General features: G+C 43.7%; 1 long non-coding RNA gene across 1 annotated transcript; it reads right to left on the bottom strand.

Moving 5' to 3' along the window:
- Positions 1 to 40,285: 40,285 nt before the first annotated feature.
- Positions 40,286 to 44,767, bottom strand: LOC142931234 (uncharacterized). The gene is made up of 2 exons (XR_012947242.1): positions 44,593 to 44,767; positions 40,286 to 41,695 (listed from the first exon to the last, which is right to left on the bottom strand). It is a non-coding gene; the product is annotated as an uncharacterized LOC142931234 (long non-coding RNA).
- Positions 44,768 to 72,089: the final 27,322 nt, after the last annotated feature.

Below are 72,089 nucleotides of genomic sequence, written 5' to 3'. Positions count from 1 at the left end.
TGTTGAAACGGACCTGGATCTTGTGTTTATTCAAGATTTTGGAGATCTTTTTTGTGATCCCCGCAATGTAGGGTAAAGTGATGGTTTTGAAAGGCTCCTCAAGAGGGTTCTTCTTCATGGTTTGAGTGATAGCTTTGCGGATTGTATAGTCGGAGTAACCATTAGCCCTAAGAGCTTGGTGTACGTGCTTGAGTTCACTGCTTATGTGTTCCTGGTCGGATATGCATTGGGCTCTATGATACAGAGTCTTGATGAGAGAATTCTTCTGTGATGGATGGTGGTGGGAATCCGGTTTCAGATAAGCATCCGTATGGGTAGCTTTCCTGTAGACAGAGTGGCTCATTGAACCATCAGGTCTCTTTTTAATTAGGACATCCAAAAAAGGTATCTTGCCATCTATTTCGACTTCCATGGTAAATCTGATGGCTGGGTGTATGGAATTGATGTGGTCGAAGAATTGGTCTAGAGCAGGCCGGCCATGTGGCCAGATGACAAAAGTGTCATCCACGTACCTCTTCCATAAGGTTGGGCGCAGAGTGGCAGTCTGGATGGCGTCAGTCTCAAATTTCTCCACGAAAATGTTAGCTATAACTGGAGAAAGGGGGGAGCCCATTGGGGTGCCCTCAGTTTGTTTGTAGAAAGTTCCATTCCAAGTGAAGTATGTATTGGTTAAACAGTGTCTCACCAGGGGGGGTACCTCAGTGTTTAGTCCTTGATGAACCAAGTCTTCAATGGTTGCAATGGTGTCAGGTACAGGAACCTTGGTGAATAAGGAAACTACATCAAAACTGACAAGCAGGTCGTCTGGGGACAGGGAAATACCCTTGATTGTCGATACCAGGTGAGTAGAATTTTGTACCGCAAAGGTGGTCTTTCCAGTGAAAGGACGCAGGATTTCAGACAAAAAACGAGCTAGTTTGTAGGTGGGGGAGCCGATAGTAGAGATTATGGGACGAAGGGGTGTATCTACTTTATGTATTTTTGGTAAGCCGTATAATCTTGGTGGCCTGGCAGCAGAAGGTTTCAACGAAAACTGTTTAAATTGGTCAATTAATGCGGTTGAATCAGAAATTATTTTGTTGGTTTGTGTGACGAGGCTGTTGGTGGGATCTCTTTTTATTTTTGTATAACTACCATCGTCGAGTAATTCTTTAATTTTGTTGTTGTATTCTATTTTATCCATGATGACAGTAGCATTGCCTTTGTCAGCTGAGAGGACTACAATATCATTCCTCTTTTTTTAATTTATATAATTCAAAGCGCTCATCTTTGCTGCGGTTGCTAGCTGGCATCTTAGCGTTTTTGAGGGTTGCAGCGATTTCAGATCTTGCTACGTCTGCAGCGATGTGACCCAGGCCCCTGAGAGCAACGTCTACTTGGGCAATTATATCATTAACTGGCATGTGTTTAGGTGTGACTGCAAAGTTTAGACCTTTAGCTAAAACGGATTTCAGACCATCGGAAATAGAACTGTTACTGCGATTAATTACGACTTTGTTAACGTCTAACTTTTTGGTGTGTGGGTCCGGTCTTTTGTTGAAGAGGAGGTTAAATTTGGAAATCAGGTTTTCCTTACATTTGGTCGACATAGTAGCAGCTGAAGAGGCAGTCATATTGTCTACATGTTCCCAATCCGATGTGGACATTGTTGCCGTCAATGATAAGTGTGATTTGTAGAGTGTCTTGTCTAACTGATCTAGTTCGGTGCGTATAAGTCTGATTTTTTCTGAGATAAGAGCTAAGCTAGTTTTTAAAAGAATTCGTTTCGCATTAGAAGAAGTTACAGCAGCAGAGGTCAGTGTAAATGCGATTGGTATTACCCCAGAGTCGCGGCATCTCTTCAGGAAGGTGAAAGACTCGATCAGCTGAGCTTTCTTATCCCGGAGTTTGTTGAAGGATCTTAAAGTTATGTAAAAACCCTCCCCGTAGAGGCGAGTAAATTTTGATTTAAAGCTTTCGTGACAGCAGTAATTCATATTCTTAGTTTTTTCGGTAAAGTCACGTTGAAGGGAAACAACAAAATAATAAAATATATATAAAACAATAAATTTCGTCTCCCCCCTCCTCTTTTCAGAATATAGATGGACTAGTCCTAAATAAACTGCCAAATCGTTGCGCTAACGTTTTTATAAATAAATAAATGCGCCGTTTACAAATACATTTATGCAAACCAACACACCTGAAGACGACCGTTTGAGTTATGGTCGAAACGTCGTGAGAATTTTTTATTGTTTTATATATATTTTATTATTTTGATGTTTCCCTTCAACGTGACTTTACCGAAAAAAATAAGAATATTAACTCGTCGTGTTTGGGGGAGGAGGAATGCTGCCTATGACCCCAAGAACACCATCCCCACCGTCAAACATGGAGGTGGAAACATTATGCTTTGGGGGTGTTTTTCTGCTAAGGGGACAGGACAACTTCACCGCATCAAAGGGACGATAGACGGGGCCATGTACCGTCAAATCTTGGGTGAGAACCTCCTTCCCTCAGCCAGGGCATTGAAAATGGGTCGTGGATGAGTATTCCAGCATAACAATGACCCAAAACACACGGTCAAGGCAACAAAGGAGTGACTCAAGAAGAAGCACATTAAGGTCCTGGAGTGGCCTAGCTAGTCTCCAGACCTTAATCCCATAGAAAATCTGTGGAGGGAGCTAAAGGTTCGAGTTGCCAACCTTCAGCCTCGAAACCTTAATGACTTGGAGAAGATCTGCAAGGAGGAGTGGGACAAAATCCCTCCTGGTGGCCAACTACAAGAAACGTCTGACCTCTGTGATTGCCAACAAGGGTTTTGCCAACAAGTACTATGTCATGTTTTGCAGAGGGGTCAAATACTAATTTCCCTAATTAAAATGCAAATCAATTTATAACATTTTTGACATGCGTTTTTCTGGATTTTGTTGTTGTTATTCTGTCTCTCACTGTTCAAATAAACCTACCATTAAAAATATAGACAGATCATGTCTTTGTCAGTGGGCAAACATACAAAATCAGCAGGGGATCAAATACTTGTTTCCCTCACTGTAGGTTCGTATTAACGCTCGGTAATACAATTATTCTCGCTTTAACATTTACTGAGTATGTATTAGTGTGTTTACGTCAGGTCTCCAAATTCAGATCGCAGCACAGAATACAGTTCTTATAAATAAGATTGTTACGCATGAAATCAGGAAAGAAACACGCAACCACTTCTGCGTTGATCAATTTTATTCTAAACGAAACCTTAACTTTACATGCGAACTCTCAAGCTTGGAATTTTCAACACAGCATCAACACAGTAAACATCAACGATTGCGTTGTATCACTTTGGCAACTGCACATATGATTAATTCCACCGCGTAACGTGAGCTTAATTGGTGATAGAGAGAGTCGTTAAAACATGCATGTGCTCTATTCTCAACAAAAACCTTAACACTCTAATATGCAAATTCTTGTACTTTAAATTGTCAGCACAGTACTACAGGCGATGTTCATTCATTGATCCATCTTTTCAACCCTCAATAATCACGTTGTAATTGGGTAACAGAACAATTGATTATTTCCTCTGAGTACCACGAGCATACGGAAAATACGAATAAAAAGTCCTTAAAAGTTCATCCGACGATATTCATGCGAAAAGGCAGTCAAAACAATTATTATTCTCTAAGGCACAAATATACGTAAAAAGATTCATTGGCAAGATTATATAATTAAAGAAATGGCTTAGAGTAAGGGCGTGCGATGGTGTGCGTGTTCTCCCACGAGATCCTTAACTTGGGCCAAACTTTAATTAATTTGTGGACAAGATTGTCTGATAAGGAAACCGGTTTACACACTCATTTCCCCGTGAGCGTAGAGTTTCGTGGCGAAGGTTTCAAAGGCTTAATTTATATTGATGAATCTATTGGTAATTTATGCGATTGGAAGTACAAATTACAAAAAAAAATAATGTACTTAAAACGACGTATTCTCATCACTCGGTGAGCCGCGATGCCTTCGTTGCCACTGATGGTTCACGTACTTGACGATTAGGCTTCTTAATGGTTCGTGTGTGTGTTGAGTGATATGAATTGGGTTGAGTGGACCAGTGTTCGGAATCAATTCTTTGCGTCAAGAAGACGTCAGGTGGTGTGGTGGCAGTGTGGGGCAGAGTGCATATCATACGAACAGCGGGGTTTTTTTCTTTCACGCGGTCGGCCAGAGTTCGGCCCCGCAGCAGGTGGACGAGTTGACACGGTGCGCTGTAGGCGCGATGACCTGTCGGCAGACGGCGCCCGCAGCTCGTCTGTTGCTGTTGGCGAAGGTGCTCGCCGTTGGCGTCGCTTGGTGGCGCTCTCTCTGGCGATGAGCACCCTGTGGTGGCTGATGCTGGGATTCTCGTCAGCTTAGCTATCACTGCAGTGACCTTTGAGTGTCAAGGTTCAGAGCGGAATGCTTTTCGAGCGATACTTCTTCTGATGGTGCTGCATTCGCACGGCGTAGCATGTCGCTAAACAGCGAGTCTCGCCATTCTGGGCGAGTTGTAGAGTCTTCTTCTGCGTCGTTGGTTGGCTGGTCTTCAGGTTGGTCGCCGTCTTCTTCCGCTGGCCGATGCTGAGCTGATCCGCTGGTCGCTGACTCTTTTGCTCACGGGCGGCTGGTCGGGCTCTTTCCGCCGCTGGATGATGAGCTGCGCCGCACGCGCTCTCTCCGTGGCGATGCGCACGATCACGCTCGCCGCTGGTTCGCTGGCACTCTTGCTCACGGGCGGCTGGTTGCGCTGCAGCTGGGAGCTGGCATTCGATGTAGAAATAAAAGTCTTTGAGCGATACTTCGTCTTTCAGCTCTGAACTCACGCTCGTTGATACATCGCTACTCGGCGAGCCTCGCCATCCTCAGTTGATCGCGGGGCCCCTTGGAGCCGGCCGCTCGCCGCCCTCTTCTGGCGCTCGCCGAGCTGTGCCTTGTTGAACTGTCGAGAGCTATTGTCGCTCACTCTCAAAACTTGAAAATTGTATTTGCACACCTCTTACACAACTCTGATAGCTTAGTACGATACAGCTTATCGCAATCCTCGATTCTGCAGGTGACTTAAAACATCAGGATGAATGTGGAATAACTTTCAGCGATACTCTATCGGTCCATGCCGAACTCAGCACCTAACATCACCTCGCCCCTCTTCTCTGCGGGACACAGCACCCACTGCTAATGTCTCGAGGCCATGCCTCGGAGCTGGCTTGATGTCCTCTTCCGATCTGCCGTCTCGCTGTCCCTTGCCGAGCTTAAATGTGAAATTCTCTCTCCTCTCTCCGCAGCTCTTGCGAGAGAGAAAAAAAACAGATGCCCACTCTGCGTTGTGGGGGGGGGGGTGTGTAGTCCGTGTGTGTATCATTAAGTCAAGCGCAGTGTGTACAGATGGCTCCCGCGATAATAAATTTCCCTCGCTCTGGTGTTAAATTCCTGCTCTCCCACGCTGTGGGAAGACAAAGGCGGCCAGGAGGCTCCTTCCTATGGAACACAGTCTGTCTTGGCTGTGTAAGCCCGTCCCATTCTGCCTGATTCCATCTCGATAACCCTTGATGTAACATTGCATCATTATTATCTGTTTCTGTCCCCAAGATTTGTGATTTAACATTGTATTAACTTTTGCTCCTCGCCTGTATCCGAGGGTCCGGGCTATTATGTATGAGTTATTTATTTTATTTTATTCCTGATGTCCTGAGGTTAGAGAATTCGTTTTGACTTAAAAATAACTCTGACTGCCAGAACTATTCTTGAGGCTTCGGTCATTTAGTATCGAATTAATAAATGGGTAATGATTCACTGATGTAGATTGTGGCCTGGTTTTTAATTGGAGTGAGTGTGAGGATTGATGTTAGCTTATCCTTGTAGTTGAGTTCAGAACTTTAACCGTTGTTTTAATAGCAAAGAAGAGGACAATTGTTTAAACTTGCTTGTGCGCGTGGCATCATAACTTAGCGGGCTGACGGAGGGGGGGGGTCCCTGAAGCCTGGAATTCCCCCTTCCCTTTTGGTGACCCCGGGCGGCTGTGTTACATCAAATACGTTTGTTTGTGAATTGTCCTTTGGCAATCTGGAGATTTTTCAGATAGTTGCTAACCTCCCTTTGGCATGTTCTGTTTGCGTGACAACCCTTACTAGTTGGCTGTGTTGGGTGGTGGCGGGTTTTAACGACACATACATTTACGCGATCTAACCCAGAAAACCTCTTATGAATATTGGTCGCAAAATCCTACGTGTTAAATTTGGTTATAACTGTTTTTGTACTGTTTATGCGATATTGTTGCTGCTTGCTAAGACATCTGACTCGGTTATAACTGTGTTAGGTTTTGTACTGTACACGATATTAACGCAAAATGTTTTCTCATTTCCTGTTTCAGAATATGGCTTCAGTTTAGAGTTCTACAAATTTGACCCACTACCAGCCAGCAGAGGTATTTATTAATTAATAAATAATTAAAGCTTTCGTGACTGCATAAATTACTCATTGTTTTTTTCGGTAAAGTCACGTATGTAGAAATACCATAAAATTATATTAAAATAAATCAATCACGACGTTTCGACCGCAACACAAGCGATCTTCATCAGGTGTAAAAAACAAATCACAGAGGTAAATACAACAAGAAGATGAGAGACGAGTCACGAAAGCTTTAATTCTTTATTAACACACTTCTACGGGGAAGTTACCTTTACAATTCTGTCCTAAACGTAGTGCACCCCTTGCTTTCTCCTCCCCCTCCCCCCACCTCTACTTCTTATTTAAGGCCTCTGTCTGGTCATCCCTCCGGCCCTTTTTCTTTTTCCTTCTCTGTCCGTCTTTCCTCTCCTTGCCTCTTGGTGTCCCTGTATATGTATTTCTGCTGACTTATACCTCGTATTTGTTCACTCTGTCTATGCTGGTATGTTCAATCGAGAGGATGAACACGAAATTTAGCACTCTTCTGAAATTCGTGGTCCGCCAGGTAAGTGTCTAACTGTGTTGTTGGCCTGACTGCTTTTGCATCACGTAATTTTTTCTTAGGTTTGTTGAATTCTCGTCTCTCGTCTTCTTGTTGTATTTACCTCCGTGATTTGTTTTTTACACCTGATGAAGATCGCTTGTGTTGCGGTCAAAACGTCGTGATTGATTTAAATATAATTCTATGGTATTTCTACATACATGACTTTATTAATTCTTAATTTACCGGTTTATGAACTGACCATCCTTTGGTTCATGCGCTTCTTGTACAAATTCCGTGAGTAATACAAAAATGGGTAAATTATTATTTTATGACAGTAATTGTAAGTTCAAAACGTGATTTCATGAACTACTATTGTTTTGCCAAATATAGTGCCTCGCGTAAATCCTTGTGTATTAGAGACATCTTCATCTAGCAATTAATAGACCATGGTTGATAAATATTACAATGATAGATGAATCTATGAAGATGGAAAACAATTATGATGACGTTCTCTGGTCTGACACTGGTGAAACTAGGCCCTAAAGAAGGCTGTCTCTGGTACAGCTATTTTAGTACAAGCAATGGCATCAACTTAACTCGTCGTGTTTGAGGTGGAAACATTATGCTTTGGGGGTGTTTTTATGCTAAGGAGACAGGACAACTTCACCGCATCAAAGGACGATGGACGGTGCCATGTACCGTCAAATCTTGGGTGAGAACCTCCTTCCCTCAGCCAGGGCATTGAAAATGGGTCGTGGATGGGTATTCCAGCATGACAATGATCCAAAACACACGGCCAAGGCAACAAAGGAGTGGCTCAAGAAGAAGCACATTTAGGTCCTGGAGTGGCCTAGCCAGTCTCCAGACCTTAATCCCATAGAAAATCTGTGGAGGGAGCTGAAGGTTCGAGTTGCCAAACGTCAGCCTCGAAACCTTAATGATTGGAGAAGATCTACAAGGAGGAATGGGACAAAATCCCTGCTGGTGGCCAACTACAAGAAACGTCTGACCTCTGTGATTGCCAACAAGGGTTTTGCCACCAAGTACTAAGTCGTACTTATTTCCTCATTAAAATACATAATTCCCTCATTAAAATGCAAATCAATGTATAACATTTTTGACATGCGTTTTTCTGGATTTTGTTGTTGTTATTCTGTCTCTCGCTGTTCAAATAAACCTACCATTAAAATGATAGACTGATCATTTCTTTGTCAGTGGGCAAACGTACAAAATCAGCAGGGGATCAAATACTTTTTTCCCTCACTGTAGGTTCGTATTAACGCTCGGTAATACAATTATTCTTGCAGTAACATTTACGGAGCATGTATCAGCGTGTTTATGTCAGGTCTCCAAATTCAGATCGCAACACAGAATACAGTTCTTATAAATAAGATTATTAAGCATGAAATCAGGAAAGAAACACGCAACCACTTCTGCATTAATCAATTTTATTCTAAACGAAACCTTAACTTTACATGCGAACTCTCGAGCTTGGAATTTTCAACACAGCATCAACACAGTAAACATCAACGATTGCGTTGTATCACTTTGGCAACTGCACATATGATTGATTCCACCGCGTAACGCGAGCTTAATTGGTGATAGAGAGAGTCGTTAAAACATACATGTGCTCTATTCTAAACAAAAACCTTAACACTCTAATATGCAAATTCTTGTACTTGAAATTGTCAGCACAGTACTACAGGCGATGTTCATTCATTGATCCATCTTTTCAACCCTCAATAATCACGTTGTTAATTGGGTAACGGAACAATTCATTATTTCCTCTGAGTACCACGAGTATATGGAAAATACGAATAAAAAGTCCTTAAAAGTTCATCCGACGATATTCATGCGAAAAGGCGGTCAAAACAATTATTATTCTCTAAGGCACAAATATACGTAAATAGATTCATCGGCAAGATTATATAATTAAAGAAATGGCTTAGAGTAAGGGCGTGCGATGGTGTGCGTGTTTTCCCACGAGATCCTTAACTTGGGCCGAACTTTAATTAATTTGTGGACAAGATTGTCTGATAAGGAAACCGGTTTACACGCTCATTTCCCCGTGAGCGTAGAGTTTCGTGGCGAAGGTTTCAAAGGCTTAATTTATATTGATGAATCTATTGGTAATTTATGCAATTGGAAGTACAAATTACAAAAAAATGTATGTACTTAAAACGACGTATTCTCATCACTCGGTGAGCCGCGACGCCTCCGCGGCCACTGATGGTTCACGTACTTGACGATTAGGCTTCTTAATGGTTCGTGTGTGTGTCGAGTGATATGAATTGGGTTGAGTGGACCAGTGTTCGGAATCAATTCTTTGCGTCAAGAAGACGCCAGGTGGTGTGGTGGCAGTGTGGGGCAGAGTGCATATCATACGAACAGCGGGGTTTTCTTCTTTCACGCGGTCGGCCAGAGTTCGGCCCCGCAGCAGGTGGACGAGTTGACACGGTGCGCTGTAGGCGCGATGATCCGTCGGCAGACGGCGCCCGCAGCTCGTCTGTTGCTATTGGCGAAGGTGCTCGCCGTTGGCGTCGCTTGGTGGCGCTCTCTCTGGCGATGACCGCCCTCTGGTGGCTGATGCTGGGATTCTCGTCAGCTTAGCTATCACTGCAGTGACCCTTGGGAGTCGAGGTTCAGAGCGGAATGCTTTTCGAGCGATACATCTTCTGATGGTGCTGCATTCGCACGGCGTAGCATGTCGCTAACAGCGAGTCTCGCCATTCTGGGCGAGTTGTAGAGTCTTCTTCTGCGTCGTTGGTTGGCTGGTCTTCAGGTTGGTCGCCATCTCTTCCGCTGGCCGATGCTGAGCTGATCCGCTGGTCGCTGACTCTTTTGCTCACGGGCGGCTGGTCGGGCTCTTTCCGCCGCTGGATGATGAGCTGCACCGCACGCGCTCTCTCCGTGGAGATGCGCACGATCACGCTCGCCGCTGGTTCGCTGGCACTCTTGCTCACGGGCGGCTGGTTGCGCTGCAGCTGGGAGCTGGCATTCGATGTAGAAATAAAAGTCTTTGAGCGATACTTCGTCTTTCAGCTCTGAACACAGGCTCGTTGATACATCGCTACTCGGCGAGCCTCGCCATCCTCAGTTGATCGCGGGGCCCCTTGGAGCCGGCCGCTCGCCGCCCTCTTCTGGCGCTCGCCGAGCTGTGCCTTGTTGAACTGTCGAGAGCTATTGTCGCTCACTCTCAAAACTTGAAAATTGTATTTGCACACCTCTTACACAACTCTGATAGCTTAGTACGATACAGCTCATCGCAATCCTCGATTCTGCAGGCGACTCAAAACATCAGGATGAATGTGGAATAACTTTCAGCGATACTCTATCGGTCCATGCCGAACTCAGCACCTAACATCACCTCGCCCCTCTTCTCTGCGGGACGCAGCACCCACTGCTAATGTCTCGAGGCCATGCCTCGGAGCTGGCTTGATGTCCTCTTCCGATCTGCCGTCTCGCTGTCCCTTGCCGAGCTTAAATGTGAAATTCTCTCTCCTCTCTCCGTGTCTCTTGCGAGAGAGAAAAAAAAACAGATGCCCACTCTGCGTTGTGGGGGTGGGGGGCGTAGTCCGTGTGTGTATCATTAAGTCCAACGCTGTGTGTACAGATGGCCCCCGCGATAATAAATTTCCCTTGCTCTGGTGTTAAATTCCTGCTCTCCCGCGCTGCGGGAAGACAAAGGCGGCCGGGAGGCTCCTTCCTAATGGAACACAGTCTATCTTGGCTGTGTAAGCCCGTCCCATTCCGCCTGATTCCATCTCGATAACCCTTGATGTAACATTGTGTTGTATATGTGGGTTTGTGAAAATTGATGAAAAATTATTAAAATTAAATGAAATTCGAAATTTGCATAATTAATCCGAAATTATGCTAATTCGTGTAATTATGCATGTAACTATGCTAATTAGAGAGGTAATCGTATTAATCTATACGAGTGGGTGTGGTTGTGTTAATGATAGCCTTCATGATAATCAAGCCCCGCCTCGTTGACGAGGTGGGGTTATCAATCAGGATAACGCAATCAATCGTGTGCAGTTACGCTAGTGTCAATTCGGCCTCGTTGTCTAACTTCGTATTTTTGATCAGCATAATACAATGATTCTCGCTTTAACACTCCCCGAGTGTTCATATTTTAGGTCCCAAGTTCATATCATTCGCTTTAAAGTTTAATGAGTGTGGATTGGTGTGTTTATAGTTTAGGTTCCCGGAGTTCATATCTCGTCGCAAGATACAGATCTTATGCAAAAATTTCAGGAAAGAATCACACGATCACTTCTGTATTAATCAATTTATTTTCTAATTAAACCTTAACTATAATATGTATGTGAACTCTCAATCTCGGAACTTCAACACGGTATCCACACGGTATCAAGACAGTATCATCAACGACTGTACGATTTCACTTTGATAACACATGGACCCCGCATAAAGCGATTGCTGTTAGTGAGAGAGAGAGGACATGCAAATGCTATGCTACACAAAAGCTTATACGTTATAATATGAACGATCATTATGCTTGAAATGGTCAGCACATTATCACAGGCGATTGATATTCATATAAAAAGATAATCAAACAGTTATTATTTCCAAAGGCATAAATGTAACAACAGATCCACCGGACAGACTATAAGATTACCGAAATGGCTTAGTGTGAGGGTATGTGGCGGAACGTGTTATCTCACGGGAGATTAATTAATTAATTAGTGAATAAGATTGTATGATCAGAAAATCGGTTTAGCACGATTCCTCCCCGGGAGCGTAGCTCCGTGGCGAAGGTGCCAAGGGTTAATTCGTATTGATGGATCGGTTGGTAACTTATGCGATTAGAAGTACAGTCCAAAACAAAATATTAAAGAGGGAAATTATGAATATACTTATAAATGACGGACTGTTATCACACGAACGATGCTTCCACAGCCAGATGGTTCACGGACTTGAGTGTTCGCTTCTGGTTAAGGACCTGTGTATGTTTGAGTGATATGAATTGTTTTGAATAGTCAGTGTTTGGAATTAATTCTTTGCGTTGCCATACGCTGAAGTTGGCATCGCTTGTAGGAGAAGTAGCCTCGCTCCCTTTAGAGCGGTGAGGTGTGTGGGAGTGCATCATACGAATCGCCGCCCTCCTCCACGCAGCAGCCAGCCTCTGTCCACGGGGGAGAGTTGCTTGATCGCTCTCAGTGCTGCTCAGTGGACACCTCTCTCCACTGCTGGATGAGCTGCGCGATCACGCTCGTGCTGGTTCGCTGACAGCAGTTTCTCTCCGCTGTTGGATGAGCTGCATCGGCACGCTCCCTCTCTCTGGGTGGAGAACTCGAACGTGCTCGTTGCTGGTTTGCTGAAAGCAGGTTTTTCTCCACTGCTGGATGACTCAAGTCGCACGTGCTCTTGCTCTGGTTTGCAGAAGCTCTTGCTTGGTGCGTCGGTCGCTCTGCAGCTGGACTCAATGTAGAATCAGCAATACTCTGTCTTTCAGCTCTTGGAAATCACACTAGGTGACGCCTCACTACCCTGCGAGTCTTGCCAACGTCAGTGGGTAGCGACGGGGCCACTTTGGCTTCTGCTCGCCGCCCCCTGCTCTGCAGCTCGCCGGCTGGCGACCTGTTGCTCTCGTTCCCGATTGGAACTGCTCCTGAGCCGACCCACTGGTCGAACTCCCCGCGTTCCGACCTCCTCCGAGTCGAATTCCCCGAGTTCCGACCCCCCCGGTCGAACTTTTCCGAGTTGCTCCTCCGAGTCGAACTGTCTCCCGAGAGTCGACCCCCCGGTCGAACTCTGGTGAGCCGACCCCCCCCCCCCCCCCCCGGTCGAACTCTGGTGAGCCGACCCACTCCTGTCGAACTGAGGTTTCAATGCTCAGGATCCTCTTTTTATGCCCAAAAATCCCTTCACTCGGATCCTGCCCACAAGGCGGGGTTTCTTTCAATTTTTGCTGTGTCAGGATTTGCCCGTATGTATCTGTGTCCGTGTGTGTGTCCGTACGTGTGTCAGTGTGTGTCCTTGTGCATCACCCACGGTATATTCCGTTGTCATACTCCTACCATGAAACCCACAAGTAAAACAATCAAATGTTATAAATTGTCTCGAAGGCGCCTCTCTGTCTGGGTGCACAACCTGGAGGGAGGGGCGATATTCCCTCCGACTTTCACCGACGCACAAAGAAATGGTTAAACAGTTTTAAGTTAACATTTCATTTCATCAGAGTTCCACAGTTATGATTCTGTATTAATCCAAGGTCTGGGTCAGCTTCCCGTTGTGGTGTTTGACTCGTGTTTCCCCGAGCGTATACACACTCCTACCCCGCGCTGCAGGAATACAAAGACGGCCGGGATTTCCCTTTCTCTCCGACCCTGGGTTTAACATCGCCCTTTGCTTACGTTGCAGTTTTGCTGTGCTCTTGCATTTCTTTTCCTCTCTACTCTTACTTTAACCCTGCTTATTATTTGCGTATGGGTGGAGGCTAGAGCATTTATGTTGACTTAGGAAAACCTGATTGTTATAGGCTTCGGGTCAAGTCGTATAGAAATTATTAAAATATGTAAATAATTTCATATTAAATTAATAGACGGGTGATGGTTACATTGACGTAGCTTGTGGCAGGGTTCAATTGAAGTGGGTGTGAAGATCAATAACTTTAGCCTACCCTGTCGTTAAATTCCGACTTTAAGTTACTTTAATAGTAATGCAGAACCAATTAGCTTTTTTGACTTAACTAGATCTAGGCTAACGCAACCTCCCAGTGACCCTGGCTTTGTGTTTACGTCAGCCCCTTTGCAATCCGCTGCGCTCTGCTCTCTATCTGCTCCCTCTGACCCTGGGAGGGCTCTGAACGTCAAAATCGTGTTAGTGGGTCAAGGTAAATATGACCTCCACATGCCATGCTGAGGCCTGGTTTGGTGTTTTTATTCATTATTAAAATTAAAAGAAACAATAGAAATATGTATCTATATGTATTCAAAAATTACTTGTTAATATTAAGATGGAAAGGGGGGCATATACAACAATTGCATCGTTATTATCTGTTTCTGTCCCCAAGATATGTGATTTAACATTGTATTAACTTTTGCTCCTCGCCTGTATTCGAGGGTCCGGGCTGTTATGTATGAGTTATTTATTTTATTTTATTCCTGATGTCCTGAGGTTAGAGAATTCGTTTTGACTTAGAAATAACTCTGATTGCCAGAACTATTCTTGAGGCTTCGGTCATTTAGTATCGAATTAATAAATGGGTAATGATTCACTGATGTAGATTGTGGCCTGGTTTTTTTTGTTCTATTCGGTAAAGTCACGTAGGTAAAAAATAAAATAACAAAACTCACGACGTTTCGGCCACAACACAAGTGGCCTTCATCAGGTGAAGGGACCGTGCTGTCATGAGGGCAGCATTGGAGTGAAAACAGCCAAGCCCAGGTCGCGTCCTTTAAGCTGTGTGGGAGGAAGCAAAAACGCTTTGACAAAGGAATTAGCATAAAAATGAGCATGATGTACGTAGGAGGTACATGGACCATGACGGACCAGGAGCAGGGAGGGTGGGGGGGAGTAGAGTGAGTGAGTGAGTGGAGTGAGTGAGTGGAGTGAGTGAGTGGAGTGAGTGAGTGGAGTGAGTGAGTGGAGTGAGTGAGTGGAGTCAGTGGAGTGAGTGAGTGCAGTGAGTGGAGTGAGTGAGTGAGTGGAGAGAAATAAGCAGTTGTGAAAGTTTGGGATACCACTACTTGAAAAAATGTCCTGTACCGTTGAAAATTAGTTTAATGTTTGGTTTGATTTAGAACATGTTTCAATGATTGCTTCATTTGAAACCATCCTCTCGGTTGAAATTGTGTCTGTGTTTGTAAATCAGATTTGAAACCATCCTCTCGGTTGAAATTGTGTCTGTGTTTGTAAATCAGATTTGAAACCATCCTCTCGGTTGAAATTGTGTCTGTTTTTGTAAATCAGATTTATAAACACAGACAATCATTGAAACATGTTCTAAATCAAACCAAACATTAAACTAATTTTCAATGGTACAAGATATTTTTTCAAGTAGTGGTATCCCAAACAATCACAACTGCTTATTTCTCTCCACTCACTCACTCCACTCACTCACTGCACTCCACTCACTCCACTCACTCCACTCACTCCACTCACTTACTCCACTCACTCACTCCACTCACTCACTCCACTCACTCATTCCACTCACTCACTCTACTCCCCCCCACCCTCCCCGCTCCTGGTCCGTCATGGTCCATGTACCTCCTACGTACATCATGCTCATTTTTATGCTAATTCCTTTGTCAAAGCATTTTTGCTTCCTCCCACACAGCTTAAAGGACGCGACCTGGGCTTGGCTGTTTTCACTCCAATGCTGCCCTCATGACAGCACGGTCCCTTCACCTGATGAATGCCACTTGTGTTGTGGCCGAAACGTCGCGATTTGTTATTTTATTTTTTACCTACGTGACTTTACCGAATAGAACAAAAAAAAAACAGGCCACAATCTACATCAGTTAATCATTACCCATTTATTAATTCGATACTAAATGACCGAAGCCTCAAGAATAGTTCTGGCAGTCAGAGTTATTTCTAAGTCAAAACGAATTCTCTAACCTCAGGACATCAGGAATAAAATAAAATAAATAACTCATACATAATAGCCCGGACCCTCGGATACAGGCGAGGAGCAAAAGTTAATACAATGTTAAATCATAAATCTTGGGGACAGAAACAGATAATAACGATGCAATGTTACATCAAGGGTTATCGAGATGGAATCAGGCGGAATGGGACGGGCTTACACAGCCAAGATAGACTGTGTTCCATAGGAAATAGCCTCCCGGCCGCCTTTGTCTTCCTGCAGCGCGGGAGAGCAGGAATTTAACACCAGAGCGAGGGAAATTTATTATCGCGGGGGCCATCTGTACACACTGTGCTGGACTTAATGATACACACCACGGACTACACCCCCCCCCCCCCCCACAACGCAGAGTGGGCATCTGTTTTTTTTTACTCTCGCAAGAGACGCGGAGAGAGGAGAGAGAATTTCACATTTAAGCTCGGCAAGGGACAGCGAGACGGCAGATCGGAAGAGGACATCAAGCCAGCTCCGAGGCATGGCCTCGAGACATTAGCAGTGGGTGCTGTGTCCCGCAGAGAAGAGGGGCGAGGTGATGTTAGGTGCTGAGTTCGGCATGGACCGATAGAGTATCGCTGAAAGTTATTCCACATTCATCCTGATGTTTTAAGTCGCCTGCAGAATCGAGGATTGCGATAAGCTGTATCGTACTAAGCTATCAGAGTTGTGTAAGAGGTGTGCAAATACAATTTTCAAGTTTTGAGAGTGAGCGACAATAGCTCTCGACAGTTCAACAAGGCACAGCTCGGCGAGCGCCAGAAGAGGGCGGCGAGCGGCCGGCTCCAAGGGGCCCCGCGATCAACTGAGGATGGCGAGGCTCGCCGAGTAGCGATGTATCAACGAGCGTGAGTTCAGAGCTGAAAGACGAAGTATCGCTCAAAGACTTTTATTTCTACATCGAATGCCAGCTCCCAGCTGCAGCGCAACCAGCCGCCCGTGAGCAAGAGTGCCAGCGAACCAGCGGCGAGCGTGATCGTGCGCATCTCCACGGAGAGAGCGCGTGCGGTGCAGCTCATCATCCAGCAGCGGAAAGAGCCCGACCAGCCGCCCGTGAGCAAAAGAGTCAGCGACCAGCGGATCAGCTCAGCATCGGCCAGCGGAAGAAGACGGCGACCAACCTGAAGACCAGCCAACCAACGACGCAGAAGAAGACTCTACAACTCGCCCAGAATGGCGAGACTCGTTGTTTAGCGACATGCTACGCCGTGCGAATGCAGCACCATCAGAAGAAGTATCGCTCGAAAAGCATTCCGCTCTGAACCTCGACTCTCAAGGGTCACTGCAGTGATAGCTAAGCTGACGAGAATCCCAGCATCAGCCACCAGAGGGCGGTCATCGCCAGAGAGAGCGCCACCAAGCGACGCCAACGGCGAGCACCTTCGCCAACAGCAACAGACGAGCTGCGGGCGCCATCTGCCGACGGATCATCGCGCCTACAGCGCACCGTGTCAACTCGTCCACCTGCTGCGGGGCCGAACTCTGGCCGACCGCGTGAAAGAAGAAAACCCCGCTGTTCGTATGATATGCACTCTGCCCCACACTGCCACCACACCACCTGGCGTCTTATTGACGCAAAGAATTGATTCCGAACACTGGTCCACTCAACCCAATTCATATCACTCAACACACACACGAACCATTAAGAAGCCTAATCGTCAAGTACGTGAACCATCAGTGGCCGCGAAAGCATCGCGGCTCACCGAGTGATGAGAATACGTCGTTTTAAGTACATTAATTTTTGTTGTAATTTGTACTTCCAATCGCATAAATTACCAATAGATTCATCAATATAAATTAAGCATTTGAAACCTTCGCCACGAAACTCTACGCTCACGGGGAAATGAGCGTGTAAACCGGTTTCCTTATCAGACAATCTTGTCCACAAATTAATTAAAGTTCGGCCCAAGTTAAGGATCTCGTGGGAGAGCACGCACACCATCGCACGCCCTTACTCTAAGCCATTTCTTTAATTATATAATCTTGCCGATGAATCTATTTACGTATATTTGTGCCTTAGAGAATAATAATTGTTTTGACTGCCTTTTCGCATGAATATCGTCGGATGAACTTTTAAGGACTTTTTATTCGTATTTTCCGTATGCTCGTGGTACTCAGAGGAAATAATCAATTGTTCTGTTACCCAATTAACAACGTGATTATTGAGGGTTGAAAAGATGGATCAATGAATGAACATCGCCTGTAGTACTGTGCTGACAATTCCAAGTACAATAATTTGCATATTAGAGTGTTAAGGTATTTGTTTAGAATAGAGCACATGCATGTTTTAACGACTCTCTCTATCACCAATTAAGCTCGCGTTACGCGGTGGAATTAATCATATGTGCAGTTGCCAAAGTGAAACAACGCAATCGTTGATGTTTACTGTGTTGATGCTGTGTTGAAAATTCCAAGCTTGAGAGTTCCATGTAAAGTTAAGGTTTCGTTTAGAATAAAATTGATTAACGCAGAAGTGGTTGCGTGTTTCTTTCCTGATTTCATGCGTAATAATCTTATTTATAAGAACTGTATTCTGTGTTGCGATCTGAATTTGGAGACGTGATATAAACACGCTAATACATGCTCCGTAAATGTTACTGCGAGAATAATTGTATTACCGAGCGTTAATACGAACCTACAGTGAGGTAAAAAAGTATTTGATCCCCTGCTGATTTTGTACGTTTGCCCACTGGCAAAGAAATGATCAGTCTATAATATTAATGGTAGGTTTATTTGAACAGTGAGAGAGAATAACAACAACAAAATCCAGAAAAACACATGTCAAAAATGTTATAAATTGATTTGCATTTTAATGAGGGAAATTAGTATTTGACCCCTCTGCAAAACATGACATAGTACTTGGTGGCAAAACCCTTGTTGGCAATCACAGAGGTCAGACGTTTCTTGTAGTTGGCCACCAGGAGGGATTTTGTCCCACTCCTCCTTGCAGATCTTCTCCAAGTCATTAAGGTTTCGAGGCTGAAGTTTGGCAACTCGAACCTTCAGCTCCCTCCACAGATTTTCTATGGTATTAAGGTCTGGAGACTGGCTAGGCCACTCCAGGACCTTAATGTGCTTCTTCTTGAGTCACTCCTTTGTTGCCTTGGCCGTGTGTTTTGGGTCATTGTCATGCTTGAATACCCATCCACGACCCATTTTCAATGCCCTGGCTGAGGGAAGGAGGTTCTCACCCAAGATTTGACGGTACATGGCCCCGTCTATCGTCCCTTTGATGCGGTGAAGTTGTCCTGTCCCCTTAGCAGAAAAACACCCCCAAAGCATAATGTTTCCACCTCCATGTTTGAACGTGGGGATGGTGTTCTTGGGGTCATAGGCAGCATTCCTCCTCCCCCAAACACGACGAGTTAAGTTGATGCCAAAGAGCTCCATTTTGGTCTCATCTGACCTCAACACTTTCACCCAGTTGTCCCTTGAGCAGGGGGACCTTGCCGGCGCTGCAGGATTTCAGTCCTTCACAGCGTAGTCTGTTACCAATTGTTTTCTTGGTGAATATGGTCCCAGCTGCCTTGAGATCATTGACAAGATCCTCACGTGTAGTTCTGGGCTGATTCCTCACCGTTCTCATGATCATTGCAACTCCACGAGGTAAGATCTTGCATGGAGCCCCAGGCCGAAGGAGATTGACAGATCTTTTGTGTTTCTTCCATTTGCGAATAATCGCACCAACTGTTGTCACCTTCTAACTAAGCTGCTTGGCAATGGTCTTGTAGCCCATTCCAGCCTTGTGTACAATCTTGTCCCTGACATCCTTGGAGAGCTCTTTTATGTCTTGGCCATGGAGGAGAGTTTGGAATCTTATTGATTGATTGCTTCTGTTGACAGGTGTCTTTTATACAGGTAACGAGCTGAGACTAGGAGCACACTCTTAAAGGGAGTGCTCCTAATCTCAGCTTGTTACCTGTATAAAAGACACCTGGCAGCCAGAAATCTTTCTGATTGAGAGGGGGTCAAATACTTATTTCCGTCATTAAAATGCAAATCAATTTATAACATTTTTGACATGCATTTTTCTGGATTTTCTTGTTGTTATTCTGTCTCTCACTGTTCAAATAAACCTACCATTAAAATTATAGACAGATCATTTCTTTGTCAGTGGGCAAACACAAAATGAGCAGGGGATCAAATACTTTTTTCCCTCACTATAGACAACGAGCGAGTTACTCTGGCATGCTTGCATCACATTGGCATAACCTCATACGACTAATTGTATGATCCTGATTGATAATCCGACCCTCGTCAGCGAGGCGGGGCCTGATTATCATAACGGCTCGCATTAGCATAATCGCACCACTCGCATAAATTAATACAATTATATCTCGAATTAGCATAATTTATGCACGTAATTACATCAATCAACATGAATTCAGATAATTAAGCAAACTTCAAATTTCATTTAATTTTTATTATTTTCATCAAAATTTTCATACCCGACATATACAACACAGTGCAAAATGAGATCAGGCAGCTTCTTTGGTTCTTTCGGTAACGTCACATAGAATGAGAATAAAATAATAAATTGATAAAATAAAATAACACAATAATATTCTCACGACGTTTTGGCCACAACACAAGCGGCCTTCATCAGGTGAAGGGACGAGACTGTCTGGAGGACAGTGCTGGAGTGAAAAAGCCACCCTCAGATCGCGACCTTTAAGCTGTGTGAGAAGAAAACAAAGCGCCTTGACAAAGGAATTAGCATTGAATTTAGCATTGAAATGGCTGAGTGATTAGCTTGTGACTGGTCACAGAAATGGCTACGTTAAAGTTAAAGTCTACACATCCGCAGAGGCACCCCTTGACAAAGAAATTAGCATAGAATTTAGCATTGAAATAGCTAAGTTAAAGCATACACATCTGCAGAGGCACCCCTTGACAAAGGAATTAGCATAGAATTTAGAATTGAAATAGCTGAGTGATTAGCTTGTAACTGGTCACAGAAATAGCTATGTTAAAGTCAGAGCATACACATTCACCAAGGCACCTAGTACAAATCAAACAGGAGAACTTAGCATTGAAATAACTAGGCGAATTTAGCATTGAAAAAACTGAGTGATTAGCTTGTGACTGGTCACAGAAATGGCTATGTTGAAGTCAAGGCCTACACATCTGAGCTATTCACAGTAACTGGCTATACACTACAATATATAATGAATACTATATAGTGAACCAATAAAAAACTAAAATATAAATTACCTCAATGTTATCAATCGGCCGTCCCCCGCATCTGCGATTAGCGTTATTTTTGTTCTTAAAAAGTTACCAAAACTGTCAGCTCACCCATCACCTAACGCTGCACTATTACTGCGTGTGCCCGCCAGACGTGACCCATCAGTGGCTTTCACAAATGTTTTTCAGAGGGGGGCACTTTCGCCGATAAGACATCATCAGTGTGAGTGCCGCCACACATTTGAAGCCATTGGGGGTTTGACAGCAGCACGATGATGGTGGGGGGTGTTGTCACCATTTGTGTTTGTTGCACAGGTCGCTGGCTACCAGCTTTGCGTAAATCGCTCACTACACGGGCCCCAAGGTTGTGTGCGTGACGGCCAGGCCATGTTCGTGACAGCTGCGCTTCGGTTCATCGTGGATGTTGTTTTGTGCGCTTACGCAGCGGCATTGCCCAGGACCCGGGAGCTATGATGATGACACGTGCCGGGATTTCTGTCGGAGCAGATCTAGTGGTGGGACGGCGTCTTTCTCCTCTCCCACACACCAAGGTGAGGAGAGAAAAGAAAATAAATATTCGCGATCAAACAACGACTTTGTAAAAACACCTGCAACGGGGTAACACTTGCGCAGTTAAAACTACAACCACGCCGGGTGAAGTAAGGCGGTGGAAAACGTTCAGTTTGTGTTGAGTTGTGTTGTTGAGCTGTGCTTTGTGTTGCTTTCGGTAGTTGTAGTCGCGCAGTGCGTGGTGGTTGTTGTTGTTGTTTGTTGTGGTTGTGGCTGTAATGGTTGTGCAGGAATGCCTCGATATGCGAACATTCGAAATGCGAAGTTTCAGTGTAACGAACTTTGCATTCATTACCGTTATTTTAATGGAAAAAGGTAAATAATAAATACAAACTTTCATCAATAAATATTGAATTCATCGGTCTCTGGTGCAATATAAATATGAATAAAATTACGTTTCTTAACTAAGTTTATTTTTTTATCAATGTCGGTTTTAAATTTTTATACCGTACAATATTAAATGTTTTTTTCAATATACATTGTCCTTTGTTTTCAATACGAATGGTTCGTTCTAAAATGTTTATTCGCGTAGTTTTAAATAGTAAGGTACGAAGGCTGGGAGCGCATCCTCATCCTACTGTGATACGTTATTCAATATATGAAGTTTCAATATACGAACGAATCTCCAGGAACGCATTTACTTCGTATATCGAGTTATTACTGTCGTTGTTGTGGTTGTGGATTTTGTTGTAATTGATTTATGTATGTACAGTATGTTGAACTTCTTTTGCACCGTACGTAGCCGACCGTACTTATCGGAGGTGCGGGGGAAGACAACAAGCTGTGCACAAAAAGCAGTTCTACGCAAATGCGTTTTCATTGTAGATGATGTCAAAGTGCACAGCTCCAGTGGTTTCCTAATATCGGAAAGGAAGAGCGTTCCAGACGGCCGTAGATGCTCATCTGAAAGCGCGCGATGCAGTGACCGTCTTTGTTCGATGGTTTGCCAAAAGCCACCGCTGCGTGGATGTCGGAAGTTCGCGCGATGGTTGTTGAGGTAGTTGTGGTTAATGCCGTGAGGGTTGATGTCATGTTAGTTGCAATAGAGGTTGTGGTTGTTGCTGTCGTTGTTAATAAATGGTCCTTGTCATGTTTGTAGCTGTGGTAGTAGTCATGGTTGTGCTTGATGTTGTTGCGATAGTAGTCATGTCAGTTGTTTTAGTTGTAGGACTCGTAGAAGTCGTAGTAGTTGCTACAAGTCGTGATTGCGTCTTCTGGTCCAACACCATGTGAGACGAGGCTCTAAAGAAAGCTGTCTCGGGTGTGGACCAATCAATTTCAAGGACAGTGCATACATTATCAGAGTTGTTGTTTTTTGTTTGCGTTCCGACCGCAAGTATTGTGGTCAATGTAAACATGACTCCTTGTAAAAAAAGGTGTCAGTTTTGTTGCCAGATAAAAGGATAAAAAAACAATTATCACTATACGTGGCCTCAAAGTACGTCTTTCATAGTGCAGGCGCTGTGGTGACATCACCACCACTTAGTGGTGAGCAGCGGCTGCTGTTGTTGAGGAATAACTTAATGGCGACCGGTGGGCAGGGGTGGAGCCACAGGTGGGGCGGGGGGGCGGAGCCACAGGGGGGCTGGGGGGGTGGCTGGGGGGGGGGGGGCTGAGCCCCCCCTGAAATTTTGAGAAAGTCGGTAATCGGGATAACCGGAAATCCGGCTGCTGCAAAATGCTGGCTGCCACCTTGTGCTGCCATGCAGGCTGCTTGAGCGGCAGCCTTTCGAACTTATCAAACTTATTAGCCACATCAGCGGCTCCGACCTATTAATAAACTCCGCGTTCAAATCCAATAATATTTGTTTTATACATTTGTGGCACCCATTGGAAAACATACACTGGATATCTCAGAATATTGAAGTCAGCCCCTCCAAAGTCAAAATCCTGGCTCCACCCCTGCCGGTGGCACAGTGGTTAGCGCACTCTCCTGTGAACCTGGTAAACGGAGTTCAATGTCCACTTAATACAAATAACAGTGGTGCATATTTTAATGGGTCTTGGGCCTTCACGAGGCAGACTCAGCCTTAAAATGAGGTACAGGACATTGTACTGATGTTATCATAAATTCTTATAAAATGGTTACAATCTGTATTATCACTTTTACCAATACCCCAATGAAGCCCTCATACTTAAGAAAAAAGGGTGTTGGAAACTGATTCTTTAAGTGAGCGCTAAGCGAGCGGTCTGTACTGAGTACACCGCTATCCGGAGAGATACACAATTTAATTCAGTCACCAAACAAGAACGCTTTAAAAAAAATGTCACAACTACAGCCAAAATGTATAATATAATGAATATGTATTTACAATCCAGAAAATCACGGTTTTGATACAAAAATAAATGTTGTGCTCAGGGTCCATTTGGTGGGGCGCTGGTTCTGGAAGACGCCTGATCACTGAAACGCCTCCCCCGGAATCTTCCCTGCTTCCTGACGACGGGAACGACGATTGGCGACCGTGCAGGAGCCGCAGCCAAAACCAGAGCAGCGATTGCAATGAGGGAAAGAGAAGAGGAGGGAACAGAGTGGAGAGGGAGACAAGCGGCATCATTAGCGACGGTCGTCAAAACGTGAACACGCCGGAGCAGTTGCGATTACGTGTGTCGGTAAGGATTGTGGGCGGCACGGTACTCACGTAGAGGTGGATGAAGTCGTCGGCCGCTTTGGAGAAATTCCAATTGTTCCGCTCCAGGCATCTGTGGAGGCGAGCGCGGACAGGAGGCAAAGAGAACGTCAGTGCCTTTTTTCCACAGTCCAGCTTGCAAATCTAGTGCCTGGGCTGTGGACCAGATTCCTATGGCCAACTGAAACGGGTTCATGCCAGCTCCCGGTGAGAATCGATTGTGCAGCCCCATTACACAGTGCCATTTGGCTCGCTTCCCGATGGGAGCCGCACGCTTGGAATAGCGCCGTCGCGAGATCACGGGGTCAACGCAGCAGAGACGCACCGTCAAGTCGCCCAATGTGTTTGTACAAAATTTGTCGAAACGAACAAAAAATTATCGTTTAAACTCGGGACTGGAGTAAGCCACCTCAAGCATACATTGTCTCCTTAATAATCTTTACAAAATGACTGACGCTTTCCTCTGTCTGTGGACAAAAGGGGTAGGGGGGAGTGAAGGGGCAAGAAGGACTTAACAGTCCGAGTCCAAAGACCCTGGTGCCCCTATAAGGGTTTGGCAGAATAAATGGCTCCTGCTGGGCTGTGTCTGATTACTCTTGCAATGAAGCATGACATCATGCGTGTGTGCACGTGTGTGTGGCTGTAAGACAGTTCCCACGTGCTCTCGCCCACCTTTGCGACCACTCCGGTGTCATGTGGGATTTTTCAGCGAATGAATTGACTGTCTCCTGCTGGGACGAGGTGAGTGCAGTAAGCGGGCAGCTGCTGGACGTCGCTGATGTTGTTGAGGCGAATGCAGGGGGCATCTCACTTGAAAGAGCTTCGCGGATGAACATCCGCTCACTCGCGACAGATGGCCTGCCGGGTGTCAACACAAGCAGGTCAATAAAAATAATAACACATTACTTAGTTAAACAGCAAGCTAATGGAGCACCTGAAGGAAACACACATGGGCAAGGGGTCAACACTCTATCCCATACAGAAGACAAGATGGAGATTAGTCCACACTTGCTGTACTGCCTTCTGGAAAGTCAAGAGTATGCAACTTCGCTAAGGAAGAAGCAAAGGAATGGGAGAGGGAGCAGAGGAAAGGGAAGCAGGAAAGCGCGTATTGTCTGTGTGCGAAAACATGGTGTGTGTTTGTGGCTATGTGTATATGATGTGTCATGTAGCCCGTATGCCCAGCCACTGCATGCCTAAACAGCTTTTGTTCGGCTGGATAGAGGGGGCTAAATGGGCGCGGAATGGGCTAGAGAAGAGATGGAGTGATTTGGTATAAGAGGATGTGGATCTGAGTGGACTTGCCGATGACTGGTACCAGCCGTGTAAAAATCGGCCTCTGTAGAGGAGGCTCGTTAAGAATGCTACTGGGTAGTTGGAGGCAGTCGCCCTCCAACAACAATGGGGGAGGAGTGACGCTCAAAACAACGAGCGGAGCGCTGGGTGGCCAAAGCACAGCAAGTTGGCATAGTAGGGGGCACAGGTGGTGCATTGGCCAGCCATCTCAGTCGACCCGTAGCACGTGGGTCTGCCCCGTGACCGCCTGCCAGTGGGCATTCGACACTACGCGTGGCCTCAACATGCACATAGGCTGGCACAAGCGCCGTGGTGACATCACTGCCACTTAATGGCGAACGGCGGTTGTTATGATGTGTTGGGTCATGGTGCAAGTGACTCACCTGCCGTCCATGGTTGGCACCAATTGCACCACCCGCCAAAACATCTTCACAGACTCTTGGCAATTCTTGGCTGAGGATCGACACACACGACAAAGGTGCACGGGCGTCAAGAGAGAGCCACGCCATTAACATAAACCGCATGTCAGGATCAATTAGAATGGTGAGGTGGTGCTTATGGCATGCAGTGCAGAATGCACCTGGTCTAGTTAAATGCAATGTCAGTGATGCTGTTAATGATGCTACTGCTGATGACGAAGCTGATGGTGAATGTGACTATGCAAATACTCACTCTCTTTGAAGAAGCCGTGCACCGTGAAGTTGACCTGAGTATCCTGTAAAGTGAGAGTCACAAGTAAACACGATCGCCCATCATTTTTAAGCAACCCAAGAGGTGGAGACTGCAGGGTTGGAGTCTCGGCCAGGGTTAGTGCTGTGGCTAGAGTAAGTGTGAGTCTTGGCTTGTGTTAGTGTCAAGGTTTGAGAGAGAGAGATGTTGCTAGGAATTATAATGGGATCGAGTGTCAAGTCTAGGGATAATGTATATTTAAGGCCAAGAAGATGGCTTTAATCTCTCTTACGAGTTACGTTTCACATAATAATTCACGTTTAATCTTGGAAGGTGGACATATTTACATAGGTATCAAAGAATAAGTCAAAATAATTATAGTAAAAATTCGAAGCATAAATTGAGAGCTTGTGCACATGAAAGGTTTGTAACTCAGGCCGCATAAGCTCAGCAATTTGTGTTTAAGCAGAGCCAGCGGCTATGTCAATGAGGGCGTTTTGGTGCAAGGCCACGGCTCACCGTGCCACGGCTGACAGTGGTGGTGAAGGAGGACATATCGTGATTCTTGTGCGTCAGCTCTTTGATGAAGTCCTCCGCCGTCAGCCGCTCGCACTTGAGCTGTGCTGTGGGATGAGGGGGCAGGAGGGCAACAAAACTGTGGTGATACGAGTGGCGACAGATATGCGCATGTTAAACTTAGTTTGCACTGTACGTAGTCAACTGTTGCATTGGAGGTGTGGAGCAAGGAGAAAAAAACTGCATGGCGCACGGTGACAGAATGACATGAACGGTGACACAGTGACGCGCGGATCTGCAAACATCGCTCGTGACCAACACTCACGTGAATCTTCTGGGGTCGGCTGGTCTGTACCCTCCTCTCCCAGGCTGCTCCTGGAGGTAGAAACGAGATCCGGATTGTTAGGAAACGGAGTGGCTACACTCACATCCACAAGTGTGCTTTAATTTCCGTGTTTTCGCAAAGCATTTCTCTCTTCTCGTATCGTTGCGGATACTGATGATTTAATTCCATTTTAGAAGCCATATTTCATTTCGAAGCATTTAAAGCAAGCTTCTGATTGGCTGCTTGCGGCTATGTGAAAAACTCCACACGTTTCGGCGCACTTTAAATGGCCTGCTCTTTGATGACGCTATAGAAGTTGTCATTAATGCTTATAACTGCCTGTACCAATGATAAGCAATGTAACACGTATTCTTGGTTCTTTCGGTAAAGTCATGTAGAAGGGAAATAATAAAATAATAAAATATTAACCAATACAATTATCGCGACGTTTCGACTGCAACACAAGCAATCATCATCAGGTGTGAAAACCAGAGCAAGAAAATGTTTCACACCTCATGATGATTGCTTGTGTTGCAGTCGAAACGTCGTGATAATTTTATTGTTTTATATTTTTATTATTTTATTGTTTCCCTTCTACGTGATTTTACCGAAAGAACCAAGAATATGAATCCCTGCAGTCACGAAAGCTTTAAATCAAAATTCACTGTAACATGGTCTCTCGAGAGCGGTCTGTGGCAAATACCAATTAATCCTTTCATGTGACAGCCTTGCTGGCCAGTTTGTGAGTGTGTGTGTGTTTGTCAGCTCACTCTGAGGGGGTGTAGATGGTGATGAGGGCATCCTTTTGATACTTCTTGAGCAGACCCTCGCGGTCTGCGGTATCATAAAGACCGTAGTACCTGCCAATGCACACGCAACGCACTTTAATCACCGAGTGCGTAGCCAACCATCGATTCATAATGTCAACTCAATTATTTTGTTCACGATGCAAGTATACAGTCGTGCTTGTGATGATAAAAGAGTCGCAATGAATTGTTGCATAAATAATTGGATGATGCAGTGGTGTAACAGTTATTGCGCAGGACTTGCAAATCAGAGGTTGCCAGTGTAATGTTCTGTAAGCGAACGTTGAAGCAAAGGTGCAAAGTGATTGAATCCCCCCACCTCTGTCCAGCCAGCTGTCCACCACAGTTAGTTCAATTGGCAGTGTTGGGGTCAAGTGTGGGTACTCCCTACCCTTCCAAGATGTCCGGCCATTGTGGAAGACTAGGCCAAATACACGATAGAGTGTTCTCTACGGCTCTCCCTTTAGTGGAGTAGAATGCGCAAGGAATTACAGGGCTGCACTTTGATATACAATGATAAATTCATGATAGAATTAAGATAATGGGACTTATCTGTAGAAGGAAGGCAGTACATCCGGAAAACGGTAATAACGAGAGACACGTGGCTTAAACTAAATATGCAGCGTAAAGAAACCATTCTAACTGATAAGAAAAGTAAGTGGGTTTGAGCAGAACACACTGGCAGAAGGAATAATGGCCATTAGTCTAGACTAAGTACTGGGTGATCCAGGAGTTGGAGCGTATAAATGAGCTTGTCTATTGATTGTAGGTAGGTTAGTCCATTGCAGGGCAGTTGTATAGTGATGGCTTGGGGAAGCATTTACGTAGCAGTGCATTGATCATTCCTGATGATGATGAAATATTACATAAAAGCATAGGCTGGGATACCCTCGTGTCTGAGTGAGTGCAGGGAATTGGAAGGCTCCTTACTCCTTGAGGAAGTTCGCGATGAGGCCTTGAATGTCGGCTGAGGTGGGCGGCAGAGCGATGGGAGGCTGAGCTGTAGGTGGCAGAGGTGTGGGTGGCAGAGATGTGGGTGGCAGAGGTGTGGGTGGCAGAGGTGTGGGTGGCAGAGCGGTGGGAGGCTGAGGTGTGGTTGGCAGAGGTGTGGGTGGCAGAGGTGTGGATGGCAGAGGTGTGGGTGGCAGAGGTGTGGGTGGCAGAGGTGTGGGTGGCAGAGGTGTGGGTGGCAGAGGTGTGGGTGGCAGAGGTGTGGGTGGCAGAGCGGTGGGTGGCAGAGGTGTGGGTGGCAGAGCGGTGGGAGGTTGAGGTGTGGGTGGCAGAGGTGTAGGTGGCAGAGGTGTGGGTGGCAGAGGTGTGGGTGGCAGAGGTGTGGGTGGCTGAGGTGTGGTTGGCAGAGTAGTGGGTGGCACAGCTGTGCGTGGCAGAGCCATGGGAGCCCGATCTTCGCGAGGCTGAGCCTTGCGAGGTCGAGCCGTGGCTGGGAGAGCTGTGGGTCGCTCAGCTGCGGGAAGCACAGTCGGAGGCTGAGCAGAGGGTGCCATGACTTTGGGCACCATCATGGACATAGATGCGGGTGGCTGTGGCAGCTCAGCTTCTTCCTGTTGGTAACAAACAATGATGGTAATGAAGGTAATTACGATGATGTGAGTGGTGGTGATGAAGTTGATGTCAATGGTGAGTATGATGGTGTTGAGAGTAATGATAGATGTGATGATAACTTCTGATGTGCTAACACGTACAATCTGGTGTACCAACACATTCTGATGTATCAACACAGACACATTCTAATGTACCAACACGTAAACAATCTGATATACCAACATACAATCTGATGTACCAACACGTACACACAGAACGACGGTGAGAGCAGAGCAGCCGCGTGCCGGCTGTACGCATGGCCTCCTCACCTCGATCAGCCGCTGGTCGTCCTTCGTTAGGTCCCCAGCGAGCGGAGACGGTGGGCCTAGGACTGGGCGCATCAAGACGATGGCCTGCAACACGGACAAAGCGGCGACACCGATCAGCTGGCCGCCGGCACGTTGGCACCCCTCCCTTACCTCGTTAGCCCGACAGGGATGTGACGATGCTCCCATTCGCTCGCGAAAGTTGCATCAATTTATGCGTGGGCATGTCTGTGTGTATGTGTCACAATTCTAATGCATGTTGTGCAACCAGGTGTGAGAGAACTCAAGAAACCAGGATATGCTTAATTTTCCACAGTGAGCCCTGGTCACCAATCACGTGTAAAGTATTCGATTTGCATTCAGTTCTTTGCTGTTTCATTTTTGTACATAGGGGGAAAGATGGCAGCAAGATGGCAGCAATTTGGCAAAAGGATCAAAGAAAATGGTAAAAATGAGATGGGAATAATGGGAAGCAGTAAAAACGAAATGATTCAAATGACATGAAAAAGTAAATTGATTCTTTAAATGAATCCCGGCTTCCACCAACAATTCAATGAGTTTGATGATTTATGACTATTTGTTATGATTTCGATTGCTGTAATCTTTATAGCTGTGGGTGGTCACACATAGTATATGAGCTATTCAACCCAAAATCAAATGATTCTTACACTACACGTGTGACTAAACGCATGCATTATGTGTGCTGAAATGCATTTAACCCATGCATAATTGCACACCTATTGGCCTAGCCCTCCAGTCCACTTCGGCTGTCTTTTCCAGCCATCCCAGGGGATTTCAATGGAACAACCAAGTAACCTCTTGGGGCCACTATGAAAGGCTACATGAGGATAATAATGATGCCCTCTCATTATCCAGGAGAGTCTTGCTCAGACTCAAGACTTGTTCACGAGGATCCTGTATTAGGATTGTTCGGCAAATTCCCTGAATGAGCATTGAGGTTGGAGGCAGAAGCTGCACTGTCCAGGGGAAAAACACGTACGCATTCAAGTCAAGTACGCTCAAAGCTCTGGACAGATGTATTAAACAATCTATTGATATGCTGTGATCTCCAGCTATAAACAGCTGATGTAACATTTACATCTCATAGCGGTCGGCCTATGACCTCCTGCCTCCCCGGCGCACTCACCCTATAGTTGTCGGGAAAGACAATTTTCCGTGACAGCGCCTTGAGGTTCAAGGCCACCATGTAGTTCACCACATAGAATGTTGCCATGTCTCCCTCAAAGTGGAACTGAGAAGAACACACATACAGACACAATATTGGAGAGAGGCACAGTGTTGTCATCAATGGTGTAGCGTGGTGGGCATGGTCCCATTGATGGACGAGATTTCTCATGCACAGCCCCTACCGTTTGGAATACCCTCCCACTCCACATCTGACAAATCGACACCATCACTTTGTTATTCAAATACAAGATCGAAGCCTTTTCATTAATCTGGGCATACAGTGATGAATAGAAAATCACAGTTTGGACATTTGACCAATAGTTTAAACACAGAATAGTTAAACCCAGGATGGATTGTAAGCAGTCCAGCTTGAACACATCGCTTAATCTCTCGCGCGCATACCTGCAACGGAGTGAAGGGCGTGCAGCAGCCCTGCTGCAGGAACTGCAGAAGCCCCTCCTTGCCGTACTTCCTCCCAAAAGGAATCTGGGGACACAAGAAGCAGTGGCCAGGAGTGAACAATAAGATATATTTCCTTTTATATAGCATCATTCATGCTAAAAGGATCCCACAACGGACATTAATAATTTTTCGGACCAAATCCCACATACAGCCACTGCCAAAGCAAATGAAAACCCTACGAGCAAGCAAAATCAAGAATCAACAAACAAGTTAAGAAATGGCACCAAAACAAAAGGCACAAACATGAAAAACGTTATCCCAACAAAGGAATTAGTCCATGAGGTCATATCCCAGACCCACAATCCCAAATTTCCAACCAAGCCAGCAAGACCCCAAGCAATTTGTAAGCCTGCACGTGTACGTGTGTCTGCGGGGAGTGCTGGCTCAGTGGTTTGCACACTGCCCTACAAACCCTGGCCACCCAAGTTCAAATCCCGCTCATGGCCAAATAAAGTGGTTGTTGGCCTCACTTAGGTGGACTCAGCTTTAAATGAGTACCTGGTGTCGTGTGTAAACATGAGCACTGAAGTAACAACCACACTATACCCTGAGGTGCTATGCTGGCCTTAAAAGGTGCCCACGAACAGCACCTGCTCCAACAGTTTGCGAAAGGCTTTCCGAAGGATTGTCCTTGTTACCCCCCTTTGGATCTGCCCCTGTATTATTACAATGCGTTTTTATTCAGGAGAGCTTCACTGAGTCTCAATACTCTTTTTGTGGAGGGTCCTTCCATGTTTTTTGCAGTGGGGGAGAGGGCAACATTGCTGTGTCATCCCAATTGTGTAATTTGAATTCATTTTTTTTTATTCCAACCATCACGCCAGCATATGACATCACTGGATAATTAAGGTCCACTGTAAAGCAGATAGCACATAGTATGTTTACCAATAATACCACGGAGATAACCACCGACTGTGTCCACGTGTGTGCGGCCACTGCATTTACCGTGATCTGGTACCAAGTGGATGGTTCCTGGCTGACGTTGCGCGCAGGAGCACGGTACTCCGCCGGCTCGGCCCGCGTCGTCACAGGTGGGACAACGCTCAGCCGCTGCCACCGATGGCCCTCGGGACCGGAGGTGGTGTGCGACGGCGCACCACTTGGACCCAGCCTGCTCCACACTCTGATTGGAACACAACGAGAGGGCGCGGCGGTGAACGAGGAGCCGAAGGCAGCCATGCGAGCTAAGCATGCGGTTCACTTAAACGGAGACCGTGTCAAGTTTGATTCATGTTAATGTTGGTAGTGAAGAGTCCTAAGCCACCGGCGAGGAGATTCATTGAACAGAATGTAACCCATACATCGGCGAGTGTAAACAATATCTTGTAAATTTGACGACCTCGTTGGGTGGTAGAGGGTTAACGTCAAGCATTGGCACCACGTGGCCGAACACCAAAAACAAACGCGGATTCATTGTCCTGGCTATGCCAAGCTACGCTTTAAGTTAGGCTCTGTCAAGGCTACACCCAGGGCTTTAACTTCTTTCTTACAAGTCGCTGGTAGACTACATCCCACCGACGTGTGGGATAGAGAAGAAACTCGTCAGTCAATAACACTGTGGCCTTAAAATAAGAAATGTATAATAGGCGACGTTTTGGGCAATGGCCCTACGAAGAAGGCTGTTGTGGCAAAGTATTGTCAGCGAGATATTAAAATATAAACATTGCACAATGACAAGCACTACATCTGGCTGTCTTTGTTCATAATAAAGGTTTTTGGGTTAGATCGCGTTTATTTATAAATGTGTCGTAACCCTCCACCACCCGACACGGCCAATCAGCAAAAAAAGTGTCACGTTGACAAAAGACAAATAATTCACTACTTCAGCCCACCGGTGTGTTGAAGAGTTAATCCACATTTACAGTTTGAGTACGACGTTTCGCTGGTAAATACTTCCAGCATCATCGGGCAATTCGCCAGAATGGTAAAGCCCTCGCTTGCTCCCGGTTTTATATAGAGCAGCAGGGTGACGTCATCACTTAACTCATCAGGTGCAGTGATTAGAGGCGGAGGGGGGGGGTAATGTAATTATATAATCGATTAGTAATCAGTCATTGGTTATGATTAGTAATGAGTTGTAGATTAGTAATTCTTTAAATCAAAATGTAATGTGTATTATTTAATAATACGCTTCCAGGCCGCACTAAGCCGGTAGCTGTCAGAGCGATTAAAGTTATTCTTGTTCCTCTCAATTTCAATGGATTCTCTAATTAGCAAAGACTAATTAGACTAATTAGAGAATCCATTGAAATTGAGAGGAACAAGAATAACTTTAATCGCTCTGACAGCTACCGGCTTAGTGCGGCCTGGAAGCGTATTATTAAATAATACACATTACATTTTGATTTAAAGAATTACTAATCTACAACTCATTACTAATCATAACCAATGACTGATTACTAATCGATTATATAATTACATTACCCCCCCCTCCGCCTCTAATCACTGCACCTGATGAGTTAAGTGATGAAGTCACCCTGCTGCTCTATATAAAACCGGGAGCAAGCGAGGGCTTTACCATTCTGGCGAATTGCCCGATGATGCTGGAAGTATTTACCAGCGAAACGTCGTACTCAAACTGTAAATGTGGATTAACTCTTCAACACACCGGTGGGCTGAAGTAGTGAATTATTTGTCTTTTGTCAACGTGACACTTTTTTTTGCTGATTGGCCATGTCGGGTGGTGGAGGGTTACGACACATTTATAAATAAACGCGATCTAACCCAAAAACCTTTATTATGAATAATATTGGTCGCGAAAGCCTACGTGTTAAACTGGCTGTCTTTGGCTGCTAATGCTTACATACATTACCAGGTGATATCTTTTTTAAGCTGAGTCGACCTAGGAGAGACTCGGGACCGGTTCAATTATTGCTGGTCACTGATGTTAGCCATGGCTGGTAATAAACTCGGGTCAACCTGGTGTTGTTGTAGAGCAATGGGTCCCACTGCTCCACCACCCTGCACCCTGCTCGGCATGTACACATGCACACACACGCTCGTGTGCACTCGCAGCTCTACTCACGATGGCCGCTTGGAACTCGGCCCATCGTGGTTCTCATCCACCGGATGGGAGCGGCAGAGTGGGGAACGTGGGGAACGTTGTCGGCGTGGTCCACCTCTTCCTTGCTCCCCACCACCAATGCTGACAGTGCACATGCGGGACCCAATCGACTCCCCATCCACGGAGCATCGCACTCTCAGGGGGCTCCGGGACCTGTGTCGTGGGGCCGCAGGCTTGGTCGCTGTCCGCTTGTCAGGGTCTGCACACACAAGAGGGGGTGTGGGGGTGCGGGGCACAAGAGTCTCAGTTTGGAGGTAAGAATGCGTGAATCAGGGGCACCCCGGTGGCTCGATGTTAACTACCTCGCCAGTGATAGAGGATATCGTGGGTTTGATCCCAACCCTGATGCCTGCATATTTGAAGTTTGCACGTTCTCCCCGTGGCCACGTGAATTGTTCTCCGGGTCCTCCGATTTTTCCCTCCACATGTAGAATCAAATTGCGTTTCGATTATTTGGCTGTTATACATTACCACACGCCGATAAGCCAATTCTTTGAGCTATCATTTGTGGCCAGGTCGAAAAAGAGCTTTATTGCTCAGTGGGCTTCAGTTTAGAATTTACACGAAGGAATTCATGGTGGCGCAGAGACGCAATTAACTGTGTGTGGGGGGGGGGAGAGTGAGAGAAGGGCTCGTGAAGATGGAAGGCGGCAGGATTGCAGCTGGGCAGGAGGAGGCAGGGAATTGGCTGAGGACTGGAGGGGAGAGATTTGGCAGGAAAGGAGGAACCGTTTGGAAGGTTTGAGAAAGATAATATATCAAGGGGGGTGGTGCAGATGCGACCTCAGGTACGGGTACAGACGGCCTCGCCTCATATCTCTACTCCACATACTCTCTGAACTTTCCCGTCTCATCTCACTCTACTCCACACTCTCCTACCTCACCAAATTTCTATTCCATTCCACTCTCCTAACTCTCCCGTCTCTACTCCACACACTCTCCAAACTCTCCCATCTCATCTATCTCCTCCACACACTCTCTGAACTTTCCTGTTTCACCTCTCTACTCCACTCACCTCCAAAAACCACCGTCCGCATGCACAGATTGTGCTTGTGGTCCATCTCCATCGACCGCTGTCGCTTGGCAGCGCTCTCCTCCTCCTCCGGGTCACGACCTCCTCGCTTGCGGCGCCGACCCCCTGCGCAGCAGCACCCAGAGATGTACCACCACTGCGTCTCACTCTACCTATCACTTAGAGGTACCATCGCGTCTCCCTCTCTATCCATCACTCAGAGGTTCCACCACCGCCTCTTCCTATACCCATCAGTGAGAGGTACCACCACGTCTTCCTCTCCCCATCACTGAGAGGAGCCACCACCGCGTCTCCCTCTACCAATCACTGAGTGGTACCACCAAGTCTTCCTCTACCCATCACTGTGCCCCCCACACAGCTACCCCCCCCCCCCCCACCCCCGTTCTCTCGCTTGTGCTATGGGGCCGTCCATAAATGACGTCAAGCGATTTTGGACGATTTTAGACCCCCCCCCCCCCTCGTCACAAAAAGTCAGACCTCCCCTCAAATATGATGTAACAAAACTCTGCCCCCCCCCCCAAATTATATTTCCATTTTGAAAATAAAACATGCTTTAATCGCTTTAAACTATTGTCATTGTAGTGCGTATTTAATGTGGTGCTGCACTCAGATGTTATAGGAGAAAACACGTATACAAAACTGAGGCTTTGGAAAGCTTAAATTTAGCATAAAATTCACTTGAAAATATTCAACGTCTAACTAAAACTGCAGATGTTCAGAATATATTGAAATTATCTTATAATCATAAAATATAAAAAGTTATTATAACTATTAAAAAAATACTTTAAACTTTGTGGTATAACAAAGAAAAATGTAGAGTACAATTATAACAATCATATATTCATTCCACAGAATGAAAAACCCTGGTAGAATCATTAGAATCAAAATGTTTCATAACAATCATTAAAACAAATTCAAAATGTAAGCTTCTCCATTCTCCCATGGAAAAGCAAAATGCTCCTTCATGGAATAAATAAAAGGAGACATTAGTAAATTTAAATAATCAAATAGTTAATAATGAAAATTAATAAATAAAAAAATGTGTTATGACAATTCCATATTTATTTAAAGTGGCGCATTTTGATGTGACGTCACATTTCTCAAACCCACCCCACCCCCCCGTCACACATCATCATAGTTTCATAGTTTATTTATTTGGTATAGCCCTGTGAGCCATTCGGCTCTTGAATCGGGTGCAACCTCAACAAACAAAAAACATGAACAAGAAAACATCTTAAAGTGATTATGTGACTGTGCAAACAGAAAATCCAGGAAAAAAACTATTAAAATATTCCTGAAATAGCACCGTACACCAACGCTGTGTGCAAAAATCCCAGTGGGATGCAAGTCAAATAGCAACAACAACCACAAGACAACTAAGATTAAGGCCATCAGTCTAACTCCGTACTACAATAAACAAAAACATGGCCAAAAACAAAAAAAACGTTTTCGAAATCACCAAAATAAAAGCCATAAATGCAATGTAACAGTGATCATAGGGACTGTGACCGAATTTTTAACAATAAACTACATAAATAAATTATAACACCAAAATCTAGAGCCATATTTTAGGCCACTGAATAGCAGTGGCAGCTAGGGGTGTACAACTCCTCTAGAGCAGTTTTGAGTGAAGATCTCATAGGTAGTGATTCAAGTTGAAGTTTATTGGTAATAGCATTCCAGACCCACATGCACATGTACAGTGCTGTCAATCCACTGCTCAATGAGGGGTGCCTCATGCCAGTTGGGTCCTGGGGCTTATCTGACCATACATCACCACTGTCTTCATTTCGGGTTGGTGAAGCTAGTGCGCAGAACTGATTCAGATACCACTCCCCACTGAGGTTAGCCACGGCTGGGAATAAAACTCAGGTCGACAGCTTGTTAGCAGTGTGCACCGGCTAAGCAGTGAACACCAGTCAACTGGACAAAGTTCACCTCGTGAGTATCATGCGTTATTCCGATCAGACACTTGCTACATAGTTTCATAATATTAGACAAGCAACTCCCATGACTGACAAGAGTGTAGTGGATTGACAACGAGCTAAATGAAAAACAGCTACTACTTAGGTTTTAGAAGTTGTTCTGTACAGCTCTCTGACATGTTTTGTGTTATACTGCATATTGTTTGGCATGTCTTGACGTTTCGCTCCACGTGCTTGGGATGTTCACATGGTAAAACCTGAAAACGCAGTGTAAAGCTATGAAATAGCCAACCTAGAGTTGATGAACGAATTAATATGCACGTGTGTAAGGGTGTCTCTGTGTCTGCACATGTGTACCTCCCTCCACAATTCTCCAGATAGTTCAGCAATTGGTGGGCCCAGCGTCGGGCCAAGCTAAGGCCTGAGGCTGTCTACACGCGCTGGGAGCAAGACATGGATCGTCACAAATGTCTGACCCCCCCCCCCCCCACTAGGTGCTAGACGTCATTTATGGACGGCCCGTGTTTATTTTACACGAGTGATGAGTTAGCCGTGTGTGTGGTGTGTAATAAAGTTTATCGTGTACATATTTTACTGGACATGTTGAACAAGAGCTTCATAAAATAATAAATTGATAAAATAAAATAACAATAATATTCTCACGACGTTTCGGCCACAACACAAGCGGCCTTCATCAGGTGAAGGGACGAGACTGTCTGGAGCGCTGTCCTCCAGTCTCGTCCCTTCACCTGATGAAGGCCGCTTGTGTTGTGGCCGAAACGTCGTGAGAATATTATTGTGTTATTTTATTTTATCAATTTATTATTTTATTCTCATTCTACGTGACTTTACCGAAAGAACCAAAGAAAATGAATGTTTGCAGTCACGAAAGCTTTAAATCGAAATTTAAGAGCTTCATAGCTCATCGGATTTTTCCAGGCTAAAAAAACTGATTCTGATTTATTGGTGAGCGCTACGGCAGGTTGACCACACACACACAAACCTTGTGAGTTGGTCTTCATCGTAGCGCTGTTGATGTCCTTCATGAAGATGTACATCTTTATAAAGAAATAAATCCCTACAAGACGCGATGTAGAAGCAGATTGAGCTCCGCCTCTTCGGAACCAGCGGCTTCTGTGGGGACGGTGGACTGCTGAGATTGACGTCACGTCCAACGTCTTCGCGTGACGTCACTACCGGTCACGTGGGAGGCGTGCGTCTGTCACATGACCACGAGCTGCCTGGCCGGGATATCCAGGGCTGGTGGTCTCTAAACACGAACGCGTTCGTCAATCACTCTGCGGACTTAAATGGAAAATACATTACACATATAAGAGGCGAAGTTATCTTGCAGTAGGCCCTTATTTGATGAGTTATTTATTATTTATGTGGCATCACCAGGTAATATGTAGCGATATTTCTGGTGAACTCAGCTTCAAATGGGTGCCTAGTGCGGTGTCTAAACATCGCCATTGGGGAGACAAAGGCGGTCGGGCGTGGTGCTGGCCCCTTTGTACGTGCAGCCTTTTAATAGGTGCTCGCAAACAGCACTTGCCCCAAATGTAAAGGCTTTGTGTGTGTGGGGATCGGTAGTGTAGAAGGACAGGGAGAGATACAGAGTGTGTGAGAGAGGGACGGGGAGAGACACAGACAGTGACAGAGTGACAGAGAGAGACAGAGTGTGTGAAAGTGCGAGAGATGGACAGGGAGAGATGCAGAGAGAGTTAGTTTTAGAGAGACAGTAAGTGATGTAGCAGAGAGTGCGATTGACAGAATGCGTGTGTGGGAAAAAGAGAGGGACAGAGAGTGTGCAATGTGATGGAGAGTGTCTGTTGTTGAGACAGAGCGTGAGACGGAGTGAATCATTGAGAGAGAATGAGAGAGGGACAGAGAGTGTGTGTTTGCGTGAGAGGGAGTGACAGAGAAAAAGCGTGTGTGAGAGTTTGTGAGAGAAACAAATATGGGGAGCGGTAGTGTAGCGGTTAACGCGCTGCGCTACCTGGCGACCCAAGTCCCGATTCCCGCTCACGGACAACACCAGTGACGATAATCTGAACCGGTCCAGGACTTGCCCTAGGGCGACTCAGCCTAAAACGAGTACCTGGTGGGCTGTAAACATCGCCACTAGGGAGACAAAGGCGGCCGGGCGTAGTGCTGGCCACCCACTCCCTCGTGTGGCGTGTCGGCCTTCATGGGTTCTCACTAACAGCACTTCTCCCATTAATCTGTTAAGGCTATACGGGGGATCTATGTTTGTTGTTGAGAGAAACATGAATAGTGGGGAGCGATGGGGTGCAATGGTTAGTCCGCAGCGCTATAAACCCAGCAACACGAGTTCGATTTCCGCTAACACCAGTGACGATTATCTGAACCGATCTTGGGCCTCCCCAAGGTCGACTCAGCCTCAAATGAGTACCTGGTGTGGTAAGCATCGCAACTGCGGAGACAAAGGCGGTTTGCCATGGTGCTGGCCATCCAACACCTTGTGAACTCTTCCGGCCTTCATAGGTGCACGCTACGAATAGATGATGCCTTACCATCAGCCCCACAAACACAAAGCACCTGCCTGGGTATTTTATTTCATAAAATGCTCCATACCTGGGTAGTGTGATTATGACTAGCTCCTGTTTTGGGAGCCCATGCCTCAATACGAATCACTCGAGCGGCAGTATATTTTCATTATCTGCATAACGCTGTGTGGAAGGAACTTGGTCTATCACTTCAAAGCTCTGGGTTTTCTCCACCACAGTTGTCACTTCTCTAAGCTTGCGAAATGTGGAGCCCTCGAATGGAACATCTGTGCCGGTTTTAAACATTCAGGCTAGCCTGCCTACAATCTATCCTGGGTTTAACCAGACGATTGTGTGAGCTCACAGATCCTTCAAAGATCTGGATGCATTCCCATCATCAGTGAGCCCCTCTGTCAAGCGAGGGCTGAGTTGTCTGGGTCATATATCCTGCATGCACATCTACGGCATGCCGAATCAGCTTCTGTTTGACTAGTTGGGTCTAAACAGGTGTGGCACAGGCTCGAAAAGAGATGGACTGATGTGGCACAAGACGATTTGGAACTGATTGGACTCGTTGATGACTTGTGCCAGCAGTGTCAAGATCGGCCCCTGCGGCGGAGGTTTTGATAGAAAGTCGTATAACTTTTTATAAGATCCCTAATCTCAAGATTTGACCAAAAGTCACCCAGGCACACACATGTTATACTTTACACATTTTAAATCTTTATTCACCAGATTACTATTAAGCATACATCGATTTCCAAATGCATTAGATAAATTACGGATTGCTGTGGCAAATAGCATGTCGCTTTGTGTGAATCAGTTTTTAAAAAGAAAGTTTAAATTTCATAAGAGCAGCTTTCAGTCTTTCACATTATGAAGGATCATTGCCATTTTCAAACCCCAACTAGTAAACCATCTTACCCAATCAAATATGCCATGATTTTTGGAATACCACAAAAACAGTTAAAATGTTTTTTTTTATATTTCCATAAAGTATTTTCTTCATTACATTTTCCCATAGTTTTCTTATGCACACTATGACAATGGTTTTGATATCAGGCCATTTACACAGAGGCATCTTAAGTAACTTTAATGTGACAAGCGAATTGCATCACAAACTTGTTTTTTTTGCAGCCTCCTTGTGCAAAACCACTCTTTTTTATGTAGTTATTAAACCAAAACTCACAAACTCATGGGCTGTGTTGACCAGGGAAGGTGAAGGTAAATCACCGATAACCTTGCCATGGACACACTCTTAGACAACCTCCATGAAGGACGTTCTCCCTGTGGAACGCATCATCTCGTCTGGATGCGCCGATCATTGCAGTGGTCCCCTAGAAGATCTATAGATCGCCTGAGTACCCCTACTGCTCAACAGCCATTGCAATTAATGTATGAGAGACGCGAGTTGATGGCACAGGTCAAAATATAACAAATAAATGCATCGTATATAGTTTAGACAGCAATTAATTTTGCTGTCATGTATAATCAGGTTGGGTCAAATATTTTAGACAGTCCATCAATTGTCCATTGTGTCAATGTTGACAGAATTAAGCAACATTGAAAAATATAAAGTTCTGTATTCATCTCCTGCCAATGCCAACAATCACCCTTCCACCTTGGTCCAGTGGTTTTAACATCATATGCATTTTTGCTCTGCCAGGCCCCATTACAGGTGTTGCAAAACCAAAATACCATGTAAACAACTATCAGAGTTGTCTGATTTGACCCAAAACCTTTGTTCATCTATTGACTTGCAAACCTTGTTACATTCTGGTGCAGTTAAAATATAGTATTCAGCGATATAAATGAACATTTTAACAACAATTTACAATGTGTTTATTTTTTACATATTGATTGCCTGCATCAATTATTTTGATTTACAGTTCCCATCATTAATATCCATGATCTATAGTATTATATCGGTGCAGGATGGTATAATAGACTACTGCATGTTCTGGTGAATCCAGTCCAAGAATTTGGTGACCCTGCTGTAAACACCTGGCTGGTAAGCCCGTGCACAGCCATAGCCCCAGCTGGTGATTCCAGAGAGGTACCAAAACCAGCGGCCGTTTGAGTCCTGGCAAACCAAGAGACCCCCAGAGTCTCCCTGCAACAGACACACACGACACCAATGTTAGAAGTTGACTGACGAACAAGGAGGCCTGATGGAGCGATGATTACAGTGATCCAGTATAAGCAATGGCATGTCATGATATCAAAGAGGGGATGTCAAAAGGCCCGATAATTAGGTTTAAATGTTCAATGCAAAGAGCAGTACAACTGAGGCCAGCTTGAAATGTTCAATGGGACTGGGATCCTGAAGGAGGACATTGTTGTTGAAGGTCGAGTTGATGTTGGCCCACCCACGCTCCTTCCAGTAAATTGGTACCAAAATGTGTTCATGAATTGATTGGAGAAGTTTGCTTTCCGAGTTCCCCCTGGTGGAACATAATTGAGCCCATAGTCGTCATGTGCTCCAGATGGTTTTTAGGCAAGAGAGTTGCATATTCTTGGTTCTTTCGGTAAAGTCACGTTGAAGGGAAACAAATAATAAAATATATAAAACAATACAATTCTCGCATATATTTTAGTTTCCCTTCAACGTGACTTCACCGAAAGAACCAAGAATATGAATCACTGCAGTCACGAAAGCTTTAAATCAAAATTGCATCTTGTTGGTTGTTATGGCAGCTCACTTGGCAGGTGTCCACCCCTCCTTCGAGGTACCCTGCACACAGCATCCTGTTGGTGATTAGAGATGGGCTATAGGCCTGCGGCCCTGGGGTGACGCACGTCTTGAAGATCTCTACTGAAGCCTCCTGAAGCTGGTCGGGTGTGCAGCCTGTTCAGGACAAGAATTCGTGTTGGAAACCGTGTTTCAGTTCCAGTTATTTATTTACTTTGGTATAGCCCTGTGAGCCATTCGGCTCTTGAATCGGGTGCAACCACAACAAACAAAAAAACAAAAACACGAACAAGAAAACATCTTAAAGTGAAGTACTATATTTCATCAAGACTTAGATTGTGGTACATTTAAATGTTAACAACATATCACCTGTATATCAGCTTAATGCCTATTACAGATATTCCTCGAGCACCAGAGAGCTCTGCTACCCGACTGCCATCATTATTCCAAAGGATTTTTACAAAAAAATGTTTCCGAACAAAAATTTGAGCCTCCATTAAATCAAAGGAATTGTTCAGTAGAAGAGATGTGTATATTATATTTGTTTTTCATTATACAAACATTCCCCCGAAATAAAATAAATGTTCAACTATCGATTATGTTTAACTTGTGCCGTCGGAAAATAACATTGCACCGATTCATACATTAAAATCACGATACATGCCTTGAATCGTGGGCATAGCAATGGATTTTTGATATTTGTATATGTTGTACATTAGAGGTGCTACATTTAACCCAATGTAAACAACTCAAGGGTTGTAATCCTGAGTTTAAACAGAAGGGAACTGCTTTCTATGAGAAGATCGATTTTATTAGAATGTTAATCGGGTCGTGTGGAGGCTCAAAACATGACAATACTGTGGTTGCTTTGTTCTTACACCATAGACACTGAGCTATGGATACTAAATAATATCTCAAACTATGCTCTATTTAGTGGTCAAAGTATCTTCTGAAATCACGTGTTTTCCCAGGTTTGGAATATTTCACCTATGGACTTACCACCTTCAAAATTTTTCCCCAACCAGAAATGAAGCATGATTTCCCTGGGTAGGGAAACTTCTGAAAGCGAGGTGGGAGGCAAACTGGCTGTATGTAATCGATGAAGGAAATAAGTTCTGACAGCTCCATAAGAGCAATGTCATAGTCATGGCTGCTTCCGTTGTAGCGCTCGTGGATGAGGATTCTGTTGACGCTTCTGGCCACGACAGTTGAAGCGCTGAGATCGTTCTGAGAGTGCAGGCCCAGGTATACCGTCCAGGTGTTTGGGTTGTTACTAGGGGGGTAAATACACAGCCACCACATTCAGCATCAAATAATATAGAGCATTATGTTTTTTTTTTTACCAAGGTAAGCCTCATTGAGTCTCAGGACTTTTTCAGGAGGGTCCTGCCAAGTTATTTCGGTAGGGGTGATGACTGCTGCTCTGTATAATCTCAACTGAGTAATTCGTGTGGGTCAGTTTTACAAGTAAGCAAATTTGGACTGTGGCGCCGGCACGCATCACGATTGCAAGTGCACTTCGAAAAATTATACCTGAATGTGAAAAAATATGAGATGCTTAATCCCTATTCCACTTATATTCATAACTCTTTCTGCAATAAAATTCTACAAAAAATATCTTCTAATGGTGTTGTGATTCATTGTGTGAGTGGGAGCAGCGGTGGTTCATTGGTTAGCACACTGCACTTACGAAACTGTTGGCCCACGTTTTAATTCCCCAAGCTTGATTCCCAACCACAGATACAGTTATTCCTGACCAGTGTGGTGAGGTATGGTCGAACAACACCCCATGACCAACACGGTGTGCGAAGGCCTTCATCCCAAAAGCGGTCCGACAAAGGGCTGGAAGTTGTGATTATCAAACTTGTCTGCTGTGTGTGTAACATTTAACACAATGCATCCTTTTAAAGTATGACAAATAAAAATAGGGTTTACCCTTTCTGGCAATAAAACAGGTGTTAAGATATTCTTGGTGCTTTCTACGTGACTTTACCGAAAGAACCAAGAATATGAATCCCTGCAGTCACGAAAGCTTTAAATTCAAGGTGTTAAGATGTTCAAACACGTTTAGTAAGGAATCAAGTTTGTATTAACCACACGTACTTGTGGTGAACATGCGAATAAACTTGCTCTGATAATAATATATGCATTGTCTTTGGCCTACACCAGAGACGGCCTTCTTTAGCACCTAGTTTCACCAGTGACAGACCAGAGAACGTCAAAAGGCGAACAGTACCAGGACAATGCACGTATCAGAGCATTTATAGCTCAGAGTAAAGTGTTCACAAGACATGTGAAGCAACAGAAACGCTCACCACCTCTGGAAGCAATGAGCAGCACTCACAACCCAGCGGTCACTGAAGAGGGAGCCCCCACAGGTCAGTCTGTTGAAGTTGTGCAGGCTCTCTTGCCAGGGCCATTCTCAGAGCCTTGCTTCGTAGCCTCCCACGATCCGGCTGTTCACTCTGCGTTCTGCTACGGGGATCCAGCCACATTCTGAAAAACGACAAAACACAATTACTTCTATAATACAGTTTTTTTGGGTTAGATCGCATAAATATAGAAATGTCTAGTCAAACTCGCCATAATTAGTAAGAGATGTCATGTAAACAGAACATGCCGATTCATCACTAGTACAGCACACCGGTGTGTTGGAGAGACAAGCCACAACATTTACAATCTGAGTACGACGTTTTGCTAGTAAATCTTGATTTAAAGCTTTCGTGACTGCAGGAATTCATATTCTTTGGGTCTTTAGGTAAAGTCACGTAGATGGTTATTTTCTTTGAACCATCTACGTGACTTTACCGAAAGACCCAAAGAATATGTTTTGCTAGTAATCACAACTAGCTTCATCAGGCGACAGCCAGATTTGTAGAGAACTCCACCTATTTCGTTCCTTATATAGAGGCGTAGATGTGATGACAACACTTGTGCACTCTTCTTGTCCAAGGTGGGGGGGGAGGATTAATGAATCAACGTACATTATGCGTGCGCATTATGCGAGCCCATTGATCTGGTACTTCCTGTCCATTGCTTGTACTTAAATAGCCGTACCAGATACAGCCTTCTTTAGGGCCTAGTCTCACCAGTGTCAGACCAGAGAACGTCATCATAATTGTTTTACATCTTCATAGATTCATCTATCATTGTAATATTTATCAACCATGGTCTATTACTTGCTAGATGAAGATGTCTCTAATAAATTTTGATTTAAAGCTTTCGTGACTGCAGTAATTCATATTCTTAGTTTTTTCGGTAAAGTCACGTTGAAGAGAAACAACAAAATAACAAAATATATATAAAACAATAAAAAATTCTCACGACGTTTCGACCATAACTCAAACGGTCATCATCAGGTGTGTCGGTTTGCATAAATTTATTTTGAAAACGGCATATTTATTTATTTATATATATATAAATAACGTTTGCGTCACGCGCAACGATTGGCTGTTTGCCAGGACTAGTCCATCTATTTTTTGAAAAGAGGAGGGGGGAGACGAAATTTGTTTTTATGTATGCTGTCTGAAAGGCACTGTAAGCGTGAACAATCAATCAAGAACTGAAATGATTTATCAAATCTTTCCAATGATTGCTAAGATAGAATCCATCTTCTCGGTTGAAATTGTCTCTGTGTTTGTATATGTGGATAGCCTCATGAACGAATCTCTCATGGAAGCCAGATGGCTTACAAAGAACCTCCGTCTTGGAAAAGTCAATGGCATGTGAGCCTACTGAATTAGAACAATGATCTGCTACGGCCGAGGTGTTGGTCCTACCGTGTTTAAGGTCTGCTTTATGTTCACGAATGCGGTCCGAGATATGGCGTTTGGTTTCTCCAATGTAACTACTACCACAGAGGCAACTTAGTTTGTAGACACCAGGGTATTGTATGTCCGGAATCACATCTTTTACAGACGGAACCAGATCACGGATTTTATGTAATGTGTTGAAACGGACCTGGATCTTGTGTTTATTTAAGATTTTGGAGATCTTTTTTGTGATCCCAGCAATGTAGGGTAAAGTGATGGTTTTGAAAGGCTCCTCAAGAGGGTTCTTCTTCATGGTTTGAGTGATAGCTTTGCGGATTGTATAGTCGGAGTAACCATTAGCCCTAAGAGCTTGGTGTACGTGCTTGAGTTCACTGCTTATGTGTTCCTGGTCGGATATGCCGTTTTCAAAATAAATTTATGCAAACCGACACACCTGATGATGACCGTTTGAGTTATGGTCGAAACGTCGTGAGAATTTTTTATTGTTTTATATATATTTTGTTATTTTGTTGTTTCTCTTCAACGTGACTTTACCGAAAAAACTAAGAATATGAATTACTGCAGTCACGAAAGCTTTAAATCAAAATTTAATCGCCTCTACGGGGAGGGTTTTCACATAACTTTAAGATCCTTCAACAAACTCCGGGATAAGAAAGCTCAGCTGATCGAGTCTCTCACCTTCCTGAAGAGATGCCGCGACTCTGGGGTAATACCAATCGCATTTACACTCACCTCTGCTACTGTAACTTCTTCTAATGCGAAACGAATTCTTTTCAAAACTAGCTTAGCTCTTATCTCAGAAAAAATCAGACTTATACGCACAGCACTAGATCAGTTAGACAAGACACTCTACAAATCACACTTATCATTGACGGCAATAATGTCCACATCGGATTGGGAACATGTAGACAATATGACTGCCTCTTCAGCTGCTACTATGTCGACCAAATGTAAGGAAAACCTGATTTCCAAATTTAACCTCCTTTTCAACAAAAGACCGGACCCACACACCAAAAAGTTAGACGTTAATAAAGTCGTAATTAATCGCAGTAACAGTTCTATTTCCGATGGTCTGAAATCCGTTTTAGCTAAAGGTCTAAACTTTGCAGTCACACCTAAACACATACCAGTTAATGATATAATTGCCCAAGTAGACGTTGCTCTCAGGGGCCTGGGTCACATCGCTGCAGACGTAGCAAGATCTGAAATCGCTGCAACCCTCAAAAACGCTAAGATGCCAGCTAGCAACCTCAGCAAAGATGAGCGTTTTGAATTATATAAATTAAAAAAGAGGAATGATATTGTAGTTCTCTCAGCTGACAAAGGCAATGCTACTGTTATCATGGATAAAATAGAATACAACAACAAAATTAAAGAATTACTCGACGATGGTAGTTATACAAAAATAAAAAGAGATCCCACCAACAGCCTCGTCACACAAACCAACAAAATAATTTCTGATTCAACCGCATTAATTGATCAATCTAAACAGTTTTCGTTGAAACCTTCTGCTGCCAGGCCGCCAAGATTATACGGCTTACCAAAAATACATAAAGTTGATACACCTCTTCGTCCCATAGTCTCTACTATCAGCTCCCCCACCTACAAACTAGCTCGTTTTTTGTCTGAAATCCTGCGTCCTTTCACTGGAAAGACCACCTCTGCGGTACAAAATTCTACTCACCTGGTATCAACAATCAAGGGTATTTCCCTGTCCCCAGACGACCTGCTTGTCAGTTTTGATGTAGTTTCCTTATTCACCAAGGTTCCTGTACCTGACACCATTGCAATCATTGAAGACTTGGTTCATCAAGGACTAAACACTGAGGTACCCCCCCTGGTGAGACACTGTTTAACCAATACATACTTCACTTGGAATGGAACTTTCTACAAACAAACTGAGGGCACCCCAATGGGCTCCCCCCTTTCTCCAGTTATAGCTAACATTTTCATGGAGAAATTTGAGACTGACGCCATCCAGACTGCCACTCTGCGCCCAACCTTATGGAAGAGGTACGTGGATGACACTTTTGTCATCTGGCCACATGGCCGGCCTGCTCTAGACCAATTCTTCGACCACATCAATTCCATACACCCAGCCATCAGATTTACCATGGAAGTCGAAATAGATGGCAAGATACCTTTTTTGGATGTCCTAATTAAAAAGAGACCTGATGGTTCAATGAGCCACTCTGTCTACAGGAAAGCTACCCATACGGATGCTTATCTGAAACCGGATTCCCACCACCATCCATCACAGAAGAATTCTCTCATCAAGACTCTGTATCATAGAGCCCAATGCATATCCGACCAGGAACACATAAGCAGTGAACTCAAGCACGTACACCAAGCTCTTAGGGCTAATGGTTACTCCGACTATACAATCCGCAAAGCTATCACTCAAACCATGAAGAAGAACCCTCTTGAGGAGCCTTTCAAAACCATCACTTTACCCTACATTGCTGGGATCACAAAAAAGATCTCCAAAATCTTAAATAAACACAAGATCCAGGTCCGTTTCAACACATTACATAAAATCCGTGATCTGGTTCCGTCTGTAAAAGATGTGATTCCGGACATACAATACCCTGGTGTCTACAAACTAAGTTGCCTCTGTGGTAGTAGTTACATTGGAGAAACCAAACGCCATATCTCGGACCGCATTCGTGAACATAAAGCAGACCTTAAACACGGTAGGACCAACACCTCGGCCGTAGCAGATCATTGTTCTAATTCAGTAGGCTCACATGCCATTGACTTTTCCAAGACGGAGGTTCTTTGTAAGCCATCTGGCTTCCATGAGAGATTCGTTCATGAGGCTATCCACATATACAAACACAGAGACAATTTCAACCGAGAAGATGGATTCTATCTTAGCAATCATTGGAAAGATTTGATAAATCATTTCAGTTCTTGATTGATTGTTCACGCTTACAGTGCCTTTCAGACAGCATACATAAAAACAAATTTCGTCTCCCCCCTCCTCTTTTCAAAAAATAGATGGACTAGTCCTGGCAAACAGCCAATCGTTGCGCGTGACGCAAAAGTTATTTATATATAAATAAATAAATATGCCGTTTTCAAAATAAATTTATGCAAACCGACACACCTGATGATGACCGTTTGAGTTATGGTCGAAACGTCGTGAGAATTTTTTATTGTTTTATATATATTTTGTTATTTTGTTGTTTCTCTTCAACGTGACTTTACCGAAAAAACTAAGAATATGAATTACTGCAGTCACGAAAGCTTTAAATCAAAATTTAATCGCCTCTACGGGGAGGGTTTTCACATAACTTTAAGATCCTTCAACAAACTCCGGGATAAGAAAGCTCAGCTGATCGAGTCTCTCACCTTCCTGAAGAGATGCCGCGACTCTGGGGTAATACCAATCGCATTTACACTCACCTCTGCTACTGTAACTTCTTCTAATGCGAAACGAATTCTTTTCAAAACTAGCTTAGCTCTTATCTCAGAAAAAATCAGACTTATACGCACAGAACTAGATCAGTTAGACAAGACACTCTACAAATCACACTTATCATTGACGGCAATAATGTCCACATCGGATTGGGAACATGTAGACAATATGACTGCCTCTTCAGCTGCTACTATGTCGACCAAATGTAAGGAAAACCTGATTTCCAAATTTAACCTCCTCTTAAACAAAAGACCGGACCCACACACCAAAAAGTTAGACGTTAATAAAGTCGTAATTAATCGCAGTAACAGTTCTATTTCCGATGGTCTGAAATCCGTTTTAGCTAAAGGTCTAAACTTTGCAGTCACACCTAAACACATACCAGTTAATGATATAATTGCCCAAGTAGACGTTGCTCTCAGGGGCCTGGGTCACATCGCTGCAGACGTAATAAGATCTGAAATCGCTGCAACCCTCAAAAACGCTAAGATGCCAGCTAGCAACCTCAGCAAAGATGAGCGTTTTGAATTATATAAATTAAAAAAGAGGAATGATATTGTAGTTCTCTCAGCTGACAAAGGCAATGCTACTGTTATCATGGATAAAATAGAATACAACAACAAAATTAAAGAATTACTCGACGATGGTAGTTATACAAAAATAAAAAGAGATCCCACCAACAGCCTCGTCACACAAACCAACAAAATAATTTCTGATTCAACCGCATTAATTGATCAATCTAAACAGTTTTCGTTGAAACCTTCTGCTGCCAGGCCGCCAAGATTATACGGCTTACCAAAAATACATAAAGTTGATACACCTCTTCGTCCCATAGTCTCTACTATCAGCTCCCCCACCTACAAACTAGCTCGTTTTTTGTCTGAAATCCTGCGTCCTTTCACTGGAAAGACCACCTCTGCGGTACAAAATTCTACTCACCTGGTATCAACAATCAAGGGTATTTCCCTGTCCCCAGACGACCTGCTTGTCAGTTTTGATGTAGTTTCCTTATTCACCAAGGTTCCTGTACCTGACACCATTGCAATCATTGAAGACTTGGTTCATCAAGGACTAAACACTGAGGTACCCCCCCTGGTGAGACACTGTTTAACCAATACATACTTCACTTGGAATGGAACTTTCTACAAACAAACTGAGGGCACCCCAATGGGCTCCCCCCTTTCTCCAGTTATAGCTAACATTTTCATGGAGAAATTTGAGACTGACGCCATCCAGACTGCCACTCTGCGCCCAACCTTATGGAAGAGGTACGTGGATGACACTTTTGTCATCTGGCCACATGGCCGGCCTGCTCTAGACCAATTCTTCGACCACATCAATTCCATACACCCAGCCATCAGATTTACCATGGAAGTCGAAATAGATGGCAAGATACCTTTTTTGGATGTCCTAATTAAAAAGAGACCTGATGGTTCAATGAGCCACTCTGTCTACAGGAAAGCTACCCATACGGATGCTTATCTGAAACCGGATTCCCACCACCATCCATCACAGAAGAATTCTCTCATCAAGACTCTGTATCATAGAGCCCAATGCATATCCGACCAGGAACACATAAGCAGTGAACTCAAGCACGTACACCAAGCTCTTAGGGCTAATGGTTACTCCGACTATACAATCCGCAAAGCTATCACTCAAACCATGAAGAAGAACCCTCTTGAGGAGCCTTTCAAAACCATCACTTTACCCTACATTGCTGGGATCACAAAAAAGATCTCCAAAATCTTAAATAAACACAAGATCCAGGTCCGTTTCAACACATTACATAAAATCCGTGATCTGGTTCCGTCTGTAAAAGATGTGATTCCGGACATACAATACCCTGGTGTCTACAAACTAAGTTGCCTCTGTGGTAGTAGTTACATTGGAGAAACCAAACGCCATATCTCGGACCGCATTCGTGAACATAAAGCAGACCTTAAACACGGTAGGACCAACACCTCAGCCGTAGCAGATCATTGTTCTAATTCAGTAGGCTCACATGCCATTGACTTTTCCAAGACGGAGGTTCTTTGTAAGCCATCTGGCTTCCATGAGAGATTCGTTCATGAGGCTATCCACATATACAAACACAGAGACAATTTCAACCGAGAAGATGGATTCTATCTTAGCAATCATTGGAAAGATTTGATAAATCATTTCAGTTCTTGATTGATTGTTCACGCTTACAGTGCCTTTCAGACAGCATACATAAAAACAAATTTCGTCTCCCCCCTCCTCTTTTCAAAAAATAGATGGACTAGTCCTGGCAAACAGCCAATCGTTGCGCGTGACGCAAAAGTTATTTATATATAAATAAATAAATAAATATGCCGTTTTCAAAATAAATTTATGCAAACCGACACACCTGATGATGACCGTTTGAGTTATGGTCGAAACGTCGTGAGAATTTTTTATTGTTTTATATATATTTTGTTATTTTGTTGTTTCTCTTCAACGTGACTTTACCGAAAAAACTAAGAATATGAATTACTGCAGTCACGAAAGCTTTAAATCAAAATTTAATCGCCTCTACGGGGAGGGTTTTCACATAACTTTAAGATCCTTCAACAAACTCCGGGATAAGAAAGCTCAGCTGATCGAGTCTCTCACCTTCCTGAAGAGATGCCGCGACTCTGGGGTAATACCAATCGCATTTACACTCACCTCTGCTACTGTAACTTCTTCTAATGCGAAACGAATTCTTTTCAAAACTAGCTTAGCTCTTATCTCAGAAAAAATCAGACTTATACGCACAGAACTAGATCAGTTAGACAAGACACTCTACAAATCACACTTATCATTGACGGCAATAATGTCCACATCGGATTGGGAACATGTAGACAATATGACTGCCTCTTCAGCTGCTACTATGTCGACCAAATGTAAGGAAAACCTGATTTCCAAATTTAACCTCCTCTTAAACAAAAGACCGGACCCACACACCAAAAAGTTAGACGTTAATAAAGTCGTAATTAATCGCAGTAACAGTTCTATTTCCGATGGTCTGAAATCCGTTTTAGCTAAAGGTCTAAACTTTGCAGTCACACCTAAACACATACCAGTTAATGATATAATTGCCCAAGTAGACGTTGCTCTCAGGGGCCTGGGTCACATCGCTGCAGACGTAGCAAGATCTGAAATCGCTGCAACCCTCAAAAACGCTAAGATGCCAGCTAGCAACCTCAGCAAAGATGAGCGTTTTGAATTATATAAATTAAAAAAGAGGAATGATATTGTAGTTCTCTCAGCTGACAAAGGCAATGCTACTGTTATCATGGATAAAATAGAATACAACAACAAAATTAAAGAATTACTCGACAATGGTAGTTATACAAAAATAAAAAGAGATCCCACCAACAGCCTCGTCACACAAACCAACAAAATAATTTCTGATTCAACCGCATTAATTGATCAATCTAAACAGTTTTCGTTGAAACCTTCTGCTGCCAGGCCACCAAGATTATACGGCTTACCAAAAATACATAAAGTTGATACACCTCTTCGTCCCATAGTTTCTACTATCAGCTCCCCCACCTACAAACTAGCTCGTTTTTTGTCTGAAATCCTGCGTCCTTTCACTGGAAAGACCACCTCTGCGGTACAAAATTCTACTCACCTGGTATCAACAATCAAGGGTATTTCCCTGTCCCCAGACGACCTGCTTGTCAGTTTTGATGTATCTTCTTTGGTTCTTTCGGTAAAGTCACGTAGAATGAGAATAAAAGAATAAATTGATAAAATAAAATAACACAATAATATTCTCACGACGTTTCGGCCACAACACAAGCGGCCTTCATCAGGTGAAGGGAGCGAGACTGTCTGGTAGGACAGCGCTGGAGTGAGAGAGCCACGTTCAGATCACGGCTTTTAAGCTGTGTGAGAGGAACAAAGAGCCTTGACGAAGGAATTAGCATAAAATTTAGCATTGAAAAGGCTGAATGATTAGCTTGTGACTGGTCACAGAAATAGCTATGTTAAAAGTTAAAGCATACACATCCGCAGAGGCACCCATTGTTAAAAGGAATTAGCATAGAATTTAGCATTGAAATAGCTAAATTAAGGCATTCGCTTGTAACTGCTACAGAAATAGTTACGTTGAAGTCAGAGCATACACATTCACCGAGGCACTTAGTACAAATCAAAACAGGAGAATTTAGCATTGAAATAACTAGGCGAATTTAGCATTGAAATAACTGGGTGATTTGCTGGTGACTGGTCACAGAAATGACTACACATCTGAGCTATTCACAGTACTATATAGTGAACCAATAAAAACTAAAATATAAATTACCTTCATGTTATCAATAAACTCTATATTCTCCAATCAGCTAAGCTACCAACCATAAGTCGTTATATATCACAATGCTATATGGCGAAAAAATGGGTGGATTCTTACCCTCAAATTTCCGTACCACGGATAGCTACGGGCCCCGTTCAGACGGACGAGTTCGTCCATGGTCGGAACAGAGGAGGGGGAGAGAGACAGCTGCGAAGCCCTAGTATACTCCATGTTGTAAACCATACCATTAACCGTGGTGTGAGAGGTATTAAGAGGCAATGCTGGCGAAAGAGCTGCGGTCTGAAGGTCATCGTAAAATTACAATTAATTAAGAACAGAAATGATTTAACACATCTTTCCAGTGGTTACTAAGCCTGAATCCATCTTCTCGGTTGAAATTGTCTCTGTGCTTGTATATGTGAATGGCCTCATGAACGAATCTCTCATGGTAGCCAGTTGGTTTGCAAAGAACCTCCGTCTTGGAGAAGTCAATGTCATGTGAGCCCACTGAATTGTAACAGTGATCTGCCACGGCCGAGGAGTTCGTCTTACCGTGTTTCAAGTCTGCTTTATGTTCGCGGATGCGGTCCGAGATATGTCTTTTGGTTTCTCCAATGTAGCTACTACCACAGAGGCACTTTAGTTTGTAAACGCCCGGGTACTGTATGTCTGGAAGAGCATCTTTTACAGATGGAACTAAATCACGGATTTTGTGTACTGTGTTGAATCGGACCTGGATCTTGTGTTTATTCAGGATTTTGGAGATCTTTTTAGTGACCCCTGCAATGTAGGGTAAGGTGATGGTTTTGAGTGGCTCCACAAGAGGATCCTTCTTCATGACTGGAGTGATGGCTTTGCGGATTGTGTAGTCGGAGTAGCCATTAGCCCTGAGAGCCTGGTGTACGTGCTTGAGTTCACTGGTAATGTGTTCCTGGTCGGAAATGCATTGGGCTCTATGGTATAGAGTCTTGATGAGGCAGTTCTTCTGGGATGGATGGTGGTGGGAATCCGGTTTCAAGTAAGCATCTGTATGGGTAGCTTTCCTGTAGACAGAGTGGCTCATTGAACCATCATGTCTCCTTTTAATTAAGACATCCAGAAAGGGTAGTTTGCCATCTTTTTCGACCTCCATGGTAAATCTGATGGCTGGGTGTATGGAATTGATGTGGTCGCGGAATTGGTCTAGAGCAGGCTGGCCATGTGGCCAGATGACAAAGGTGTCATCAACGTACCTCTTCCATAAGGTCGGGCGTAGAGTGGCAGTCTGACCTTATGGAAGAGGTACGTTGATGACACCTTTGTCATCTGGCCACATGGCCAGCCTGCTCTAGACCAATTCCGCGACCACATCAATTCCATACACCCAGCCATCAGATTTACCATGGAGGTCGAAAAAGATGGCAAACTACCCTTTCTGGATGTCTTAATTAAAAGGAGACATGATGGTTCAATGAGCCACTCTGTCTACAGGAAAGCTACCCATACAGATGCTTACTTGAAACCGGATTCCCACCACCATCCATCCCAGAAGAACTGCCTCATCAAGACTCTATACCATAGAGCCCAATGCATTTCCGACCAGGAACACATTACCAGTGAACTCAAGCACGTACACCAGGCTCTCAGGGCTAATGGCTACTCCGACTACACAATCCGCAAAGCCATCACTCCAGTCATGAAGAAGGATCCTCTTGTGGAGCCACTCAAAACCATCACCTTACCCTACATTGCAGGGGTCACTAAAAAGATCTCCAAAATCCTGAATAAACACAAGATCCAGGTCCGATTCAACACAGTACACAAAATCCGTGATTTAGTTCCATCTGTAAAAGATGCTCTTCCAGACATACAGTACCCGGGCGTTTACAAACTAAAGTGCCTCTGTGGTAGTAGCTACATTGGAGAAACCAAAAGACATATCTCGGACCGCATCCGCGAACATAAAGCAGACTTGAAACACGGTAAGACGAACTCCTCGGCCGTGGCAGATCACTGTTACAATTCAGTGGGCTCACATGACATTGACTTCTCCAAGACGGAGGTTCTTTGCAAACCAACTGGCTACCATGAGAGATTCGTTCATGAGGCCATTCACATATACAAGCACAGAGACAATTTCAACCGAGAAGATGGATTCAGGCTTAGTAACCACTGGAAAGATGTGTTAAATCATTTCTGTTCTTAATTAATTGTAATTTTACGATGACCTTCAGACCGCAGCTCTTTCGCCAGCATTGCCTCTTAATACCTCTCACACCACGGTTAATGGTATGGTTTACAACATGGAGTATACTAGGGCTTCGCAGCTGTCTCTCTCCCCCTCCTCTGTTCCGACCATGGACGAACTCGTCCGTCTGAACGGGGCCCGTAGCTATCCGTGGTACGGAAATTTGAGGGTAAGAATCCACCCATTTTTTCGCCATATAGCATTGTGATATATAACGACTTATGGTTGGTAGCTTAGCTGATTGGAGAATATAGAGTTTATTGATAACATGAAGGTAATTTATATTTTAGTTTTTTATTGGTTCACTATATAGTACTGTGAATAGCTCAGATGTGTAGTCATTTCTGTGACCAGTCACCAGCAAATCACCCAGTTATTTCAATGCTAAATTCGCCTAGTTATTTCAATGCTAAATTCTCCTGTTTTGATTTGTACTAAGTGCCTCGGTGAATGTGTATGCTCTGACTTCAACGTAACTATTTCTGTAGCAGTTACAAGCGAATGCCTTAATTTAGCTATTTCAATGCTAAATTCTATGCTAATTCCTTTTAACAATGGGTGCCTCTGCGGATGTGTATGCTTTAACTTTTAACATAGCTATTTCTGTGACCAGTCACAAGCTAATCATTCAGCCTTTTCAATGCTAAATTTTATGCTAATTCCTTCGTCAAGGCTCTTTGTTCCTCTCACACAGCTTAAAAGCCGTGATCTGAACGTGGCTCTCTCACTCCAGCGCTGTCCTACCAGACAGTCTCGCTCCCTTCACCTGATGAAGGCCGCTTGTGTTGTGGCCGAAACGTCGTGAGAATATTATTGTGTTATTTTATTTTATCAATTTATTATTTTATTCTCATTCTACGTGACTTTACCGAAAGAACCAAAGAAGATGAATCATTGCAGTCACGAAAGCTTTAAATCGAGTTTTGATGTAGTTTCCTTATTCACCAAGGTTCCTGTACCTGACACCATTGCAATCATTGAAGACTTGGTTCATCAAGGACTAAACACTGAGGTACCCCCCCTGGTGAGACACTGTTTAACCAATACATACTTCACTTGGAATGGAACTTTCTACAAACAAACTGAGGGCACCCCAATGGGCTCCCCCCTTTCTCCAGTTATAGCTAACATTTTCATGGAGAAATTTGAGACTGACGCCATCCAGACTGCCACTCTGCGCCCAACTTTATGGAAGAGGTACGTGGATGACACTTTTGTCATCTGGCCACATGGCCGGCCTGCTCTAGACCAATTCTTCGACCACATCAATTCCATACACCCAGCCATCAGATTTACCATGGAAGTCGAAATAGATGGCAAGATACCTTTTTTGGATGTCCTAATTAAAAAGAGACCTGATGGTTCAATGAGCCACTCTGTCTACAGGAAAGCTACCCATACGGATGCTTATCTGAAACCGGATTCCCACCACCATCCATCACACAAAGAATTCTCTCATCAAGACTCTGTATCATAGAGCCCAATGCATATCCGACCAGGAACACATAAGCAGTGAACTCAAGCACGTACACCAAGCTCTTAGGGCTAATGGTTACTCCGACTATACAATCCGCAAAGCTATCACTCAAACCATGAAGAAGAACCCTCTTGAGGAGCCTTTCAAAACCATCACTTTACCCTACATTGCTGGGATCACAAAAAAGATCTCCAAAATCTTGAATAAACACAAGATCCAGGTCCGTTTCAACACATTACATAAAATCCGTGATCTGGTTCCGTCTGTAAAAGATGTGATTCCGGACATACAATACCCTGGTGTCTACAAACTAAGTTGCCTCTGTGGTAGTAGTTACATTGGAGAAACCAAACGCCATATCTCGGACCGCATTCGTGAACATAAAGCAGACCTTAAACACGGTAGGACCAACACCTCGGCCGTAGCAGATCATTGTTCTAATTCAGTAGGCTCACATGCCATTGACTTTTCCAAGACGGAGGTTCTTTGTAAGCCATCTGGCTTCCATGAGAGATTCGTTCATGAGGCTATCCACATATACAAACACAGAGACAATTTCAACCGAGAAGATGGATTCTATCTTAGCAATCATTGGAAAGATTTGATAAATCATTTCAGTTCTTGATTGATTGTTCACGCTTACAGTGGCTTTCAGACAGCATACATAAAAACAAATTTCGTCTCCCCCCTCCTCTTTTCAAAAAATAGATGGACTAGTCCTGGCAAACAGCCAATCGTTGCGCGTGACGCAAACGTTATTTTTATATATATAAATAAATATGCCGTTTTCAAAATAAATTTATGCAAACCGACACACCTGATGATGACCGTTTGAGTTATGGTCGAAACGTCGTGAGAATTTTTTATTGTTTTATATATATTTTGTTATTTTGTTGTTTCTCTTCAACGTGACTTTACCGAAAAAACTAAGAATATGAATTACTGCAGTCACGAAAGCTTTAAATCAAAATTTAATCGCCTCTACGGGGAGGGTTTTCACATAACTTTAAGATCCTTCAACAAACTCCGGGATAAGAAAGCTCAGCTGATCGAGTCTCTCACCTTCCTGAAGAGATGCCGCGACTCTGGGGTAATACCAATCGCATTTACACTCACCTCTGCTACTGTAACTTCTTCTAATGCGAAACGAATTCTTTTCAAAACTAGCTTAGCTCTTATCTCAGAAAAAATCAGACTTATACGCACAGAACTAGATCAGTTAGACAAGACACTCTACAAATCACACTTATCATTGACGGCAATAATGTCCACATCGGATTGGGAACATGTAGACAATATGACTGCCTCTTCAGCTGCTACTATGTCGACCAAATGTAAGGAAAACCTGATTTCCAAATTTAACCTCCTCTTAAACAAAAGACCGGACCCACACACCAAAAAGTTAGACGTTAATAAAGTCGTAATTAATCGCAGTAACAGTTCTATTTCCGATGGTCTGAAATCCGTTTTAGCTAAAGGTCTAAACTTTGCAGTCACACCTAAACACATACCAGTTAATGATATAATTGCCCAAGTAGACGTTGCTCTCAGGGGCCTGGGTCACATCGCTGCAGACGTAGCAAGATCTGAAATCGCTGCAACCCTCAAAAACGCTAAGATGCCAGCTAGCAACCTCAGCAAAGATGAGCGTTTTGAATTATATAAATTAAAAAAGAGGAATGATATTGTAGTTCTCTCAGCTGACAAAGGCAATGCTACTGTTATCATGGATAAAATAGAATACAACAACAAAATTAAAGAATTACTCGACGATGGTAGTTATACAAAAATAAAAAGAGATCCCACCAACAGCCTCGTCACACAAACCAACAAAATAATTTCTGATTCAACCGCATTAATTGATCAATCTAAACAGTTTTCGTTGAAACCTTCTGCTGCCAGGCCACCAAGATTATACGGCTTACCAAAAATACATAAAGTTGATACACCTCTTCGTCCCATAGTTTCTACTATCAGCTCCCCCACCTACAAACTAGCTCGTTTTTTGTCTGAAATCCTGCGTCCTTTCACTGGAAAGACCACCTCTGCGGTACAAAATTCTACTCACCTGGTATCAACAATCAAGGGTATTTCCCTGTCCCCAGACGACCTGCTTGTCAGTTTTGATGTAGTTTCCTTATTCACCAAGGTTCCTGTACCTGACACCATTGCAATCATTGAAGACTTGGTTCATCAAGGACTAAACACTGAGGTACCCCCCCTGGTGAGACACTGTTTAACCAATACATACTTCACTTGGAATGGAACTTTCTACAAACAAACTGAGGGCACCCCAATGGGCTCCCCCCTTTCTCCAGTTATAGCTAACATTTTCATGGAGAAATTTGAGACTGACGCCATCCAGACTGCCACTCTGCGCCCAACCTTATGGAAGAGGTACGTGGATGACACTTTTGTCATCTGGCCACATGGCCGGCCTGCTCTAGACCAATTCTTCGACCACATCAATTCCATACACCCAGCCATCAGATTTACCATGGAAGTCGAAATAGATGGCAAGATACCTTTTTTGGATGTCCTAATTAAAAAGAGACCTGATGGTTCAATGAGCCACTCTGTCTACAGGAAAGCTACCCATACGGATGCTTATCTGAAACCGGATTCCCACCACCATCCATCACAGAAGAATTCTCTCATCAAGACTCTGTATCATAGAGCCCAATGCATATCCGACCAGGAACACATAAGCAGTGAACTCAAGCACGTACACCAAGCTCTTAGGGCTAATGGTTACTCCGACTATACAATCCGCAAAGCTATCACTCAAACCATGAAGAAGAACCCTCTTGAGGAGCCTTTCAAAACCATCACTTTACCCTACATTGCTGGGATCACAAAAAAGATCTCCAAAATCTTGAATAAACACAAGATCCAGGTCCGTTTCAACACATTACATAAAATCCGTGATCTGGTTCCGTCTGTAAAAGATGTGATTCCGGACATACAATACCCTGGTGTCTACAAACTAAGTTGCCTCTGTGGTAGTAGTTACATTGGAGAAACCAAACGCCATATCTCGGACCGCATTCGTGAACATAAAGCAGACCTTAAACACGGTAGGACCAACACCTCGGCCGTAGCAGATCATTGTTCTAATTCAGTAGGCTCACATGCCATTGACTTTTCCAAGACGGAGGTTCTTTGTAAGCCATCTGGCTTCCATGAGAGATTCGTTCATGAGGCTATCCACATATACAAACACAGAGACAATTTCAACCGAGAAGATGGATTCTATCTTAGCAATCATTGGAAAGATTTGATAAATCATTTCAGTTCTTGATTGATTGTTCACGCTTACAGTGGCTTTCAGACAGCATACATAAAAACAAATTTCGTCTCCCCCCTCCTCTTTTCAAAAAATAGATGGACTAGTCCTGGCAAACAGCCAATCGTTGCGCGTGACGCAAACGTTATTTTTATATATATAAATAAATATGCCGTTTTCAAAATAAATTTATGCAAACCGACCCACCTGATGATGACCGTTTGAGTTATGGTCGAAACGTCGTGAGAATTTTTTATTGTTTTATATATATTTTGTTATTTTGTTGTTTCTCTTCAACGTGACTTTACCGAAAAAACTAAGAATATGAATTACTGCAGTCACGAAAGCTTTAAATCAAAATTTAATCGCCTCTACGGGGAGGGTTTTCACATAACTTTAAGATCCTTCAACAAACTCCGGGATAAGAAAGCTCAGCTGATCGAGTCTCTCACCTTCCTGAAGAGATGCCGCGACTCTGGGGTAATACCAATCGCATTTACACTCACCTCTGCTACTGTAACTTCTTCTAATGCGAAACGAATTCTTTTCAAAACTAGCTTAGCTCTTATCTCAGAAAAAATCAGACTTATACGCACAGAACTAGATCAGTTAGACAAGACACTCTACAAATCACACTTATCATTGACGGCAATAATGTCCACATCGGATTGGGAACATGTAGACAATATGACTGCCTCTTCAGCTGCTACTATGTCGACCAAATGTAAGGAAAACCTGATTTCCAAATTTAACCTCCTCTTAAACAAAAGACCGGACCCACACACCAAAAAGTTAGACGTTAATAAAGTCGTAATTAATCGCAGTAACAGTTCTATTTCCGATGGTCTGAAATCCGTTTTAGCTAAAGGTCTAAACTTTGCAGTCACACCTAAACACATACCAGTTAATGATATAATTGCCCAAGTAGACGTTGCTCTCAGGGGCCTGGGTCACATCGCTGCAGACGTAGCAAGATCTGAAATCGCTGCAACCCTCAAAAACGCTAAGATGCCAGCTAGCAACCTCAGCAAAGATGAGCGTTTTGAATTATATAAATTAAAAAAGAGGAATGATATTGTAGTTCTCTCAGCTGACAAAGGCAATGCTACTGTTATCATGGATAAAATAGAATACAACAACAAAATTAAAGAATTACTCGACGATGGTAGTTATACAAAAATAAAAAGAGATCCCACCAACAGCCTCGTCACACAAACCAACAAAATAATTTCTGATTCAACCGCATTAATTGATCAATCTAAACAGTTTTCGTTGAAACCTTCTGCTGCCAGGCCACCAAGATTATACGGCTTACCAAAAATACATAAAGTTGATACACCTCTTCGTCCCATAGTTTCTACTATCAGCTCCCCCACCTACAAACTAGCTCGTTTTTTGTCTGAAATCCTGCGTCCTTTCACTGGAAAGACCACCTCTGCGGTACAAAATTCTACTCACCTGGTATCAACAATCAAGGGTATTTCCCTGTCCCCAGACGACCTGCTTGTCAGTTTTGATGTAGTTTCCTTATTCACCAAGGTTCCTGTACCTGACACCATTGCAATCATTGAAGACTTGGTTCATCAAGGACTAAACACTGAGGTACCCCCCCTGGTGAGACACTGTTTAACCAATACATACTTCACTTGGAATGGAACTTTCTACAAACAAACTGAGGGCACCCCAATGGGCTCCCCCCTTTCTCCAGTTATAGCTAACATTTTCATGGAGAAATTTGAGACTGACGCCATCCAGACTGCCACTCTGCGCCCAACCTTATGGAAGAGGTACGTGGATGACACTTTTGTCATCTGGCCACATGGCCGGCCTGCTCTAGACCAATTCTTCGACCACATCAATTCAATACACCCAGCCGTCAGATTTACCATGGAAGTCGAAATAGATGGCAAGATACCTTTTTTGGATGTCCTAATTAAAAAGAGACCTGATGGTTCAATGAGCCACTCTGTCTACAGGAAAGCTACCCATACGGATGCTTATCTGAAACCGGATTCCCACCACCATCCATCACAGAAGAATTCTCTCATCAAGACTCTGTATCATAGAGCCCAATGCATATCCGACCAGGAACACATAAGCAGTGAACTCAAGCACGTACACCAAGCTCTTAGGGCTAATGGTTACTCCGACTATACAATCCGCAAAGCTATCACTCAAACCATGAAGAAGAACCCTCTTGAGGAGCCTTTCAAAACCATCACTTTACCCTACATTGCTGGGATCACAAAAAAGATCTCCAAAATCTTGAATAAACACAAGATCCAGGTCCGTTTCAACACATTACATAAAATCCGTGATCTGGTTCCGTCTGTAAAAGATGTGATTCCGGACATACAATACCCTGGTGTCTACAAACTAAGTTGCCTCTGTGGTAGTAGTTACATTGGAGAAACCAAACGCCATATCTCGGACCGCATTCGTGAACATAAAGCAGACCTTAAACACGGTAGGACCAACACCTCGGCCGTAGCAGATCATTGTTCTAATTCAGTAGGCTCACATGCCATTGACTTTTCCAAGACGGAGGTTCTTTGTAAGCCATCTGGCTTCCATGAGAGATTCGTTCATGAGGCTATCCACATATACAAACACAGAGACAATTTCAACCGAGAAGATGGATTCTATCTTAGCAATCATTGGAAAGATTTGATAAATCATTTCAGTTCTTGATTGATTGTTCACGCTTACAGTGGCTTTCAGACAGCATACATAAAAACAAATTTCGTCTCCCCCCTCCTCTTTTCAAAAAATAGATGGACTAGTCCTGGCAAACAGCCAATCGTTGCGCGTGACGCAAACGTTATTTTTATATATATAAATAAATATGCCGTTTTCAAAATAAATTTATGCAAACCGACACACCTGATGATGACCGTTTGAGTTATGGTCGAAACGTCGTGAGAATTTTTTATTGTTTTATATATATTTTGTTATTTTGTTGTTTCTCTTCAACGTGACTTTACCGAAAAAACTAAGAATATGAATTACTGCAGTCACGAAAGCTTTAAATCAAAATTTAATCGCCTCTACGGGGAGGGTTTTCACATAACTTTAAGATCCTTCAACAAACTCCGGGATAAGAAAGCTCAGCTGATCGAGTCTCTCACCTTCCTGAAGAGATGCCGCGACTCTGGGGTAATACCAATCGCATTTACACTCACCTCTGCTACTGTAACTTCTTCTAATGCGAAACGAATTCTTTTCAAAACTAGCTTAGCTCTTATCTCAGAAAAAATCAGACTTATACGCACAGAACTAGATCAGTTAGACAAGACACTCTACAAATCACACTTATCATTGACGGCAATAATGTCCACATCGGATTGGGAACATGTAGACAATATGACTGCCTCTTCAGCTGCTACTATGTCGACCAAATGTAAGGAAAACCTGATTTCCAAATTTAACCTCCTCTTAAACAAAAGACCGGACCCACACACCAAAAAGTTAGACGTTAATAAAGTCGTAATTAATCGCAGTAACAGTTCTATTTCCGATGGTCTGAAATCCGTTTTAGCTAAAGGTCTAAACTTTGCAGTCACACCTAAACACATACCAGTTAATGATATAATTGCCCAAGTAGACGTTGCTCTCAGGGGCCTGGGTCACATCGCTGCAGACGTAGCAAGATCTGAAATCGCTGCAACCCTCAAAAACGCTAAGATGCCAGCTAGCAACCTCAGCAAAGATGAGCGTTTTGAATTATATAAATTAAAAAAGAGGAATGATATTGTAGTTCTCTCAGCTGACAAAGGCAATGCTACTGTTATCATGGATAAAATAGAATACAACAACAAAATTAAAGAATTACTCGACGATGGTAGTTATACAAAAATAAAAAGAGATCCCACCAACAGCCTCGTCACACAAACCAACAAAATAATTTCTGATTCAACCGCATTAATTGATCAATCTAAACAGTTTTCGTTGAAACCTTCTGCTGCCAGGCCACCAAGATTATACGGCTTACCAAAAATACATAAAGTTGATACACCTCTTCGTCCCATAGTTTCTACTATCAGCTCCCCCACCTACAAACTAGCTCGTTTTTTGTCTGAAATCCTGCGTCCTTTCACTGGAAAGACCACCTCTGGGGTACAAAATTCTACTCACCTGGTATCAACAATCAAGGGTATTTCCCTGTCCCCAGACGACCTGCTTGTCAGTTTTGATGTAGTTTCCTTATTCACCAAGGTTCCTGTACCTGACACCATTGCAATCATTGAAGACTTGGTTCATCAAGGACTAAACACTGAGGTACCCCCCCTGGTGAGACACTGTTTAACCAATACATACTTCACTTGGAATGGAACTTTCTACAAACAAACTGAGGGCACCCCAATGGGCTCCCCCCTTTCTCCAGTTATAGCTAACATTTTCATGGAGAAATTTGAGACTGACGCCATCCAGACTGCCACTCTGCGCCCAACCTTATGGAAGAGGTACGTGGATGACACTTTTGTCATCTGGCCACATGGCCGGCCTGCTCTAGACCAATTCTTCGACCACATCAATTCCATACACCCAGCCATCAGATTTACCATGGAAGTCGAAATAGATGGCAAGATACCTTTTTTGGATGTCCTAATTAAAAAGAGACCTGATGGTTCAATGAGCCACTCTGTCTACAGGAAAGCTACCCATACGGATGCTTATCTGAAACCGGATTCCCACCACCATCCATCACAGAAGAATTCTCTCATCAAGACTCTGTATCATAGAGCCCAATGCATATCCGACCAGGAACACATAAGCAGTGAACTCAAGCACGTACACCAAGCTCTTAGGGCTAATGGTTACTCCGACTATACAATCCGCAAAGCTATCACTCAAACCATGAAGAAGAACCCTCTTGAGGAGCCTTTCAAAACCATCACTTTACCCTACATTGCTGGGATCACAAAAAAGATCTCCAAAATCTTGAATAAACACAAGATCCAGGTCCGTTTCAACACATTACATAAAATCCGTGATCTGGTTCCGTCTGTAAAAGATGTGATTCCGGACATACAATACCCTGGTGTCTACAAACTAAGTTGCCTCTGTGGTAGTAGTTACATTGGAGAAACCAAACGCCATATCTCGGACCGCATTCGTGAACATAAAGCAGACCTTAAACATGGTAGGACCAACACCTCGGCCGTAGCAGATCATTGTTCTAATTCAGTAGGCTCACATGCCATTGACTTTTCCAAGACGGAGGTTCTTTGTAAGCCATCTGGCTTCCATGAGAGATTCGTTCATGAGGCTATCCACATATACAAACACAGAGACAATTTCAACCGAGAAGATGGATTCTATCTTAGCAATCATTGGAAAGATTTGATAAATCATTTCAGTTCTTGATTGATTGTTCACGCTTACAGTGGCTTTCAGACAGCATACATAAAAACAAATTTCGTCTCCCCCCTCCTCTTTTCAAAAAATAGATGGACTAGTCCTGGCAAACAGCCAATCGTTGCGCGTGACGCAAACGTTATTTTTTATATATATAAATAAATAAATATGCCGTTTTCAAAATAAATTTATGCAAACCGACACACCTGATGATGACCGTTTGAGTTATGGTCGAAACGTCGTGAGAATTTTTTATTGTTTTATATATATTTTGTTATTTTGTTGTTTCTCTTCAACGTGACTTTACCGAAAAAACTAAGAATATGAATTACTGCAGTCACGAAAGCTTTAAATCAAAATTTAATCGCCTCTACGGGGAGGGTTTTCACATAACTTTAAGATCCTTCAACAAACTCCGGGATAAGAAAGCTCAGCTGATCGAGTCTCTCACCTTCCTGAAGAGATGCCGCGACTCTGGGGTAATACCAATCGCATTTACACTCACCTCTGCTACTGTAACTTCTTCTAATGCAAAACGAATTCTTTTCAAAACTAGCTTAGCTCTTATCTCAGAAAAAATCAGACTTATACGCACAGAACTAGATCAGTTAGACAAGACACTCTACAAATCACACTTATCATTGACGGCAATAATGTCCACATCGGATTGGGAACATGTAGACAATATGACTGCCTCTTCAGCTGCTACTATGTCGACCAAATGTAAGGAAAACCTGATTTCCAAATTTAACCTCCTCTTAAACAAAAGACCGGACCCACACACCAAAAAGTTAGACGTTAATAAAGTCGTAATTAATCGCAGTAACAGTTCTATTTCCGATGGTCTGAAATCCGTTTTAGCTAAAGGTCTAAACTTTGCAGTCACACCTAAACACATACCAGTTAATGATATAATTGCCCAAGTAGACGTTGCTCTCAGGGGCCTGGGTCACATCGCTGCAGACGTAGCAAGATCTGAAATCGCTGCAACCCTCAAAAACGCTAAGATGCCAGCTAGCAACCTCAGCAAAGATGAGCGTTTTGAATTATATAAATTAAAAAAGAGGAATGATATTGTAGTTCTCTCAGCTGACAAAGGCAATGCTACTGTTATCATGGATAAAATAGAATACAACAACAAAATTAAAGAATTACTCGACGATGGTAGTTATACAAAAATAAAAAGAGATCCCACCAACAGCCTCGTCACACAAACCAACAAAATAATTTCTGATTCAACCGCATTAATTGATCAATCTAAACAGTTTTCGTTGAAACCTTCTGCTGCCAGGCCACCAAGATTATACGGCTTACCAAAAATACATAAAGTTGATACACCTCTTCGTCCCATAGTTTCTACTATCAGCTCCCCCACCTACAAACTAGCTCGTTTTTTGTCTGAAATCCTGCGTCCTTTCACTGGAAAGACCACCTCTGGGGTACAAAATTCTACTCACCTGGTATCAACAATCAAGGGTATTTCCCTGTCCCCAGACGACCTGCTTGTCAGTTTTGATGTAGTTTCCTTATTCACCAAGGTTCCTGTACCTGACACCATTGCAATCATTGAAGACTTGGTTCATCAAGGACTAAACACTGAGGTACCCCCCCTGGTGAGACACTGTTTAACCAATACATACTTCACTTGGAATGGAACTTTCTACAAACAAACTGAGGGCACCCCAATGGGCTCCCCCCTTTCTCCAGTTATAGCTAACATTTTCATGGAGAAATTTGAGACTGACGCCATCCAGACTGCCACTCTGCGCCCAACCTTATGGAAGAGGTACGTGGATGACACTTTTGTCATCTGGCCACATGGCCGGCCTGCTCTAGACCAATTCTTCGACCACATCAATTCCATACACCCAGCCATCAGATTTACCATGGAAGTCGAAATAGATGGCAAGATACCTTTTTTGGATGTCCTAATTAAAAAGAGACCTGATGGTTCAATGAGCCACTCTGTCTACAGGAAAGCTACCCATACGGATGCTTATCTGAAACCGGATTCCCACCACCATCCATCACAGAAGAATTCTCTCATCAAGACTCTGTATCATAGAGCCCAATGCATATCCGACCAGGAACACATAAGCAGTGAACTCAAGCACGTACACCAAGCTCTTAGGGCTAATGGTTACTCCGACTATACAATCCGCAAAGCTATCACTCAAACCATGAAGAAGAACCCTCTTGAGGAGCCTTTCAAAACCATCACTTTACCCTACATTGCTGGGATCACAAAAAAGATCTCCAAAATCTTGAATAAACACAAGATCCAGGTCCGTTTCAACACATTACATAAAATCCGTGATCTGGTTCCGTCTGTAAAAGATGTGATTCCGGACATACAATACCCTGGTGTCTACAAACTAAGTTGCCTCTGTGGTAGTAGTTACATTGGAGAAACCAAACGCCATATCTCGGACCGCATTCGTGAACATAAAGCAGACCTTAAACACGGTAGGACCAACACCTCGGCCGTAGCAGATCATTGTTCTAATTCAGTAGGCTCACATGCCATTGACTTTTCCAAGACGGAGGTTCTTTGTAAGCCATCTGGCTTCCATGAGAGATTCGTTCATGAGGCTATCCACATATACAAACACAGAGACAATTTCAACCGAGAAGATGGATTCTATCTTAGCAATCATTGGAAAGATTTGATAAATCATTTCAGTTCTTGATTGATTGTTCACGCTTACAGTGGCTTTCAGACAGCATACATAAAAACAAATTTCGTCTCCCCCCTCCTCTTTTCAAAAAATAGATGGACTAGTCCTGGCAAACAGCCAATCGTTGCGCGTGACGCAAACGTTATTTTTATATAAATAAATAAATATGCCGTTTTCAAAATACATTTATGCAAACCGACACACCTGATGATGACCGTTTGAGTTATGGTCGAAACGTCGTGAGAATTTTTTATTGTTTTATATATATATTTTGTTATTTTGTTGTTTCTCTTCAACGTGACTTTACCGAAAAAACTACGAATATGAATTACTGCAGTCACGAAAGCTTTAAATCAAAATTTGAACGCGTTCGTGTTTAGAGACCACCAGCCCTGGATATCCCGGCCAGGCAGCTCGTGGTCATGTGACAGACGCGCGCCTCCCACGTGACCGGTAGTGACGTCACGAGATAACGTTGGACGTGACGTCAATCTCAGCAGTCCACCGTCCCCACAGAAGCCGCTGGTTCCGAAGAGGCGGAGCTCAATCTGCTTCTACATCGCGTCTTGTAGGGATTTATTTCTTTATAAAGATGTACATCTTCATGAAGGACATCAACAGCGCTACGATGAAGACCAACTCACAAGGTTTGTGTGTGTGTGGTCAACCTGCCGTAGCGCTCACCAATAAATCAGAATCAGTTTTTTTAGCCTGGAAAAATCCGATGAGCTATGAAGCTCTTAAATTTCGATTTAAAGCTTTCGTGACTGCAAGGATTCATCTTCTTTGGTTCTTTCGGTAAAGTCACGTGGAATGAGAATAAAATAATAAATTGATAAAATAAAATAACACAATAATATTCTCACGACGTTTCGGCCACAACACAAGCGGCCTTCATCAGGTGAAGGGACGAGACTGTCTGGAGTGCTGTCCTCCGATGAGCTATGAAACGTTATTATTTTATGAAGCTCTTGTTTAACATGTCCAGTAAAATATGTACACGATAAACTTTATTACACACCACACACACGGCCAACTCATCACTCGTGTAAAATAAACACGGGCCGTCCATAAATGACGTCTAGCACCTAGTGGGGGGGGGGGGTCAAACATTTGTGACGATCCATGTCTTGCTCCCAGCGCGTGTAGACAGCCTCAGGCCTTAGCTTGGCCCGACGCTGGGCCCACCAATTGCTGAACTATCTGGAGAATTGTGGAGGGAGGTACACATGTGCAGACACAGAGACACCCTTACACACGTGCATATTAATTCGTTCATCAACTCTAGGTTGGCTATTTCATAGCTTTACACTGCGTTTTCAGGTTTTACCATGTGAACATCCCAAGCACGTGGAGCGAAACGTCAAGACATGCCAAACAATATGCAGTATAACACAAAACATGTCAGAGAGCTGTACAGAACAACTGCTAAAACCTAAGTAGTAGCTGTTTTTCATTTAGCTCGTTGTCAATCCACTACACTCTTGTCAGTCATGGGAGTTGCTTGTCTAATATTATGAAACTATGTAGCAAGTGTCTGATCGGAATAACGCATGATACTTTGTCCAGTTGACTGGTGTTCACTGCTTAGCCGGTGCACACTGCTAACAAGCTGTCGACCTGAGTTTTATTCCCAGCCGTGGCTAACCTCAGTGGGGAGTGGTATCTGAATCAGTTCTGCGCACTAGCTTCACCAACCCGAAATGAAGACAGTGGTGATGTATGGTCAGATAAGCCCCAGGACCCAACTGGCATGAGGCACCCCTCATTGAGCAGTGGATTGACAGCACTGTACATGTGCATGTGGGTCTGGAATGCTATTGCCAATAAACTTCAACTTGAATCACTACCTATGAGATCTTCACTCAAAACTGCTCTAGAGTTGTACACCCCTAGCTGCCACTGCTATTCAGTGGCCTAAAATATGGCTCTAGATTTTGGTGTTATAATTTATTTATGTAGTTTATTGTTAAAAATTCGGTCACAGTCCCTATGATCACTGTTACATTGCATTTATGGCTTTTATTTTGGTGATTTCGAAAACGTTTTTTTTGTTTTTGGCCATGTTTTTGTTTATTGTAGTACGGAGTTAGACTGATGGCCTTAATCTTAGTTGTCTTGTGGTTGTTGTTGTTATTTGACTTGCATCCCACTGGGATTTTTGCACACAGCGTTGGTGTACGGTGCTATTTCAGGAATATTTTTATAGTTTTTTTCCTGGATTTTCTGTTTGCACAGTCACATAATCACTTTAAGATGTTTTCTTGTTCATGTTTTTTGTTTGTTGAGGTTGCACCCGATTCAAGAGCCGAATGGCTCACAGGGCTATACCAAATAAATAAACTATGAAACTATGATGATGTGTGACGGGGGGGGTGGGGTGGGTTTGAGAAATGTGACGTCACATCAAAATGCGCCACTTTAAATAAATATAGAATTGTTATAACACAAATTTTTATTTATTAATTTTCATTATTAACTATTTGATTATTTAAATTTACTAAGGTCTCCTTTTATTTATTCCATGAAGGAGCATTTTGCTTTTCCATGGGAGAATGGAGAAGCTTACATTTTGAATTTGTTTTAATGATTGTTATGAAACATTTTGATTCTAATGTATCTACCAGGGTTTTTCATTCTGTGGAATGAATATTTGATTGTTATAATTGTACTCTACATTTTGCTTTGTTATACCACAAAGTTTAAAGTATTTTTTTAATAGTTATAATTACTTTTTATATTTTATGATTATAAGATAATTTCAATATATTCTGAACATCTGCAGTTTTAGTTAGACGTTGAATATTTTCAAGTGAATTTTATGCTAAATTTAAGCTTTCCAAAGCCTCAGTTTTGTATACGTGTTTTCTCCTATAACATCTGAGTGCAGCGCCACATTAAATACGCACTACAATGACAATAGTTTAAAGCGATTAAAGCATGTTTTATTTTCAAAATGGAAATATAATTTGGGGGGGGGGGGGCAGAGTTTTGTTGCATCATATTTGAGGGGAGGTCTGACTTTTTGTGACGAGGGGGGGGGGTCTAAAATCGTCCAAAATCGCTTGACGTCATTTATGGACGGCCCCATAGCACAAGCGAGAGAACGGGGGGGGGGGGTAGCTGTGTGGGGGGCACAGTGATGGGTAGAGGAAGACTTGGTGGTACCACTCAGTGATTGGTAGAGGGAGACGCGGTGGTGGCTCCTCTCAGTGATGGGGAGAGGAAGACGTGGTGGTACCTCTCACTGATGGGTATAGGAAGAGGCGGTGGTGGAACCTCTAAGTGATGGATAGAGAGGGAGACGCGATGG

The sequence above is a fragment of the Petromyzon marinus genome, chromosome 51 (assembly GCF_048934315.1).
Source record: "Petromyzon marinus isolate PM22_M1 ecotype Great Lakes invasive population chromosome 51, UKy_Petmar_22M1.pri1.0, whole genome shotgun sequence".
NCBI lineage: Eukaryota > Metazoa > Chordata > Hyperoartia > Petromyzontiformes > Petromyzontidae > Petromyzon > Petromyzon marinus.
The sequence above is the reverse complement of the archived record's forward strand: the minus strand, read 5'-3'. Positions and strand labels throughout refer to the sequence as shown.